The sequence below is a fragment of the Hemitrygon akajei genome, unplaced genomic scaffold (genome assembly GCF_048418815.1).
Source record: "Hemitrygon akajei unplaced genomic scaffold, sHemAka1.3 Scf000036, whole genome shotgun sequence".
Taxonomy (NCBI): Eukaryota; Metazoa; Chordata; class Chondrichthyes; order Myliobatiformes; family Dasyatidae; genus Hemitrygon; species Hemitrygon akajei.
The window spans coordinates 8128681-8200769 of NW_027331922.1; the positions used below are offsets into that span (position 1 = coordinate 8128681).

A 72089-nucleotide genomic window follows, 5' to 3' on the forward strand; every position below is an offset into this window, starting at 1 on the left:
TGTAGATATTCTGTGTGTGACTGGTCCATATTGTGGAAAATTGTCTCCGGCACCTCACTTTTTTTGCTTATTTCGGGGTACCAGGCAAGGTTGTCCTCTTAGTCCATTATTATTTGACATTGCGCTGGAACCTTTGGCAATTGCTATTAGAGAATCACCTAACATTTTTGGCATTACTCACGGGATGGATATCCGTAAGTTATCATAATATGCAGACAACTTGTTCTTATACATTTTTGATCCTGAGAAATCCATTACTGCAGTTATATCATTGTTGGCTCAGTTTAGTAATTCTTCCGGGTATAAACTGAATTTTAAGAAGAGTGAATTGTTCCCCCTAAATAGGCAGGTTCCAATTTACAGAAATTTGCATTTTAAATTAGTTACTGTTTATTTTATATGCTTAGGGATTAAAATTACAAAAAAAAGGATTTATTTAAGGTTAATTTTTTACCCTTAATTGATCACATTAAATATTTGTTTACTAAATGTTCACCATTGTCTTTATCATTGATAAGTCGGATTAATGGTATTAAGGTGATTTTTTCACCTATGTTCTTACATATATTTCAAGCGGTACCAATTTTTATTCCGAAATCTTTTTTTGACAATGTTCATTGAAAAATTTCTTCATATATATCCGGCAGAATAAAAATTCTAGGTTTGGTAAAAGACATTTACAGAAGTTAAAAAAAGGAAGGTGGATTGGCATTGCCAAATTTTAGATTTTATTGCTGGGCAATTAATATCCCATATTTGATATACTGGTCAGCGACAGTTCGCCTGTTCAAAGTCCGAGAGTCCGCACACATGCGTACCCTTCTCATCTTCTTCCGGGCCACTACTATTGGGGACGCATAGGGGCTTCGGGACTCAGTGATGATTCCAGTTTCTTTCAACTTGCACAAGTGTTGCTGCACGTCTTCCACATCTGCTGGGGCCAGTCGCCGTGACCTCTCTCTGAACGGGGTGTCCTCAGTCACTCGGATGATATGGCGAGTGCTCTTGGAGCAACCCACATCAAATTCGCCAAGAGAAAAAACATCTTCCAGCTTCAACATCTTCTCCACCAGCCTGCGTTTCTGCTCTGGTGACACAGGATAATCCCCAAAGTTAAAGGCCTCAGCGGTCAGCTTTCCTCTGTTTTCCAATCCTTCCCCCTTAGTAGCCGTCACAGGGGCGCTAGACATTACCGTCACCGGGAACAAATGCGCCAGCGGGATCCCTCTCTTAAAGGTGATTTCTCCTGCCGTAGTGTTCCTGACACTCACGGCCATCCGCCTCGCAGGTACCACCGCTGGCCTCTGCACTTCGGGCCTCACCAGCACCCCCGCCGGAAATCGTGTCTCCCCCTCGAGATCTTCTTGGGCGCCAACTAACAGGGCTTCGACCGACGGCACTCCGGGGAATCTGGGGGTCCGCATCACTAGTGCCACCTCCCCTGGTCGTATCACTTTAGACCACCCTTGCGTACACCACACCGACACTCGTTTGCACTCAGGATCCCACTTGAAACACTGGGTGTACCGAGAGGGTCTCCAGAAGCGCCTTCTCCTTACCGGCTCCCAGGAGCCGTCGCACCAGAGGGGAGTTAGTCCCCACCAGAAGGGCAGAGCGACACCTCTTTCCGCCGGGTCCGGACAAACAAACACCAGCGTCTCAATGGCTTCAGACACTCACACATCACCCTCCGAAAATTCCAATCTCACTGACAGGAATACGGATTATCACCCTCACTCACATCCCAAATCTCCAGTGCCTCAAATGGGGTTACTGACAAGTGCTTTAGATATTTGTTGTAGAACGGTCGGTGCAATAACGTAACCTGACATCCTGTGTCGAGGATGGCTTTTGCGTAAACTCCCTCTATCGGTAGGCCCACGCTGGAACGGGGCCCCACCAGCCCAGCCGGAATAAAGGCTTGGGCTTTCGGTGGTCCCCTTGCAGATTTCTGGGAACGTGTTCCTCCACAGACTCCAGTCCGTTCCCTCACAGAGTCTCTCCTAAGTTTCTGACTCCTCTCCGTTCTTATTCGCCCGGGGGCTTGCCCACCTCGGGACGTCTCGCTTCTCACAATCCCTCCGAAAGTGTGCCCCTTCCCCACAGCTGTAGCACACCCCCGACTGTTCACGTTCCCGCCGGAAATGCCCCTCTTTCCCACAGTTATAGCACACGCTACCAGTGGCCCCTCCTCTCCCGGGACGCCCGCCACTACCAGCCCACTGCGCTGGTCGTCCCCCGAAGGTTTACTCTCCCTGTCCTTCCCCTGAAACAGGGGGGTCCCGGGTTGTCGGTCCTCAACCCGGCCACCACTTCCCGTACCGTTGAGGATCGCTCCCGGTGGCCCGACCCCTTCTACGGCCCAACGCGCTCTCTTCCACCCTGTACTACAGTAAACAATGTTACAGTAACTCTGGAGTTCGCCATTTACTATCTGGACTCAGATCTTTACTGTCAATATACCACGCAGAAATCGGCCACTCAGCCCATCCAGCCTTCTGCCCCGTACAATAAAATCATGGCTTTCGCTCCGAAATACCGCCTGCCGCCTGTCTCTTTCTGTAACCTGCCCCCCCTCCCCTTTTCCCACCACCGCCTCCACCCACGCTGTTTACTGTGTTCCGTGGCCTTGAACAGAATCAAAATCTTTGCTTCTACCGGATGTCGAGCGGATCAGTTGGAAGCACCCACAATAAACACAGTCTCAAAGGAAAAGATAACATGCATTCATCTGAAATGACAAGCTTTGGAAACGGGAAACGTGTTGTCCAAACAGAGTTTTGACACGCTTGCTTTGAAATCGGAATCCTTGGTTTCAGATCAGTTTTTAATCGTGGCATAAGCTGTGAAAAATCTCAGTAATGCTGACAAGAAAGTGTAGGATCACAAATCATATCGCCGCCGGAAGGGATTAAAATGGAGCGAATGAGTTAATAATCACCGATGCAAAACACAGATCATGGATCGATTTGAAATAAAGATCGGAAACAAATATCAGAAGCTGAATTATTCTCACCTTAATTCACTAAGAATATTCAGTCTTCGTGCGGATATATTTTCATGTCGTTTTCTTCCAGCTTCATAGCAGAGAATCGGGCGAGGAGCCGGTGCTGCTGTTCTGTGAGACTCACAGCGCGACTTTCTGTGTGCAAGCTGCTGCCCGTCCGCAGGACGGATTCCGACACGCAGACATTCCTCGGATCAGGGAGCGGCATTTCTGCTGAAAACAAATCCAAACGGTTCACCATTCCTCCCCTCCCTTCAACTGTCAGCAAAGCAGGCTTAATGTTGTAGTCAAATCTTACTGTTCCAGGGGGATATCAATAAAACGCGGTGACAGAGGAGAGAAAGTTCCCCAGTGTCATCAATCTGAATGCCGACTTGTCGCAATTGCTATCAGACTTTGTGAGTTTCCAGTATTCTAATTCATCTTAACACCTAATCATCTGTGGATTTAATATCCTTTTTTAAGAAAACAAAATATATATTTGAATGAGCCGATCTGGCGCATTCTTAAATGGGACAATCCAAACAGTAAAATCTCACGCTTGCTCTGTTATCGCTGTTATTGTTTTGTGTCGTGTGCAACTATTGCATTGTGATTTCCAGCTTCGTTCCGGCTGTATTCATGAGTAATCCTGTATGATGAAATTACAATAAAGCTCAGGTGAACTGAATTGAAAAGAAATTTCACTTAAACCTGAGGGGGGGGGGGCAATATCCTGGCGCGGAGGTTTGTGGAGACTATTGGGGCAAATTTAACTTAAGATTTCAGGGGGTGGGAGCCCGAACTGAAGTGAGGGAGGAAAGGGAGATTGGCTCTCAAATACAGAAAGCTTGTTGTTATGAAGGATGAACAGCTCTGATGGGCAGAAGGGTGCAGAGTTGCCCATGTTCCCCCCTCCCTTGGGAGAATCACAAACCGTTACTGTTGCTATGCTGCTCATGAGAGAGAGAGATGAAAGGAGAACATGCTGGAACATCTGCTTCAGATAAGAGAGAGGTAAGGGAGGGGATGGAGACTTGTTGATTCACCGTATTATGGCTTCTGAGAGGGTTATTTATCTTGTACCACTCTGTTCATTAACATTCCTCAGTGGACAGCCGGAGTGGGCTGGTTTGATGGTCACAGCCATTCAAAATTGATTGACAACTGAGACCCCGTGAGTAGGGATAAAAGTGAGGTCTGGAGAGACACCCCTGAGACACACCAGGAGACACACTATTGAGCACTGATTGAGTGTTGGAACCCACTGAAGGTGTGGGGCATCGGAGACCGAACAAGGAGATCGGTCAGTGAAACTCACACTGTTATAGCAGGGCCGGTGGGGACATATGTGTGTGTGTGTCCACTCATGCCAGAGTGACGAGTCCGATACAGAAGAACGGTCTAGCTGAAGAACAGAGGGGTCATTAACTGAATGGCCACAACAACGAAACGACGGATCATGAACGTAAAGTAAGGTTTCCCTGACTGTAGCTGTCTCTCTCGCTCATCTCGCTCGCTCTCTCTCTCTCTCTTTCCAACGATTACAACACAACAACAATATCTACCTCAGCACGTATGAACTGAACTGAACTTTATACTTTTATATGACAATTCATTATCCCCTAGACATCGATAGAGCTTGTCTATTATTGCTTATTATTATTCCCACATTTTTAGGTTTATTATTGCTAACGAGTATTATCGATGTATTTGCATTATTGATATTGATTTGCCTATTTTACTAATAAACACTTTAGAATATAGTACCAACAGACTCCAACGGATTCTTCTTTCTCTGCTGGTTAGACACCCAGTTACGGGGTACGTAACATTGGAAACAGTGTGAAAGGGGGAATAAGCAGATGATAGCGAAGGGCTGCGCTCAGACCGATGATATGAGATGCGTCTATTTTAATGTGAGGAGTTTTATGAACAAAGCGGATGAGCTCCGAGCGTGTATCCGCACTTGGAGCTATGATGTTGTGGCCATTACAGAGACTTGGATGGTTCAGGGGCAGGAATAGGAATTCGAGTGCCAACCTTCAGATGTTTCAGAAAGGACAGGGAGGAAGGCAAAAGAGCTGGGGGCGTGGCACTGTTGATCAGAGATAGTGTCTCGGCTGCGGAAAAGGAGGGAGTCATGGACGGGTTGTCTACGAAGTCTCCGTGTGTGGGAGTTAGGAGCGGGGGGGGGGAATCAATATCTCTACTGAGTGTTTTAATAGACCTCCCAATTGTAACAGGGGCAACGAGGAGCAGATAGGGAGACAGATTGCGCAAAAGGGAATTATAACAGTGTTTTTGTGGTGGAAGATTTTAATTTCCCAGAGTGAGGGGTTTAGATCTTGTGGAGCTGGTTAGGTGTATTCAGGAAGGTTTCGTGACACAATATGTAGATAAGCCTACAAGAGGAGAGGCTGTACCTGTTCTGGTATTGGGAAATTAACCTGGTCAGGCGTCAAGTTTCTCCGCAGGAGAGCATTTTGGAGATAATGAAGTACAGAGAACTGTGTGAATGGGAGAACAGGGCCAGATCATGACAATTCTCGTGGCGAAAGAGATGCAGTAGTAGGGATATAAACGTGAATTCTGCAAACACCCTGTGAGCCAGAGAGTGACGACGGAGTACAACTGTGAGCGAATATTCAGAAATGTTTTTGGTAAACTATCAGACTGGAACAACGTGAAGCTTGCTGCTCCGGGCGAAAATAGAAGAGTAAATTTACCGAATGGCTAACTTACCGAGAATAAATTTTAGAATAATAATAATTAGAAATATTATCAATAAATATTGGAGTAATTTAGAGCAATTTACCGGGGCATTCGGGAGATTCCCACATCAGGAAGGTTCAGGGACCTAACATTATGGAAGTGATGGGAATGCAGCTTCGGCGTCGGCATCCTGGGAGATGGCAGTAGAAAGTGGGAGAAAATGTTTTGGTCCGCTGACTGGAGATCAGAGCCTAGTGGGGTTCCGCTGGGTTCGGTGCTGGGTCCACTGTTTTTTATCATCTCTGTTAGCAATCTGGATAATTTTATTACTGCAATGTTTGTTTTTGGTTCAGCGACAGGTACATTATCTGTGATGGTCCGTAATTTTTAAATGGTTTTCCAGTAACTCTGGAGTCAGATCCTTACTGTCAATATACCACGCAGAAATCGGCCACTCAGCCCATCCAGCCTTCTGCCCCGTACAATAAAATCATGGCTTCCGCTCCGTGATGTCGCCTGCCGCCTGTCTCTTTCTGTAACCGGTCACCCCGCCCCCACGAACCCCTTTTCCCACCACCGCCTTCCCCCCCCCCCCGTTTACTGTGTGCCGTGGCCTTGAACAGAATCAAAATCTTTCCTTCTACAGGATGTCGAGTGGATCAGTTGGAAGCACCCACAATAAACACAGTCTCAAAGGAAAAGATAACATGCATTCATCTGAAATGACAAGCTTTGGAAACGGGAAACGTGTTGTCCAAACAGATTTTTCACACGCTTGCTTTGAAATCGGAACCCTTGGTTTCAGATCAGTTTTTAATCGTGGCATAAGCTGTGGAAAATCTCAGTAATGCTGACAAGAAAGTGTAGGATCACAAATAATTTCGCCGCCGGATGGGGGTTAAAATGGAGCGAATGGCTCCAATGGCTCCCAGTGGCTGTACCCCTTGACAATAAGTACTCATGTTTGAGTACTGTTGGGGGGGACAGCCTACCTGGAGGAAGTGACAGTGGCCGGGCCTCCGGCACAGAGGACGGCCCTGTAGCTCAGAAGGGTAGGGATAGAAGAAAGAGGACCATAGTAATAGGGGACTCGATAGTCAGGGGTTCAGACAGGCGGTTCTGTGGAGGTGATCGGGAGTCCCGGATGGTAGTTTGCCTCCCTGGTGCCAGGGTCCGGGACGTTTCTGATCGCGTCCAAGATATCCTGAAGTGGGAGGGTGAGGAGCCAGAGGTCGTGGTACATGTAGGTACCAATGACATAGGTAGGAAAGGGGAAGAGGTCCTGAAACGAGAGTATAGGGAGTTAGGAAGGCAGTTAAGAAGAAGGACCGCAAAGGTAGTAATCTCGGGATTACTGCCTGTACCACGCGACAGTGAGAGTAGGAATGGAATTAGGTGGAGGATGAATGCGTGGTTGAGGGATTGGAGCAGGGGGCAGGGATTCAAGTTTCTGGATCATTGGGACCTCTTCTGGGGCAGGCGTGACCTGTTCAAGAAGGACGGGTTACACTTGAATCCTGGGGGGACCAATATCCTAGCGGGGAGGTTTGCTAGGGCTACGGGGCAGACTTTAAACTAGTAAGATGGGGGGGCGGAAATCAATTTGAGGAAACTATGGGAGAGGAGGTTAGTTCACCAGTAGAGCAAGTAAGTAGACCGTGTGTGAGGGAGGACAGGCAGGTGATGGAGGAGGGATGCGCTCAGCCCGAAGTTGTAGGGGAGAAGAAAGAAAAGGATAATAAATTTGAATGCATTGCTAGGGATGAAAAGAGAGGAGGAGGTGGAGAGTATCTTAAATGTATCTATTTTAATGCTAGGAGCATTGTAAGAAAGGTGGATGAGCTTAAAGTGTGGATTGATACATGGAATTATGATGTTGTAGCTATTAGTGAAACATGGTTGCAGGAAGGGTGTGATTGGCAACTAAATATTCCTGGATTTAGTTGCTTCAGGTGTGATAGAGTAGGAGGGGCCAGAGGAGGAGGTGTTGCATTGCTTGTCCGAGAAAATCTTATGGCGGTGCTTTGGAAGGATAGATTACAGAGCTCCTCTAGGGAGGCTATTTGGGTGGAATTGAGGAATGGGAAAGGTGTAGTAACACTGATAGGAGTGTATTATAGGCCACCTAATGGGGAGCGTGAGTTGGAAGAGCAAATGTGTAAGGAGATAGCAGATATTTGTAGTAAACACAAGGTGGTGATTGTGGGAGATTTTAATTTTCCACACATAGATTGGGAAGCTCATTCTGTAAAAGGGCTGGATGGTTTAGAGTTTGTGAAATGTGTGCAGGATAGCTTTTTGCAACAATACATAGAAGTACCGACTAGAGATGGGGCAGTGTTGGATCTCCTGTTAGGGAATGCGATAGGTCAGCTGACAGATGTATGTGTTGGGGAGCACTTCGGGTCCAGTGATCACAATAGCATTAGCTTCAATATAATTATGGAGAAGGACAGGACTGGACCTAGAGTTGAGATTTTTGATTGGAGAAAGGCTAACTTTGAGGAGATGCGCAGGGATTTAGAGAGAGTGGAATGGGTCAAGTTGTTTTATGGGAAGGATGTAATAGAGAAATGGAGGTCATTTAAGGGTGAAATTATGAGGGTACAGAATCTTTATGTTCCTGTTCGGTTGAAAGGAAAGATTAAAGGTTTGAAAGCGCCATGGTTTTCAAGGGATATTAGAAACTTGGTTCGAAAAAAGAGGGATGTCTACAATAGATATAGGCAGCATGGAGTAAAGGAATTGCTCGAGGAATATAAAGAATGTAAAAGGAAACTTAAGAAAGAGATTAGAAAAGCTAAAAGAAGTTACGAGTTTGGTTTGGCAAATAAGGTGGAAGTAAATCCGAAAGGCTTCTACAGTTATATTAAAAGCAAGAGGATAGTGAGGGATAAAATTGGTCCCTTAGAGAATCAGGGTGGTCAGCTATGTGTGGAGCCGAGGGAGATGGGAGAGATTTTGAACGATTTCTTCTCTTCGGTATTCACTAAGGAGAAGGATATCGAATGGTGTAAGGTGTGGGAAACAAGTAAGGAAGTTATGGAACCTATGACAATTAAAGAGGTGGAAGTACTGGCGCTTTTAAGAAATTTAAAAGTGGATAAATCTCCGGGTCCTGACCGGATATTCCCCAGGACCTTGAGGGAAGTTTGTGTAGAGATAGCAGGAGCTCTGACGGAGATCTTTCAGATGTCATTAGAAACAGGGATTGTGCCGGAGGATTGGCGTATTGCTCATGTGGTTCCATTGTTTAAAAAGGGTTCTAGAAGTAAGCCTGGCAATTATAGACCTGTCAGTTTGACATCAGTGGTGGGTAAATTAATGGAAAGTATTCTTAGAGATAGTATTTATAATTATCTGGATAGACAGGATCTGATTAGGAGTAGCCAGCATGGATTTGTGCGTGGAAGGTCATGTTTGACAAACCTTATTGAATTTTTTGAAGTAGTTACGAGGAATGTTGACGAGGGTAAGGCAGTGGATGTAGTCTATATGGACTTCAGCAAGGCCTTTGACAAAGTTCCACATGGAAGGTTAGTTAAGAAGGTTCAGTCGTTAGGTATTAGTGCTGGAGTAATAAAATGGATTCAACAGTGGCTAGATGGGAGATGCCAGAGAGTAGTGGTGGATAATTGTTTATCGGGATGGAGGCCGGTGACTAGCGGGGTGCCTCAGGGATCTGTTTTGGGCCCAATGTTGTTTGTAATATACATAAATGATCTGGATGATGGGGTGGTAAATTGGATTAGTAAGTATGCTGATGATACTAAGGTAGGAGGTGTTGTGGATAATGAGGTGGGTTTTCAAAGCTTGCAGGGAGATTTATGCCGGTTAGAAGAATGGGCTGAACGTTGGCAGATGGAGTTTAATGCTGAGAAGTGTGAGGTTCTACATTTTGGCAGGAATAATCCAAATAGAACATACAGGGTAAATGGTAGGGCATTGAGGAATGCAGTGGAACAGAGAGATCTAGGAATAACAGTGCATAGTTCCCTGAAGGTGGAGTCTCATGTAGATAGGGTGGTGAAGAAGGCTTTTGGAACGCTGGCCTTTATAAATCAGAGCATTGAGTACAGAAGTTGGGATGTAATGTTAAAATTGTACAAGGCATTGGTAAGGCCAAATTTGGAATATTGTGTACAGTTCTGGTCACCGAATTATAGGAAAGATATCAATAAATTAGAGAGAGTGCAGAGACGATTTACTAGGATGTTACCAGGGTTTCAGCACTTAAGTTACAGAGAAAGGTTGAACAAGTTAGGTCTCTATTCATTGGAGCGTAGAAGGTTGAGGGGGGATTTGATCGAGGTATTTAAAATGTTGAGAGGGATAGATAGAGTTGACGTGAATAGGCTGTTTCCATTGAGAGTAGGGGAGATTCAAACGAGAGGACATGATTTGAGAGTTAGGGGGCAAAAGTTTAAGGGAAACACGAGGGGGTATTTCTTTACTCAGAGAGTGATAGCTGTGTGGAATGAGCTTCCTGTAGAAGTAGTAGAGGCCAGATCAGTTGTGTCATTTAAGGTAAAATTGGATAGGTATATGGATAGGAAAGGAGTGGAGGGTTATGGGCTGAGTGCGGGTAGGTGGGACTAGGTGAGATTAAGAGTTCGGCACGGACTAGGAGGGCCGGAATGGCCTGTTTCCGTGCTGTGATTGTTATATGGTTATATATGAGTTATTGATCACCGATGCAAAACACAAATCATGCATCGATTTGAAATAAAGATCGGAAACATATATCAGAGGCTGAATGATTCTCAACTTAGTTCACTAAGAATATTCAGTCTCCGTGTGGATATATTTTCAAGTCGTTTTCTTCCAACTTCATAGCAGAGAATCGGGCGAGGAGCCGGTGCTGCTGTTCTGTGAGACTCACAGCGCGACTTTCTGTGTGCAAGCTGCTGCCCGTCCGCAGGACGGATTCCGACACGCAGACATTCCTCGGATCAGGGAGCGGCGTTTCTGCTGAAAACAAATCCAAACGGTTCAACATTCCTCCCCTCCCTTCAACTGTCAGCAAAGCAGGCTGAATATTGTAGTCAAACCTTACTGTTCCAGGGGGATATCAATAAAACGCAGTGACAGAGGAAAGAAAGTTCCCCAGTATCAGCAGTCTGAATGCCTACTTGTCACAAAGAAAGAAATATCTTTCTTTCTAAGAATATAAAAATAATGGAATTAGCCGATCTGCCACATTCTTAACTGAGACAATCCAAACAGTAAAATCTCACGGTTTCTCTGTTGTTTTGAGTAGTTAGTTTGTGTGTGTGTGTGTGTGTGTGTGTGTGTGTGTGTGTGTGTGTGACACACAGAGAGAGAGAGAGAGAGAGAGAGAGAGAGAGAGAGAGAGAGATCAGAGACGGAACCCTGCCCCGTGGGACATTTCGGATATCACTGTCGGTGTGAAACGTTCTACAGTACTGACTCAGTAGAAACCAACAGGACAATGTTTTGATTGAAGGTAATGACGTCGCTTCTCCTAATCCGTTTGGTCAGTAATTAATTCGTTAACTTGAACATTTCAGAGCTCCTTCCTCCCATTGAATTCCCTCCCGGTCCGAACCCCGCTGTGAACGCTCCCTGGTTCTGACGAATCGGAGACAACACTTACTGCGATGTTGAAACCGGACGGAGTTCAGTGCGGTCCCGGGTGAGCGCTGTGCTCACCATGTACAGAGACTTCAGTCTAAGCTGCTCCCTCCGACGCTATTCCGTATTGAGGCGTCCGTCGGGCATTACAGATACACTGGTCCGATTGAGCTGGAATAAGCCTACATGGCCGCATTTCTGGTGCGCGCACCCTCGGCGGACCGGGGTATGTCCGACAGCGGGAGGAGAGGGGACCGGGGGCAAATGGAGGAAACACAGACAGGAATATCAAAGGCTGCGTTAACCGTCTCTCGCGGACGCGGGTAGTTTCTGTCTGAACTTCCGCGTCGGTCAAACAATTTCCCTCCTTGCCGTTCCATCACAACCAAAGGGGTTCTTTGTTTAATTCAGCGAATCCCAGGCTGTGGATTTGATCCATGTCGGGTGATTCACTCAATCGTGGTGGAAAGGAGAAAGGGGTGGTGAAGTTGTGGGAAATGGCGAAATTGCCGCCCGCTGAGGATAAGATGTATCACGAATAAGGGAATGGGAGAGAGAGCTCTGAGTGACGGGATGGCGAGGTTGTGGGCGTCTCACGCCATGTTGTATGCAAACGGTTTTCATGCGCGTGGAGGAAGTTTGCTCTGAGGAGAAGCTGGCAAACTTATCCCGTCTCCAAACCCCGTCCGAGTTTTTCCGCCCTCTCAGACCGCAGGGTCGGTCAAGTTCAGGATGTCGTACGGGAACGGTGTTGTCAATGGGCCAGCAAATGCAGGAGTGGTGTCGGAATTGCTGGAGTAATGCAGACGAGGCCTACGGCTGGTCAGCATAGAGCCTCGTTATCTTTTGTAGGGGAACAAGGTGTGAAGAAAGGAGGGGGTGAGCTCAGAGATAGGGCAGCAATGTTTGATGAGTTAAGGGAGGGGAGGAGGAGAAAGGGTAACTGTAACCATCTTTACCCTTGTGCTGTCCTTCTCCCTCGCCGTACCCCTCCATGCCCCTCTAACTGTCTCTCAGCGCCTTGTTCTAAGCCTTCGAAATAATCGTTGCTCACCACTCCTCTCTCATTTGAACGACTTTTCACCCCTTCCTTTTCTCTCGCCGCTCTACTCCCTTTTCTTCCCCTTCCATGTCATTTCTCCTAAACTTCCCTCACCCCTCTCCTCCCCCACCTGCCCCCACTCCTCATGCTCCGGCCTAACGAACTAATCTCCCTCCTGTCACTCAGCTCTGTGAACGGCCAGAACTCTGAACCTACCAGTCCTTCCAAGTGAGGCAACACTTCACCTGCGAATCGGATTGTGCTAATCTCTTGTATCCTGTGGTCCAGATGTGCCCTACTCTGTATTGCCGAGATTAGTCTTAAATGTCATGCGGGAGACAATAAAAAAAAATGCATCTTTACTTATTCAGTATAATGACACAGTCTATAAAAGTGAGGCAAAGTGACATCAACTTACATAGAACATAGAACTTAGAATAGTACAGCACATTTCAGGCCGTACGGCCCACAGTGCTGTGCCGACCCTCAAACCCTGCCTCCCATATAACCCCCACATTAATTTCCTCCATATGCCTGTCTAGTAGTCTCTTAAACTTTACTAGTTTATCTGCCTCCCCCACTGACTCAGGCAGTGCATTCCACGCACCAACCACTCTCTGAGTGAAAAACCTTCCTCTAATATCCCCCTTGAACTTCCCCCCTCTTACCTTAAAGCCAGGTCCTCTTGTACTGAGCAGTTGTGCCCTGGGGAAGAGGCGCTGGCTATCCACTCTATCTTTTCCTATTAATATCTTGTATACCTCTATCATGTCTCCTCGCATCCTCCTTTTCTCCAAAGAGTAAAGCCCTATCTCCCTGAATCTCTGATCATAATCCATACTCTCTAAACCAGGCAGCATCCTGGTAAATCTCCTCTGTACCCTTTCTAATGCTTCCACGTCCTCCCTATAGCGAGGCGACCAGAACTGGATACAGTACTCCAAGTGTGGCCTAACTAGAGTTTTAAAGAGCTGCATCATTACATTTCGTCTATTGAACTCTATTCCTTGACTTATGAAAGCTAACACTCCATAAGCTTTCTTAACTACCCTATCTCCCTGTGAAGCAACTTTCAGGAATCTGTGGACATGTACCCCCAGGACTCTCTGCTCCTCCACACTACCAAGTATCCTGCCATTTACCTTGTACTCTGCCTTGGAGTTTGTCCTTCCAAAGTGTCCCACCTCACACTTCTCCGGGTTGAACTCCATCTGCCACTTCTCAGCCCACTTCTTCATCCTATCAATGTCTCGCTGTAATCTTCGACAATCCTCTACACTATCTACAACATCACCAACCTTTATGTCCTCTGCAAACTTGCCAACCCACACTTCTACCCCCACGTCCAGGTCGTTAATAAAAATCAGAAAAAGTAGAGGTCCCAGAACAGATCCTTGTGGGACACCATTAGTCACAACCCTCCAATCTGAATGTACTCCCTCCATCACAACCCTCTGCCTTCTGCAGGCAAGCCAATTCTGAATCCACCTGGCCAAACTTCACAGGGCTGTTGGGCTGGTGGATGCGTATGCGTGGCTGGGAGAGGTAAGGCTGCGGAGTTTCAGGTGGTGAGGTATGAGGTGCTATGGCGGATACGCTCGTATGGTGAAGCCAGGTTAATCTGGACCATGCCTTTCACTAACGTCGTCCGGCACGAGTTGGTTCAATTAACTGGGTGTGCAGTGGGACACATCATCAGTAATGCATCCCCCAGATCATTGACTGTTTCGTGTCTTTAGTCATTAGAGATTTTCCCAAGGTGGCCCAGACAGGGCTGAACAGACCAGGCTTGTGTTTTTCCCATGGACCAGGATAATGAGAGGCATGTAATTCTGAGGGTAATTATATTTTTAAACATCATTACCTGGCGTCCGTATGTTTGGGATTGCGTGGGTTAAATTGACAGTGTTTAGTGGGCATTCAGTATCACTGCACATGAGCTGAGTAGAGACTTGTTTTCTGTGGCTCCATCTTGGGTTTAACTTACTGCTACTCTCTCGCCTTTTGGTTATCTGGGCTTTTTTATTGCCAGTTCTAAGTTAGGGACAGACTTGTGGGCCGAAGGGCCTGTAGTGCCGAAGATTTTCTATGTTTCGATAACATTAAAATTGGAACTTTTCCAACTTAGAATCTCAACCCACGGACTACAACTGGTTTTCTCCATTAAATGCTGGCGCAGCTCAGCACTGGAAAAAATAATATGAAAAGTTTCAGCAAGACAATGAGAGAGGGCTGCAGGATGTGAAAAGCGGTGGGTGATAGGGAACACAAGGAGATGGGGATAGGTGTATTAAACAGATGGAAGATGCTAGATGTAAGTGTTGAAGTGCTGCAGAAGGGGCTACCTGATAGGAGAGCGCTGAAGAGCATGGGACATGGGGAAGTGGGTGGACCCCAAGGGCATGTGATGGGCAGGGTCACAGAATTGAGGAGAGGGGGAAATGGTAACTGTAAAGTGGAAACAATTACCGGAAGTTCGAGGGATCGCTGTTGTCATGTTTGTATTTGATCGTTGATTTCTGGAGTTGCAGTAATTGCCTCCTTTGGCCTTCTCCATGGATTTCCCTCATCGGCCGGTTTCTCATCGATCTTTTTGAAAGAGAACATTCAAAGGAATGGCACTGTGGCCAGTGGGTGCAAAGCGTTCCCCTACACAAAATTTCTGTCATTTTGCAGTTTCGTTCCCAAATAGCAGATCGGCACTCTAATCGGGACTTACAAATTGTGATGAGGTAAACCTTTTTCAACACATTTGCAAACACTTTCTCATCTAGTCCTGTTTCTTTAGGGGTTTCCGAGTGAATATATTGAAAGTTTAAAATTCTACTATAAAAACGTTATGTTTGTAAGAACTTTGAACTCTTGGCAAATTTATTCCTCTAAATCTCTTGGTCAGTAACTTGGCCCCATTAAAGCCTTTCTTATTTCACCACACTAGAAGAGCTCTTCTGTCTGTCCTGATGGAGCACTGCCATCAAAATATCACTGATTAGCAATGCCACACATCCCCCTTTCGTCCCTGAAGGTCTGTCACATCAATAAAAAACAGAACCTCCGAAACCAGACCTATCTGTTGAGTAAATACAGAAGAAGAAAATATTTAGGGTCTTCCACCATTTATTTTGACTCTCCAAATGCATTAGCGTTCTTGTCATCCAGAGGACCAAATTTGTCACTAACAAAGTTAATCCGGGATCTCAGCTTGCCGACGACCATTCTCAAGGTCACGACACTATTTACACCATGCTTAACCGTTTGATTCCTAACTTTGCTTGAGGTCATCAGCATCTGATTCACGACTTCTCCACTATCGGCTCCGGCACTCTGGTTCCCATCAAACTGCAACACTCGTTTAAACCTCACTATGCAGCAATAACAAACTATCCCTCCAGGATATTAGTCCACTTCCAGAGAAGGTTCAGACTGTCCCTTCCGTAAAGATTCCACCTAGCCATTTATCCAAAGAGCCTTATTCCCTCATCCCACACTAACTGCTCAGCCACGTTGAAACTGAATACTCTTCCAAATTCTGCACTCATTACTTCGGGGCACAGCGATCATTCCCGAGATCGCAACCCTGGAGGTCCTGCTCTTCAGCATCTGACTCACTGAATTCCGTTTACAGAGCCTCATCCCTCATCTGAATCACATCATTAGAGTCATAATGAACCGAATGAGGCTTTTCAGCCCACCTAATTACTGTTGAGAACGATTGCTGTTGATGAACCCCCAAGCCAGAATCTGGACGAAGAGAGAAACGAAGACTTGAAGGGCACGGTTTTATGGTGCTGGGGAGTAGGTATTGAGGAGAGGTCAGGAGTAAGTCTTTCTTTTACTCAGAGAGAGTGTGTGTGCATGGAATAGGTTGTCTGCAGTGGTGCTGGAGGCAGATATGATAGGGCTTTTTCAAGCGACTCCTAGGTATGAGCATGGAGCTTAGAAAAATAGAGGTTTAAGGGTATCCCTTAGTAATTTTTAAAGGAAGTACATGTTCGGCAGAGGCTTGTGGTCCGAAGGCCTGTATTTTTCTTTAGGTTTTCTATGTTTTTCTGACAGATATACATCCCCTATTTCGGTGTTGCAAATTGGACAATTTGTCTCACAGAGTATTGGTACGTGGGAATAGTAGTATCCAAGTTCTAAGCTGTTGGCCCGGTTTCAACAGCCTTACGTTGTTGTTTTTGCAGAGGCTGTATACGAGCTTCGGTTAATTACAAGGTGTGTAGTGAATTTCTTAAGCGAGTTCCGTTGATAAATGGTCAATAGACTCAGTACATATTCCTGTGGTACTCCAGTAGGCACGGGCTTCCAGTCCAAGGGCAATCTTCTACAAACGCACTCTGGATTCTCTCAGAGATAGGTGTCTAATCTAACTAACTACCTCATCCTGAATATTTTGAGACTGAATCTTCCTGAGCAGCCTCCCAGGGGACTTTGCGAAATGCCTTACTGAGGTCCATGTAGGCAACATCCACAACTTCGCCTTCATTCACTTTCCTGGTAATTTCAGTGAAAAGCTCCATCCATAATCAGTGACCAGACCTTAATCATTACATGTCTATGCAAGTACGTAATGTCCGGTCACTTAGAATTTATTCCAATAACTTTCCCACAACAATTGTCATTCTGACTGCTGTCCAAATCTCCAATTTATGTTTAGCGGCAATTTTAAACAGTGGGGCAACATTAGGTAATCTCCGAATCTCTGGTAGCTTTACTGTCCCTAAGTATGATTTAATTATCTCTGTAAGGGCCCTGGCAATTTCTGAACTTGCATCTTGCAGGCTCCGGGAAAACACCTTGTTAGGTTGTGGGGAATTATCGCCTAAACTTTGCTTATGAAATTATAATCTAATTAGAATTAATTCTAATCTAATCAGCTATCTCAGCCTGAATACTGAGTGACTGAATCTTCTGGACCAGCCTGCCAGGGGACTTTGTGAAAGAAATTGCTGACGTCCATGTACAGAACGAGCAAATACTCGCCTTCATTCACTTTCCTGGTAGGTTTATTACCAAATTCCTTACATTTGACCATCCATAATCATTACATGACTATGCAAATGCTTTATGTCCTGTCACTTAGAATATCTTACAATAACTTTCCCACAACTGATGTCAGATTCACCAGTGTAAATTTTTCTGATGTTCCCTTATTCAAGAAAGGTAGTAGGGAGAGTCAGGATGTTATAGGCCTATGTGTCTCACCTCAGTGGTTGGTAAGTTGATGGAGAAGATGTTGAGATGCAGGATTTATGAACATTAGGGGAGGCACAGAATGATTAGGAATAGTCTGGATGGCTTTGTCAAAGGCAGGATGTGCCTTTCGAGCCTGATTGCAAATTTGAGGGTGTGACTGAACATATTAATGTAGGTCCAGCAGTAGATGTAGTTCATATGGTTTTTAGCAAGGCGTTTGGTTTGTCCATGCAAGGCTTACTGAGAAAGTAAGGAGGTATCGGAACAAGGGGATAGTGCTTTGTGCATCCAGAACTGGCTTGATCGGAGAAGGCAGAGACTGGCTCTAGAAGGGTCATATTCTGAAAGGATGAGGCCTGTGCCGTGTGGTGCACCTCTGGGATCTCTTCAGCGACCGCTGTTTTTTTAATGTATTCTGTTAATGGCGTGGATGAGGAAGTGGTGCGATGGGTTAGGAAATTTGCTGATGACACAAACGTGGGGTGTGTTGTGGAGAGTGCGGAGGACTGACAGGGGTTACAACGGGCCGTTGATAGTATGCAGAACTGGGCTGAGCAATGGCAGATTGAGTTCCAGCCAGATAAGTCTGAGGAGGTTCATTTTGGTAGGACAAATATGATCGCAGCATTAGCCTAAACCGAGGAAATGTCAGTTGAAAGTATTTTAATCGGATTCTGTTGTTTCTGTGGAATGACCTGCAGGTGACAGTGTTGGAGCCGGAAAAGATAGTTGATTTTAAGGAACTACCGGATGGCGACATGGATCAAAGACATTTAGAGGGCTATGGGAAAAGCTTATGTAGTTCTAAGGTAGGTACATGCCTGGCACAGCTTTGTGGGCCGAAGGGCCTGTATTGTGCTGAATGTTTTCTATGTTTCGATAACATTACAATTGGAACTTTTCCAACTTAGAATCTCAACCCACGGACTAGAACTGTTTTTTTTTTGCATGAAATGCTGGCGCAGCTCAGCATGCCCAGGCAGGATCTTTGCCAAGTACCAGCACCACGTTTCGGGCCAAGATCCGTCATCATGACTGGAACAAATAATATGAAAATTTGGAGCAAGACAATGAGAGATGGTTGCAAGATGTGCAAAGCTGTGGGTGATAGGGAACAGAAGGAGATGAGGATAGGTGTATTAAAAAGATGGAAGATGCTAGATGTAAGTGTTGAAGTGCTGTAGAAAGGGGCTACCTGATAGGAGAGCGCTGAATAGCATGGAACATGGGGAAGTGGGTAGGCCCCAAGGGTATGTGATGGGCTGGGTCACAGAATTGAGGAGAGGGGGAAATGGTAACTGTAAAGTGGGAACAATTACCGGATGTTCGAGGGATCGCTGTTGACATGTTTGTATTTGATCGTTGATTTCTGGAGTTGGAGTAATTGCCTCCTTTGGCCTTCACCATGGATTTCCCTCATCGGCCGGTTCCTCATCGATCTTTTTGAAAGAGAACATTCAAATGAATGGCACTGTGGCCAGTGAGTGCAAAGCGTTCCCCTACACAAAATTTCTGTCATTTTGCAGTTTCGTTCCCAAATAGCAGATCGGCACTCTAATCGGGACTTACAAATTGTGATGAGGTAAACCTTTTTCAACAGATTTGCAAACACTTTCTCATCTAGTCCTGTTTCTTTAGGGGTCTCCGAGTGAATATATTGAAAGTTTAAAATCCTACTATAAAAACGTTATATTTGGAAGAACTTTGACCTCTTGGCAAATTTATTCCTCTAAATCTCTTGGAATATAGTGTGGTCAGTAACTTGGCCCCATTAAAACCTTTCTTATTTCACCACACTAGAAGAGCTCTTCAGTCTGTCCTGATGGAGCACTGCCATCACAATATCCCTGATTAGCCATGCCACACATCCCCCTTTCGTCTCTGAAGGTCTGTCACATCAATAAAAAACAGAACCTCCGAAACCAGACCTATCTGTTGAGTAAATACAGAAGAAGAAAATATTTAGGGTCTTCCACCATTTATTTTGACTCTCTAAATGCATTAGCATTCTTGTCATCCAAAGGACCAAATTTGTCACTAACAAAGTTCATCCGGGATCTCAGCTTGCCGACGACCATTCTGAAGGTCACGACACTATTTACACCATGCTTAACCGTTTGATTCCTAACGTTGCTTGAGGTCATCAGCATCCGATTCACGACTTCTCCACTATCGGCTCCGGCACTCTGGTTCCCATCAAACTGCAACACTAGTTTAAACCTCACTATGCAGCAATAACAAACTATCCCTCCAGGATATTAGTCCACTTCCAGAGAAGGTTCAGACTGTCCCTTCCGTAAAGATTCCACCTAGCCATTTATCCAAAGAGCCTTATTCCCTCATCCCACACTAACTGCTCAGCCACGTTGAAACTGAATACTCTTCCAAATTCTGCACTCATTACTTCGGGGCACAGCGATCATTCCCGAGATCGCAACCCTGGAGGTCCTGCTCTTCAGCATCTGACTCACTGAAGCCCGTTTACGGAGCCTCATCCCTCATCTGATCCACATCATTAGAGTCATAATGAACCGAATGAGGCTTTTCAGCCCACCTAATTGCGGTTGAGAACGATTGCTGTTGATGAACCTCCAAGCCAGAATCTGGACGAAGAAAGAAACGAAGACTTGAAGGGCACGGTTTTATGGTGCTGGGGAATAGTTTTTGAGGAGAGGTCAGGGGTGTTTTTTTTTTACTCAGAGAGAGTGTGTGCACATGGAATAGGTTGTTTGCAGTGGTGCTGGAGGCAGATATGGTAGGGCTTTTTCAAGCGACTCCTAGGTATGTGCATGGAGCTTAGAAAAATAGAGGTTTAAGGGTATCCCTTAGTAATTTTTAAAGGAAGTACATGTTCGGCAGAAGCTTCTGGCCCGAAGGCCTGTATTTTTCTTTAGGTTTTCTATGTTTTTCTGACAGATATACATCCCCTATTTCGGTGTTGCAAATTGGACAATTTGTCTCACAGAGTATTGGTACGTGGGAATAGTAGTATTCAAGTTCGAAGCTTTTGGCCGGGTTTCAACAGCCTTACGTTGTTGTTTTTGCAGAGGCTGTATACGAGCTTCAGTTAATTACAAGGTGTGTAGTGAATTTCTTAAGCGAGTTCCTTTGATAAATGGTCAATAGACTCAGTACATATTCCTGTGGTACTCCAGCAGGCACGGGCTTCCAGTCCAAGGGCAATCTTCTACAAACGCACTCTGGATTCTCTCAGAGATAGGTGTCTAATCTAACTAACTACCTCATCCTGAATATTTTGAGACTGAATCTTCCTGAGCAGCCTCCCAGGGGACTTTGCGAAATGCCTTACTGAGGTCCATGTAGGCAACATCCACAACTTCGCCTTCATTCACTTTCCTGGTAATTTCAGTGAAAAGCTCCATCCATAATCAGTGACCAGACCTTAATCATTACATGTCTATGCAAGTACGTAATGTCCGGTCACTTAGAATTTATTCCAATAACTTTCCCACAACAGTTGTCATTCTGACTGCTGTGCAAATCTCCAATTTATGTTTAGCGGCAATTTTAAACAGTGGGGCAACATTAGGTACTCTCCGAAACTCTGGTAGCTTTACTGTCCCTAAGTATGATTTAATTATCTCTGCAAGGGCCCTGGCAATTTCTGAACTTGCATCTTGCAGGCTCCGGGAAAACACCTTGTTAAGCTGTGGGGAATTATCGCCTAAACTTTTGCTTCTGAAATTATAATCTAATTAGAATTAATTCTCATCTAATCAGCTATCTCAGCCTGAATACTGAGTGACTGAATCTTCTGGACCAGCCTGCCAGGGGACTTTGTGAATGATATTGCTGACGTCCATGTACAGAACGAGCAAATACTCGCCTTCATTCACTTTCCTGGTAAGTTTATTATCAAATTCCTTACATTTGACCATCCATAATCATTACATGACTATGCAAATGCTTTATGTCCTGTCACTTAGACTATCTTACAATAACTTTCCCACAACTGATGTCAGATTCACCAGTGTAAATTTTTCTGATGTTCCCTTATTCAAGAAAGGTAGTAGGGAGAGTCCAGGATGTTATAGGCCTATGTGTCGCACCTCAGTGGTTGGTAAGTTGATGGAGAAGATGCTGAGATGCAGGATTTATGAACAGTAGGGGAGGCATAGAATGATTAGGAATAGTCCGGATGGCTTTGTCAAAGGCAGGATGTGCCTTTCGAGCCTGATTGAAAATTTGAGGGTATGACTGAACATATTGATGTAGGTCCAGCAGTAGATGTAGTGCATATGGTTTTCAGCAGGGCATTTGGTTTGTCCATGCAAGGCTTATTGAGAAAGTAAGGAGGTATCGGAACAAGGGGATAGTACTTTGTGCATCCAGTAGTGGCTTGATCAGAGAAGGCAGAGAGTGGCTCTAGAAGGGCCATATTCTGAAAGGATGAGGCCTGTGCCGTGTGGTGCGCCTCAGGGATCTGTTCAGGGACCGCTGTTTTTTTTTTAATGGATTTTGTAAATGGCGGGGATATGGAAGTGGGGCGATGGGTTAGGAAGTTTGCTGTTGACACAAAGGTGGTGTGTGTTGTGGAGAGTGCGGAGGACTGTCAGGTGTTACAACGGGCCGTTGATAGTATGCAGAACTGGGCTGAGAAATGGCAGATTGAGTTCAAGCCAGATAAGTCTGAGGTGGTTCATTTTGGTAGGACAAATATGATCGCAGCATTAGCCTAAACAGAGGAAATGTCAGTTGAAAGTATTTTAATCGGATTCTATTGTTTCTGTGGAATGACCTGCAGGTGACAGTGTTGGAGCCGGAAAAGATAGGTGATTTTAAGGAACTACCGGATGGCGACATGGATCTATGAAATTTAGAGGGCTATGGGAAAAGCTTATGTAGTTCTAAGATAGGTACATGCCTGACACAGCTTTGTGGGCCGAAGGGCCTTTATTGTGCTGAATGTTTTCTATGTTTCGATAACATTACAATTGGAACTTTTCCTACATAGAATCTCAACCCACGGACTAGAACTGTTTTTTTTGCATGAAATGCTGACGCAGCTCAACATGCCCGGGCAGGATCTTTGCCAAGTAGCCAGCAGCGGAGGTTTCGGGCCAAGATCCGTCATCATGACTGGAACAGATAATATGAAAATTTGGAGCAGGACAATGAGAGATGGTTGCAAGATGTGCAAAGCGGCGGGTGATAGGGAACACAAGAAGATGGGGATAGGTGTATTAAAAAGATGGAAATGCTAGATGTAAGTGTGGAAGTGCTGCAGAAGGGGCTATCTGATAGACAGGGCTGAAGAGCATGGAGCATGGGGAAGTGGGTGGACCCCAGCTGTATGTGTTGGGCAGGGTCACAGAATTGATGAGAGAGGGAAATAGTAATTTTAAAGTGGGAACTATTAGCGAAAGTTCGGGGTATCGCTGTTGTCATGTTTGTATTTGATCTTAGATTTCTGGAGTTGCAGTAATTGCCTCCTTTAACCTTAAGCGTAGATTCCCGCATCGGCAGGTTTCCCATCGATTTTTTTGCATGAGAACAATCAAAGGGTTGGCACGGTGACCAGTAGGTGCAAAGTATTCCCCTACACAAAATTCTGTAATTTTGCAGTCACATTCCCTAATAGCAGATCGTCACTCTAATCGGGATTTACAAATTGTGATGCGGAAAACCTTTTTCAACACATTTGCAAACACAATCTCATCTAGTCCTGTTTCGGAAGGGGACTCCGTGTGAATATATGGAAAGATTAAAATCCTACTATAAAAACGTTATGTTTGTAAAAACTTTGACCTCTTGGCAAATTTATTCCTCTAAATCTCTTGGAATATTGTGTGGTCAGTAACTTGGCCCCATTAAAACCTTTTTTATTTCTCATTTGCACCCATTTCACCACAATAGAAGAACTCTTCAGTCTGTCCTGATGGAGCACTGCCAACAGAATATCCCGAATTAGCAATGCCACACATCCCCCTTTAGTCCCTCACGATCTGTCACATCAAAAACAACAGAACCTCCTAAAACTGACCTATCTGTTGAATAAATACAGAAGAAAAAAATATTTAGTGTCTTCCAGCATTTATTTTGTCTCTCTAAATGCAATAGCTTTCTTATCTTCCAGAGGACAAAATTTGTCACTAACAAAGTTGATCCGGGATCTCAGCTTGCCGACGAGCATTCGGAAGGTCAGGACACTATTTACACCATGCTTAACCGTTTGATTCCTGACGTTGCTTGAGGTCACCAGCATCTGTTTTACAACTGCTCCACTAACTGCTCCGGTACTCTGGTACCTATCAAACTGCAACACTCGTTGAAACCTCACCATGCAGCATTAGCAAAGTATCCCTCATGATATTAGCCCACTTCCAGAGAAGTTTCAAAGTGTCCCTTCCGTAAAGATTCCACCTACCCATTGATCCAAAGAGCCTTATTCACTCATCCCACACTAACTGCTCTGACACGTTGAAACTGAATAAACTTCCAAATTCTGCACTCATTACTTCGGGGCACAACGATCATTCCCGCGATCACAAGCCTGGACGTCCTGTTCTTCAGTATCTGACTCACTGAAGTCCGTTTACAGAGCCTCATCCCTCATCTGATCCACATCATTAGAGTCATAATGAACCGAATGAGGCTTTTCAGCCCAACTAATTGCTGTTGAGAACGATTGCTGTTGATGAACCTCCAAGCCAGAATCTGGACGAAGAAAGAAACGAAGACTTGAAGGGCACGGTTTTATGGTGCTGGGGAATAGTTTTTGAGGAGAGGTCAGGGGTGTGTTTTTTTTTTACTCAGAGAAAGTGTGTGCACATGGAATAGGTTGTCTGCAGTGGTGCTGGAGGCAGATATGGTAGGGCTTTTTCAAGCGACTCCTAGGTATGTGCATGGAGCTTAGAAAAATAGAGGTTTAAGGGTATCCCTTAGTAATTTTTAAAGGAAGTACATGTTCGGCAGAGGCTTGTGGTCCGAAGGCCTGTATTTTTCTTTAGGTTTTCTATGTTTTTCTGACAGATATACATCCCCTATTTCGGTGTTGCAAATTGGACAATTTGTCTCACAGAGTATTGGTACGTGGGAATAGTAGTATTCAAGTTCTAAGCTTTTGGCCGGGTTTCAACAGCCTTACGTTGTTGTTTTTGCAGAGGCTGTATACGAGCTTCAGTTAATTACAAGGTGTGTAGTGAATTTCTTAAGCGAGTTCCTTTGATAAATTGTCAATAGACTCAGTACATATTCCTGTGGTACTCCAGCAGGCACGGGCTTCCAGTCCAAGGGCAATCTTCTACAAACGCACTCTGGATTCTCTCAGAGATAGGTGTCTAATCTAACTAACTACCTCATCCTGAATATTTTGAGACTGAATCTTCCTGAGCAGCCTCCCAGGGGACTTTGCGAAATGCCTTACTGAGGTCCATGTAGGCAACATCCACAACTTCGCCTTCATTCACTTTCCTGGTAATTTCAGTGAAAAGCTCCATCCATAATCAGTGACCAGACCTTAATCATTACATGTCTATGCAAGTACGTAATGTCCGGTCACTTAGAATTTATTCCAATAACTTTCCCACAACAGTTGTCATTCTGACTGCTGTCCAAATCTCCAATTTATGTTTAGCGGCAATTTTAAACAGTGGGGCAACATTAGGTACTCTCCGAAACTCTGGTAGCTTTACTGTCCCTAAGTATGATTTAATTATCTCTGCAAGGGCCCTGGCAATTTCTGAACTTGCATCTTGCAGGCTCCGGGAAAACACCTTGTTAAGCTGTGGGGAATTATCGCCTAAACTTTTGCTTCTGAAATTATAATCTAATTAGAATTAATTCTCATCTAATCAGCTATCTCAGCCTGAATACTGAGTGACTGAATCTTCTGGACCAGCCTGCCAGGGGACTTTGTGAATGATATTGCTGACGTCCATGTACAGAACGAGCAAATACTCGCCTTCATTCACTTTCCTGGTAAGTTTATTACCAAATTCCTTACATTTGACCATCCATAATCATTACATGACTATGCAAATGCTTTATGTCCTGTCACTTAGACTATCTTACAATAACTTTCCCACAACTGATGTCAGATTCACCAGTGTAAATTTTTCTGATGTTCCCTTATTCAAGAAAGGTAGTAGGGAGAGTCCAGGATGTTATAGGCCTATGTGTCGCACCTCAGTGGTTGGTAAGTTGATGGAAAAGATGCTGAGATGCAGGATTTATGAACAGTAGGGGAGGCATAGAATGATTAGGAATAGTCCGGATGGCTTTGTCAAAGGCAGGATGTGCCTTTCGAGCCTGATTGAAAATTTGAGGGTATGACTGAACATATTGATGTAGGTCCAGCAGTAGATGTAGTGCATATGGTTTTCAGCAGGGCATTTGGTTTGTCCATGCAAGGCTTATTGAGAAAGTAAGGAGGTATCGGAACAAGGGGATAGTACTTTGTGCATCCAGTAGTGGCTTGATCAGAGAAGGCAGAGAGTGGCTCTAGAAGGGCCATATTCTGAAAGGATGAGGCCTGTGCCGTGTGGTGCGCCTCAGGGATCTGTTCAGGGACCGCTGTTTTTTTTTTTAATGGATTTTGTAAATGGCGGGGATATGGAAGTGGGGCGATGGGTTAGGAAGTTTGCTGTTGACACAAAGGTGGTGTGTGTTGTGGAGAGTGCGGAGGACTGTCAGGTGTTACAACGGGCCGTTGATAGTATGCAGAACTGGGCTGAGAAATGGCAGATTGAGTTCAAGCCAGATAAGTCTGAGGTGGTTCATTTTGGTAGGACAAATATGATCGCAGCATTAGCCTAAACAGAGGAAATGTCAGTTGAAAGTATTTTAATCGGATTCTATTGTTTCTGTGGAATGACCTGCAGGTGACAGTGTTGGAGCCGGAAAAGATAGGTGATTTTAAGGAACTACCGGATGGCGACATGGATCTATGAAATTTAGAGGGCTATGGGAAAAGCTTATGTAGTTCTAAGATAGGTACATGCCTGACACAGCTTTGTGGGCCGAAGGGCCTTTATTGTGCTGAATGTTTTCTATGTTTCGATAACATTACAATTGGAACTTTTCCTACATAGAATCTCAACCCACGGACTAGAACTGTTTTTTTTGCATGAAATGCTGACGCAGCTCAACATGCCCGGGCAGGATCTTTGCCAAGTAGCCAGCAGCGGAGGTTTCGGGCCAAGATCCGTCATCATGACTGGAACAGATAATATGAAAATTTGGAGCAGGACAATGAGAGATGGTTGCAAGATGTGCAAAGCGGCGGGTGATAGGGAACACAAGAAGATGGGGATAGGTGTATTAAAAAGATGGAAATGCTAGATGTAAGTGTGGAAGTGCTGCAGAAGGGGCTATCTGATAGACAGGGCTGAAGAGCATGGAGCATGGGGAAGTGGGTGGACCCCAGCTGTATGTGTTGGGCAGGGTCACAGAATTGATGAGAGAGGGAAATAGTAATTTTAAAGTGGGAACTATTAGCGAAAGTTCGGGGTATCGCTGTTGTCATGTTTGTATTTGATCTTAGATTTCTGGAGTTGCAGTAATTGCCTCCTTTAACCTTAAGCGTAGATTCCCGCATCGGCAGGTTTCCCATCGATTTTTTTGCATGAGAACAATCAAAGGGTTGGCACGGTGACCAGTAGGTGCAAAGTATTCCCCTACACAAAATTCTGTAATTTTGCAGTCACATTCCCTAATAGCAGATCGTCACTCTAATCGGGATTTACAAATTGTGATGCGGAAAACCTTTTTCAACACATTTGCAAACACAATCTCATCTAGTCCTGTTTCGGAAGGGGACTCCGTGTGAATATATGGAAAGATTAAAATCCTACTATAAAAACGTTATGTTTGTAAAAACTTTGACCTCTTGGCAAATTTATTCCTCTAAATCTCTTGGAATATTGTGTGGTCAGTAACTTGGCCCCATTAAAACCTTTTTTATTTCTCATTTGCACCCATTTCACCACAATAGAAGAACTCTTCAGTCTGTCCTGATGGAGCACTGCCAACAGAATATCCCGAATTAGCAATGCCACACATCCCCCTTTAGTCCCTCACGATCTGTCACATCAAAAACAACAGAACCTCCTAAAACTGACCTATCTGTTGAATAAATACAGAAGAAAAAAATATTTAGTGTCTTCCAGCATTTATTTTGTCTCTCTAAATGCAATAGCTTTCTTATCTTCCAGAGGACAAAATTTGTCACTAACAAAGTTGATCCGGGATCTCAGCTTGCCGACGAGCATTCGGAAGGTCAGGACACTATTTACACCATGCTTAACCGTTTGATTCCTGACGTTGCTTGAGGTCACCAGCATCTGTTTTACAACTGCTCCACTAACTGCTCCGGTACTCTGGTACCTATCAAACTGCAACACTCGTTGAAACCTCACCATGCAGCATTAACAAAGTATCCCTCAGGATATTAGCCCACTTCCAGAGAAGTTTCAAAGTGTCCCTTCCGTAAAGATTCCACCTACCCATTGATCCAAAGAGCCTTATTCACTCATCCCACACTAACTGCTCTGACACGTTGAAACTGAATAAACTTCCAAATTCTGCACTCATTACTTCGGGGCACAACGATCATTCCCGCGATCACAAGCCTGGACGTCCTGTTCTTCAGCATCTGACTCACTGAAGTCCGTTTACAGAGCCTCATCCCTCATCTGATCCACATCATTAGAGTCATAATGAACCGAATGAGGCTTTTCAGCCCAACTAATTGCTGTTGAGAACGATTGCTGTTGATGAACCTCCAAGCCAGAATCTGGACGAAGAAAGAAACGAAGACTTGAAGGGCACGGTTTTATGGTGCTGGGGAATAGTTTTTGAGGAGAGGTCAGGGGTGTGTTTTTTTTTACTCAGAGAAAGTGTGTGCACATGGAATAGGTTGTCTGCAGTGGTGCTGGAGGCAGATATGGTAGGGCTTTTTCAAGCGACTCCTAGGTATGTGCATGGAGCTTAGAAAAATAGAGGTTTAAGGGTATCCCTTAGTAATTTTTAAAGGAAGTACATGTTCGGCAGAAGCTTCTGGCCCGAAGGCCTGTATTTTTCTTTAGGTTTTCTATGTTTTTCTGACAGATATACATCCCCTATTTCGGTGTTGCAAATTGGACAATTTGTCTCACAGAGTATTGGGACGTGGGGATAGTAGTATTCAAGTTCTAAGCTTTTGGCCGGGTTTCAACAGCCTTACGTTGTTGTTTTTGCAGAGGCTGTATACGAGCTTCAGTTAATTACAAGGTGTGTAGTGAATTTCTTAAGCGAGTTCCTTTGATAAATTGTCAATAGACTCAGTACATATTCCTGTGGTACTCCAGCAGGCACGGGCTTCCAGTCCAAGGGCAATCTTCTACAAACGCACTCTGGATTCTCTCAGAGATAGGTGTCTAATCTAACTAACTACCTCATCCTGAATATTTTGAGACTGAATCTTCCTGAGCAGCCTCCCAGGGGACTTTGCGAAATGCCTTACTGAGGTCCATGTAGGCAACATCCACAACTTCGCCTTCATTCACTTTCCTGGTAATTTCAGTGAAAAGCTCCATCCATAATCAGTGACCAGACCTTAATCATTACATGTCTATGCAAGTACGTAATGTCCGGTCACTTAGAATTTATTCCAATAACTTTCCCACAACAGTTGTCATTCTGACTGCTGTCCAAATCTCCAATTTATGTTTAGCGGCAATTTTAAACAGTGGGGCAACATTAGGTACTCTCCGAAACTCTGGTAGCTTTACTGTCCCTAAGTATGATTTAATTATCTCTGCAAGGGCCCTGGCAATTTCTGAACTTGCATCTTGCAGGCTCCGGGAAAACACCTTGTTAAGCTGTGGGGAATTATCGCCTAAACTTTTGCTTCTGAAATTATAATCTAATTAGAATTAATTCTCATCTAATCAGCTATCTCAGCCTGAATACTGAGTGACTGAATCTTCTGGACCAGCCTGCCAGGGGACTTTGTGAATGATATTGCTGACGTCCATGTACAGAACGAGCAAATACTCGCCTTCATTCACTTTCCTGGTAAGTTTATTACCAAATTCCTTACATTTGACCATCCATAATCATTACATGACTATGCAAATGCTTTATGTCCTGTCACTTAGACTATCTTACAATAACTTTCCCACAACTGATGTCAGATTCACCAGTGTAAATTTTTCTGATGTTCCCTTATTCAAGAAAGGTAGTAGGGAGAGTCCAGGATGTTATAGGCCTATGTGTCGCACCTCAGTGGTTGGTAAGTTGATGGAGAAGATGCTGAGATGCAGGATTTATGAACAGTAGGGGAGGCATAGAATGATTAGGAATAGTCCGGATGGCTTTGTCAAAGGCAGGATGTGCCTTTCGAGCCTGATTGAAAATTTGAGGGTATGACTGAACATATTGATGTAGGTCCAGCAGTAGATGTAGTGCATATGGTTTTCAGCAGGGCATTTGGTTTGTCCATGCAAGGCTTATTGAGAAAGTAAGGAGGTATCGGAACAAGGGGATAGTACTTTGTGCATCCAGTAGTGGCTTGATCAGAGAAGGCAGAGAGTGGCTCTAGAAGGGCCATATTCTGAAAGGATGAGGCCTGTGCCGTGTGGTGCGCCTCAGGGATCTGTTCAGGGACCGCTGTTTTTTTTTTAATGGATTTTGTAAATGGCGGGGATATGGAAGTGGGGCGATGGGTTAGGAAGTTTGCTGTTGACACAAAGGTGGTGTGTGTTGTGGAGAGTGCGGAGGACTGTCAGGTGTTACAACGGGCCGTTGATAGTATGCAGAACTGGGCTGAGAAATGGCAGATTGAGTTCAAGCCAGATAAGTCTGAGGTGGTTCATTTTGGTAGGACAAATATGATCGCAGCATTAGCCTAAACAGAGGAAATGTCAGTTGAAAGTATTTTAATCGGATTCTATTGTTTCTGTGGAATGACCTGCAGGTGACAGTGTTGGAGCCGGAAAAGATAGGTGATTTTAAGGAACTACCGGATGGCGACATGGATCTATGAAATTTAGAGGGCTATGGGAAAAGCTTATGTAGTTCTAAGATAGGTACATGCCTGACACAGCTTTGTGGGCCGAAGGGCCTTTATTGTGCTGAATGTTTTCTATGTTTCGATAACATTACAATTGGAACTTTTCCTACATAGAATCTCAACCCACGGACTAGAACTGTTTTTTTTGCATGAAATGCTGACGCAGCTCAACATGCCCGGGCAGGATCTTTGCCAAGTAGCCAGCAGCGGAGGTTTCGGGCCAAGATCCGTCATCATGACTGGAACAAATAATATGAAAATTTGGAGCAGGACAATGAGAGATGGTTGCAAGATGTGCAAAGCGGCGGGTGATAGGGAACACAAGAAGATGGGGATAGGTGTATTAAAAAGATGGAAATGCTAGATGTAAGTGTGGAAGTGCTGCAGAAGGGGCTATCTGATAGGAGAGACTGAAGAGCATGGAACATGGGGAAGTGGGTGGGCCCCAGCTGTATGTGTTGGGCAGGGTCACAGAATTGATGAGAGGGGGAAATAGTAATTTTAAAGTGGGAACTATTAGCGAAAGTTCGGGGTATCGCTGTTGTCATGTTTGTATTTGATCTTAGATTTCTGGAGTTGCAGTAATTGCCTCCTTTAACCTTAAGCGTAGATTCCCGCATCGGCAGGTTTCCCATCGATTTTTTTGCATGAGAACAATCAAAGGGTTGGCACGGTGACCAGTAGGTGCAAAGTATTCCCCTACACAAAATTCTGTAATTTTGCAGTCACATTCCCTAATAGCAGATCGTCACTCTAATCGGGATTTACAAATTGTGATGCGGAAAACCTTTTTCAACACATTTGCAAACACAATCTCATCTAGTCCTGTTTCGGAAGGGGACTCCGTGTGAATATATGGAAAGATTAAAATCCTACTATAAAAACGTTATGTTTGTAAAAACTTTGACCTCTTGGCAAATTTATTCCTCTAAATCTCTTGGAATATTGTGTGGTCAGTAACTTGGCCCCATTAAAACCTTTTTTATTTCTCATTTGCACCCATTTCACCACAATAGAAGAACTCTTCAGTCTGTCCTGATGGAGCACTGCCAACAGAATATCCCGAATTAGCAATGCCACACATCCCCCTTTAGTCCCTCACGATCTGTCACATCAAAAACAACAGAACCTCCTAAAACTGACCTATCTGTTGAATAAATACAGAAGAAAAAAATATTTAGTGTCTTCCAGCATTTATTTTGTCTCTCTAAATGCAATAGCTTTCTTATCTTCCAGAGGACAAAATTTGTCACTAACAAAGTTGATCCGGGATCTCAGCTTGCCGACGAGCATTCGGAAGGTCAGGACACTATTTACACCATGCTTAACCGTTTGATTCCTGACGTTGCTTGAGGTCACCAGCATCTGTTTTACAACTGCTCCACTAACTGCTCCGGTACTCTGGTACCTATCAAACTGCAACACTCGTTGAAACCTCACCATGCAGCATTAACAAAGTATCCCTCAGGATATTAGCCCACTTCCAGAGAAGTTTCAAAGTGTCCCTTCCGTAAAGATTCCACCTACCCATTGATCCAAAGAGCCTTATTCACTCATCCCACACTAACTGCTCTGACACGTTGAAACTGAATAAACTTCCAAATTCTGCACTCATTACTTCGGGGCACAGCGATCATTCCCGCGATCACAAGCCTGGACGTCCTGTTCTTCAGCATCTGACTCACTGAAGTCCGTTTACAGAGCCTCATCCCTCATCTGATCCACATCATTAGAGTCATAATGAACCGAATGAGGCTTTTCAGCCCAACTAATTGCTGTTGAGAACGATTGCTGTTGATGAACCTCCAAGCCAGAATCTGGACGAAGAAAGAAACGAAGACTTGAAGGGCACGGTTTTATGGTGCTGGGGAATAGTTTTTGAGGAGAGGTCAGGGGTGTGTTTTTTTTTACTCAGAGAGAGTGTGTGCACATGGAATAGGTTGTCTGCAGTGGTGCTGGAGGCAGATATGGTAGGGCTTTTTCAAGCGACTCCTAGGTATGTGCATGGAGCTTAGAAAAATAGAGGTTTAAGGGTATCCCTTAGTAATTTTTAAAGGAAGTACATGTTCGGCAGAGGCTTCTGGCCCGAAGGCCTGTATTTTTCTTTAGGTTTTCTATGTTTTTCTGACAGATATACATCCCCTATTTCGGTGTTGCAAATTGGACAATTTGTCTCACAGAGTATTGGTACGTGGGAATAGTAGTATTCAAGTTCTAAGCTTTTGGCCGGGTTTCAACAGCCTTACGTTGTTGTTTTTGCAGAGGCTGTATACGAGCTTCAGTTAATTACAAGGTGTGTAGTGAATTTCTTAAGCGAGTTCCTTTGATAAATGGTCAATAGACTCAGTACATATTCCTGTGGTACTCCAGCAGGCACGGGCTTCCAGTCCAAGGGCAATCTTCTACAAACGCACTCTGGATTCTCTCAGAGATAGGTGTCTAATCTAACTAACTACCTCATCCTGAATATTTTGAGACTGAATCTTCCTGAGCAGCCTCCCAGGGGACTTTGCGAAATGCCTTACTGAGGTCCATGTAGGCAACATCCACAACTTCGCCTTCATTCACTTTCCTGGTAATTTCAGTGAAAAGCTCCATCCATAATCAGTGACCAGACCTTAATCATTACATGTCTATGCAAGTACGTAATGTCCGGTCACTTAGAATTTATTCCAATAACTTTCCCACAACAGTTGTCATTCTGACTGCTGTCCAAATCTCCAATTTATGTTTAGCGGCAATTTTAAACAGTGGGGCAACATTAGGTACTCTCCGAAACTCTGGTAGCTTTACTGTCCCTAAGTATGATTTAATTATCTCTGCAAGGGCCCTGGCAATTTCTGAACTTGCATCTTGCAGGCTCCGGGAAAACACCTTGTTAAGCTGTGGGGAATTATCGCCTAAACTTTTGCTTATGAAATTATAATCTAATTAGAATTAATTCTCATCTAATCAGCTATCTCAGCCTGAAAACTGAGTGACTGAATCTTCTGGACCAGCCTGCCAGGGGACTTTGTGAATGATATTGCTGACGTCCATGTACAGAACGAGCAAATACTCGCCTTCATTCACTTTCCTGGTAAGTTTATTACCAAATTCCTTACATTTGACCATCCATAATCATTACATGACTATGCAAATGCTTTATGTCCTGTCACTTAGACTATCTTACAATAACTTTCCCACAACTGATGTCAGATTCACCAGTGTAAATTTTTCTGATGTTCCCTTATTCAAGAAAGGTAGTAGGGAGAGTCCAGGATGTTATAGGCCTATGTGTCTCACCTCAGTGGTTGGTAAGTTGATGGAGAAGATGCTGAGATGCAGGATTTATGAACAGTAGGGGAGGCATAGAATGATTAGGAATAGTCCGGATGGCTTTGTCAAAGGCAGGATGTGCCTTTCGAGCCTGATTGAAAATTTGAGGGTATGACTGAACATATTGATGTAGGTCCAGCAGTAGATGTAGTGCATATGGTATTCAGCAGGGCATTTGGTTTGTCCATGCAAGGCTTATTGAGAAAGTAAGGAGGTATCGGAACAAGGGGATAGTACTTTGTGCATCCAGTAGTGGCTTGATCAGAGAAGGCAAAGAGTGGCTCTAGAAGGGCCATATTCTGAAAGGATGAGGCCTGTGCCGTGTGGTGCGCCTCAGGGATCTGTTCAGGGACCGCTGTTTTTTTTTTAATGGATTTTGTAAATGGCGGGGATATGGAAGTGGGGCGATGGGTTAGGAAGTTTGCTGTTGACACTAAGGTGGGGTGTGTTGTGGAGAGTGCGGAGGACTGTCAGGTGTTACAACGGGCCGTTGATAGTATGTAGAACTGGGCCGAGAAATGGCAGATTGAGTTCAAGCCAGATAAGTCTGAGGTGGTTCATTCTGGTAGGTCAAATATGATCGCAGCATTAGCGTATAGAGAGGACATCTCAGTAGAAAGTATTTTAATCAGATACTGTTGAGTGTGTGGAATGACCTGCAGGTGACAGTGTTGGAGCCGGAAAAGATAGTTGATTTTAAGGAACTACCGGATGTTGACATGGATCAAAGAAATTTAGAGGGCTATGGGAAAAGCGTATGTAGTTCTAAGGTAGGTACATGCCTGGCACAGTTTTGTGGGCCGAAGGGCCTGTATTGCGCTGAATGTTTTCTATGTTTCGATGACATTACAATTGGAACTTTTCCAACATAGAATCTCAACCCACGGACTCGAACTGGTTTATTTGCATGAAATGCTGACGCAGCTCAGCATGCCCGGGCAGGATCTTTGCCAAGTAGCCAGCAGCGGAGGTTTCGGGCCAAGTTCCGTCATCATGACTGGAACAAATAATATGAAAATTTGTAGCAAAACAATGAGAGAGGGTTGCAAGATGTGCAAAGTGGTGGGTGATAGGGAACACAAGGAGATGGGGATAGGTGTATTAAAAAGATGGAAGATGCTAGATGTAAGTGTTGAAGTGCTGCAGAAGGGGCTATCTGATAGGAGAGGCTGAAGAGCATGGAACATGGGGAAAAGGGTGGACCCCAGGGGTATGTGATGGGCAGGGTCACAGAATTTATGAGAGGGGGAAATGGTAACTGTAAAGTGGGAACTATTACCGGAAGTTGGACGTATCGCTGTTGTCATGTTTGTATTTGATCTTTGATTTCTGGAGTTGCAGTAATTGCCTCCTTTGGCCTTAAGCGTGGATTTCCCGCAGGTTTCTCATCGATCTTTCTGCATGAGAACAATCAAAGGATAGGCACCTTGGCCAGTGAGTGCAAAGTGTTCCCCTACACAAAATTCTGTCATTTTGCAGTCCCATTCCCTAATAGCAGATCGGCACTCTAATCAAGATTTCAAAATTGTGATGAGGAAAACCTTTTTCAAAACATTTGCAAACACTCTCTCATCTAGTCCTGTTTCGGTAGGGGCCTCCGAGTGAATATATGGGAAGTTAAATCCCAACTATAAAAACGTTATGTTTGTAAAAACTTGGATCTCTTTCAAATTTATTCCTCTAAATCTCCTGGAGTATTGTGTGGTGAGTAACTTGGCCCCATTAAAACCTTTCTTATTTCTCACTTGCACCCAACTGCCATCACAATATCCCTGATTAGCAATGCCACACATCCCACTTTAGACCCTCACGGTCTGTCACATCAAAAACAACAGAAACTCCGAAAACTGATCTATCTGTTGAGTAAATACAGAAGAAGAAAATATTTAGTGTCTTCCACCATTTAAGTTGACTCTCCAAACGCATTAGCATTCTTGTCATCCAGAGGAACAAATTTGTCACTAACAAAGTTGATCAGGTATCTCAGCTTACCGACGACAATTCTGAAGGTCAGGACACTATTTACACCATGCTTAACCGTTCGATTCCTGACGTTGCTTGAGGACATCAGCATCTGTTTTACAACTTCTCCACTAACTGTTCCGGCACTCTGGTTCCTATCAAACTGCAACACTCGTTTAAACCTCACTATGCAGCATTAACCAACTATCCCTCCAGGATATTAGTCCACTTCCAGAGAAGGTTCAAACTGTGCGTTCCGTAAAGATTCCACCTACCCATTGATCCAAAGAGCCTTATTCCCTCATCCCACACGAACTGCTCAGCCTCGTAGAAACTGAATAATCTTCCAAATTCTGCACTCATTACTTCGGGGCACAGCGATCATTCCCGAGATCGCAACCCTGGAGGTCCTGCTCTTCAGCATCTGACTCACTGATGTCCATTTACAGAGCCTCATCGCTCATCTGATCCACATCATTAGAGTCATAATGAACAGAATGAGGCTTTTCAGCCCACCTAATTGCGGTTGAGAACAATTGCTGTTGATGAACCTCCAAGCCATAATCTGGACGAAAAAAAAAATCGAAGACTTGAAGGGCACGGTTTTATGGTGCCGGGGAGTAGGTATTGAGGAGAGGTCAGGGGTGTGTTTTTTTTTTACTCAGAGAGAGTGTGTGTGCATGGAATAGGTCGTCTGCAGTGGTGCTGGAGGCAGATATGATAGGGTTTTTTCAAGCTACTCCTAGATAGGTACATGGAGCTCAGAAAAATAGAGGGTTTATGGTATCACTTGGTAATTTTTAAAGGAAGTACATGTTCGGCAGAGCGTTGTGGTCCGAAGGCCTGTATTGTTCTGTAGGTTTTCTATGTTTTTCTGACAGATGTACATCCCCTATTTCGGTGTTGTAAACTAGACAAGTTGTCTCACAGAGTATTGGTACGTGGGGATAACAGTATTCAAGTTCTAAGCTGTTGGCCCGGTTTCAACAGAGTTTCGTTGTTGTTTCTGCAGAGGCAATATGCGAGCTTCGATTAATTACAAGTTGTGTAGTGAATTTCATAACCTAGTTCCGTTGATAAATGGTCAATAGACCCAGCACTTATACCTGCGGCACTCCAGTAGACACGGGCTTCCAGTCCGTGGGCAATCAGCTACTAATGCACTCTGGATTCTCTCAGAAACCGATGTCTAATCTAGTTAACTACCTCATCCTGAATACTGAGTGACTGAATCTTCCTGAGCAGCCTCCCAGGGCACTTTGTGAAAAGCCTTGCTGAGGTCCATGTAGGCAAACATCCACACAACTTCGCCTTCTTTCACTTTCCTGGTAATTTCAGTGAAAAACTCCATCCGTAATCAGTGAGCAGCCCTTAATCATTACCTGTCTATGCAAGTTCGTTACGTCCGGTCACTTAGAATTTCTTCAAATAACTTTCCCACAACTGTTGTCAGTCTGACTACTGTACAATTCCCTGGTTTATGTTTAGAGGCATTTTCAAAGAGTGGGGCAACATTAGGATCTCTCCGAAACTCTGGTACTTTTACTGTCCCTAAGTATGAACTCATTATCTCTGCTAGGGCCCTGGTAATTTCTGAACTTGCATCGTGCAGGCTCCGAGAAAACACCTTGTTAGGCTGTGGGGAAATATCGCCTAAACCTTTGCTTATGAAATTATAATCTAATTAAAATTAGTTCCAATCTAATTAGCTATCTCAGCCTGAATACTGAGTGACTGAATATTCTGGACCAGCCTCCCAGGGGAATTTGTGAAAGAAATTGCTGAGGTCCATGTACAGAACGAGCAGAACCTCGCCTTCATTCACTTTCCTGGTAAATTCAGTGAAAAACTCCATCCATAATCAGTGAGCAGCCATTCATCATTACATGACTATGCAAATACGTTACGTCCGGTAGCTTAGAATTTATTCAAATAACTTTCCCACAACTGTTGTCAGTCTGACTGCTGTACAATTCCCTGGTTTATGTTTAGAGGCATTTTCAAAGAGTGGGGCAACATTAGGAACTCTCCGAAACTCTGGTAGCTTTACTGTCCCTAAGGATGATCTCATTATCTCTGCTAGGGCCCTGGCAATTTGTGAACTTGCATCTTGAAGGCTCCGAGAAAACACCTTGTTAGGCTGTGGGGAATTATCGCCTACACCTTTGCTTATGAAATTATAATCTAATTAAAATTAGTTCCAATCTAATTAGCTATCTCAGCCTGAATACTGAGTGACTGAATCTTCTGGACCAGTCTCCCAAGGGACTTTGTGAAAGATATTGCTGAGGTCCATGTACATAACGAGCACAACCTCGCCTTCATTCACTTTCCTGGTTAGTTCATTGCTAAATTCCTTACATTTGACCATCCATAATTATTACATGACCATGCAAATGCTTTATGACCTGTCACATAGAATATCTTACAATAACGTTCCCACAACTGATGTGAGATTCACCAGTGTAAATTTTTCTGATGTTCCCTTATTCACGAAAGGTGGTAGGGAGAGTCGAAGATGTTATAGGCCAATGTGTCTCACCTCAGTGGTTGGTAAGCTGATGGAGAAGATGCTGAGATGCAGGATTTATGAACAGTAGGGGAGGCATAGAATGATTAGGAATAGTCTGGATGGCTTTGTCAAAGGCTGGTTGTCCCTTTCGAGCCTGATTGAAAATTTGAGAGTGTGACTAAACATACTGATGTAGGTCCAGGGGTAGATGTAACGCATATGGTTTTCAGCAAGGCATTAGGTATGTCAATGCAAGGCTTATTGAGAAAGTAAGGAGGTATCGGAACAAGGGGATAGTGCTTAGTGCATCCAGTAGTGGCCTAATCAGAGAAGGCAAAGAGTTGCTCTAGAAGAGTCATATTCTGAATGGAGGAGGCCTGTGCCGTGTGGTGCGACTCAGGGTTCTGTTCTGGGACCGCTGTTTTTTTAATGGATTTTGTTCACGGCTTGGATTAGGAAGTAGAGCGAAGCGTTAGGGAATTTGCTGATGACACAAAGGTGGGGTGTGTTCTGGACAGTGTGGAGGACTGTCAGGTGTTACAACGGGCCGTTGATAGTATGCAGAACTGGGCCGAGAAATGGCAGATTGAGTTCAAGCCAGATAAGTCTGAGGTGGTTCATTTTGGTAGGTCAAATATGATCGCAGCATTAGCGTATACAGAGGACATGTCAGTAGAAAGTATTTTAATCAGATACTGTTGAGTGTGTGGAATGACCTGCAGGTGACAGTGTTGGAGCCGGAAAAGATAGTTGATTTTACGGAACTACCGGATGTTGACATGGATCAAAGAAATTTAGAGTGCTATGGGAAAAGCTTATGTAGTTCTAAGGTAGGTACATGCCTGGCACAGTTTTGTGGGCCGAAGGGCCTGTATTGCGCTGAATGTTTTCTATGTTTCGATGACATTACAATTGGAACTTTTCCAAAATAGAATCTCCACCCACGGACTCGAACGGGTTTATTTGCATGAAATGCTGACGCAGCTCAGCATGCCCAGGCAGGATCTTTGCCAAGTAGCCAGCAGCGGAGGTTTCGGGCCAAGATCCGTCATCATGACTGGAACAGATAATATGAAAATTTGTAGCAAAACAATGAGAGAGGGTTGCAAGATGTGCAAAGCGGTGGGTGATAGGGAACACAAGGAGATGGGGATAGGTGTATTAAAAAGATGGAAGATGCTAGATGTAAGTGTTGAAGTGCTGCAGAAGGGGCTATCTGATAGGAGAGGCTGAAGAGCATGGAACATGGGGAAAAGGGTGGACCCCAGGGGTATGTGATGGGCAGGGTCACAGAATTTATGAGAGGGGGAAATGGTAACTGTAAAGTGGGAACTATTACCGGAAGTTGGACGTATCGCTGTTGTCATGTTTGTATTTGATCTTTGATTTCTGGAGTTGCAGTAATTGCCTCCTTTGGCCTTAAGCGTGGATTTCCCGCAGGTTTCTCATCGATCTTTCTGCATGAGAACAATCAAAGGATAGGCACCTTGGCCAGTGAGTGCAAAGTGTTCCCCTACACAAAATTCTGTCATTTTGCAGTCCCATTCCCTAATAGCAGATCGGCACTCTAATCAGGATTTCAAAATTGTGATGAGGAAAACCTTTTTCAAAACATTTGCAAACACTCTCTCATCTAGTCCTGTTTCGGTAGGGGCCTCCGAGTGAATATATGGGAAGTTAAATCCCAACTATAAAAACGTTATGTTTGTAAAAACTTGGATCTCTTTCAAATTTATTCCTCTAAATCTCCTGGAGTATTGTGTGGTGAGTAACTTGGCCCCATTAAAACCTTTCTTATTTCTCACTTGCACCCATATCAACACACTAGAAGAGCTCTTCAGTCTGTCCTGATGGAGCACTGCCATCACAATATCCCTGATTAGCAATGCCACACATCCCACTTTAGACCCTCACGGTCTGTCACATCAAAAACAACAGAAACTCCGAAAACTGATCTATCTGTTGAGTAAATACAGAAGAAGAAAATATTTAGTGTCTTCCACCATTTAAGTTGACTCTCCAAACGCATTAGCATTCTTGTCATCCAGAGGAACAAATTTGTCACTAACAAAGTTGATCAGGTATCTCAGCTTACCGACGACAATTCTGAAGGTCAGGACACTATTTACACCATGCTTAACCGTTCGATTCCTGACGTTGCTTGAGGACATCAGCATCTGTTTTACAACTTCTCCACTAACTGTTCCGGCACTCTGGTTCCTATCAAACTGCAACACTCGTTTAAACCTCACTATGCAGCATTAACCAACTATCCCTCCAGGATATTAGTCCACTTCCAGAGAAGGTTCAAACTGTGCGTTCCGTAAAGATTCCACCTACCCATTGATCCAAAGAGCCTTATTCCCTCATCCCACACGAACTGCTCAGCCTCGTAGAAACTGAATAATCTTCCAAATTCTGCACTCATTACTTCGGGGCACAGCGATCATTCCCGAGATCGCAACCCTGGAGGTCCTGCTCTTCAGCATCTGACTCACTGATGTCCATTTACAGAGCCTCATCGCTCATCTGATCCACATCATTAGAGTCATAATGAACAGAATGAGGCTTTTCAGCCCACCTAATTGCGGTTGAGAACAATTGCTGTTGATGAACCTCCAAGCCATAATCTGGACGAAAAAAAAAATCGAAGACTTGAAGGGCACGGTTTTATGGTGCCGGGGAGTAGGTATTGAGGAGAGGTCAGGGGTGTGTTTTTTTTTTTACTCAGAGAGAGTGTGTGTGCATGGAATAGGTCGTCTGCAGTGGTGCTGGAGGCAGATATGATAGGGTTTTTTCAAGCTACTCCTAGATAGGTACATGGAGCTCAGAAAAATAGAGGGTTTATGGTATCACTTGGTAATTTTTAAAGGAAGTACATGTTCGGCAGAGCGTTGTGGTCCGAAGGCCTGTATTGTTCTGTAGGTTTTCTATGTTTTTCTGACAGATGTACATCCCCTATTTCGGTGTTGTAAACTAGACAAGTTGTCTCACAGAGTATTGGTACGTGGGGATAACAGTATTCAAGTTCTAAGCTGTTGGCCCGGTTTCAACAGAGTTTCGTTGTTGTTTCTGCAGAGGCAATATGCGAGCTTCGATTAATTACAAGTTGTGTAGTGAATTTCATAACCTAGTTCCGTTGATAAATGGTCAATAGACCCAGCACTTATACCTGCGGCACTCCAGTAGACACGGGCTTCCAGTCCGTGGGCAATCAGCTACTAATGCACTCTGGATTCTCTCAGAAACCGATGTCTAATCTAGTTAACTACCTCATCCTGAATACTGAGTGACTGAATCTTCCTGAGCAGCCTCCCAGGGCACTTTGTGAAAAGCCTTGCTGAGGTCCATGTAGGCAAACATCCACAACTTCGCCTTCTTTCACTTTCCTGGTAATTTCAGTGAAAAACTCCATCCGTAATCAGTGAGCAGCCCTTAATCATTACCTGTCTATGCAAGTTCGTTACGTCCGGTCACTTAGAATTTCTTCAAATAACTTTCCCACAACTGTTGTCAGTCTGACTACTGTACAATTCCCTGGTTTATGTTTAGAGGCATTTTCAAAGAGTGGGGCAACATTAGGATCTCTCCGAAACTCTGGTACTTTTACTGTCCCTAAGTATGAACTCATTATCTCTGCTAGGGCCCTGGTAATTTCTGAACTTGCATCGTGCAGGCTCCGAGAAAACACCTTGTTAGGCTGTGGGGAAATATCGCCTAAACCTTTGCTTATGAAATTATAATCTAATTAAAATTAGTTCCAATCTAATTAGCTATCTCAGCCTGAATACTGAGTGACTGAATATTCTGGACCAGCCTCCCAGGGGAATTTGTGAAAGAAATTGCTGAGGTCCATGTACAGAACGAGCAGAACCTCGCCTTCATTCACTTTCCTGGTAAATTCAGTGAAAAACTCCATCCATAATCAGTGAGCAGCCATTCATCATTACATGACTATGCAAATACGTTACGTCCGGTAGCTTAGAATTTATTCAAATAACTTTCCCACAACTGTTGTCAGTCTGACTGCTGTACAATTCCCTGGTTTATGTTTAGAGGCATTTTCAAAGAGTGGGGCAACATTAGGAACTCTCCGAAACTCTGGTAGCTTTACTGTCCCTAAGGATGATCTCATTATCTCTGCTAGGGCCCTGGCAATTTGTGAACTTGCATCTTGAAGGCTCCGAGAAAACACCTTGTTAGGCTGTGGGGAATTATCGCCTACACCTTTGCTTATGAAATTATAATCTAATTAAAATTAGTTCCAATCTAATTAGCTATCTCAGCCTGAATACTGAGTGACTGAATCTTCTGGACCAGCCTCCCAAGGGACTTTGTGAAAGATATTGCTGAGGTCCATGTACATAACGAGCACAACCTCGCCTTCATTCACTTTCCTGGTTAGTTCATTGCTAAATTCCTTACATTTGACCATCCATAATTATTACATGACCATGCAAATGCTTTATGACCTGTCACATAGAATATCTTACAATAACGTTCCCACAACTGATGTGAGATTCACCAGTGTAAATTTTTCTGATGTTCCCTTATTCACGAAAGGTGGTAGGGAGAGTCGAAGATGTTATAGGCCAATGTGTCTCACCTCAGTGGTTGGTAAGCTGATGGAGAAGATGCTGAGATGCAGGATTTATGAACAGTAGGGGAGGCATAGAATGATTAGGAATAGTCTGGATGGCTTTGTCAAAGGCTGGTTGTCCCTTTCGAGCCTGATTGAAAATTTGAGAGTGTGACTAAACATACTGATGTAGGTCCAGGGGTAGATGTAACGCATATGGTTTTCAGCAAGGCATTAGGTATGTCAATGCAAGGCTTATTGAGAAAGTAAGGAGGTATCGGAACAAGGGGATAGTGCTTAGTGCATCCAGTAGTGGCCTAATCAGAGAAGGCAAAGAGTTGCTCTAGAAGAGTCATATTCTGAATGGAGGAGGCCTGTGCCGTGTGGTGCGACTCAGGGTTCTGTTCTGGGACCGCTGTTTTTTTAATGGATTTTGTTCACGGCTTGGATTAGGAAGTGGAGCGAAGCGTTAGGGAATTTGCTGATGACACAAAGGTGGGGTGTGTTCTGGACAGTGTGGAGGACTGTCAGGTGTTACAACGGGCCGTTGATAGTATGTAGAACTGGGCCGAGAAATGGCAGATTGAGTTCAAGCCAGATAAGTCTGAGGTGGTTCATTTTGGTAGGTCAAATATGATCGCAGCATTAGCGTATACAGAGGACATGTCAGTAGAAAGTATTTTAATCAGATACTGTTGAGTGTGTGGAATGACCTGCAGGTGACAGTGTTGGAGCCGGAAAAGATAGTTGATTTTACGGAACTACCGGATGTTGACATGGATCAAAGAAATTTAGAGTGCTATGGGAAAAGCTTATGTAGTTCTAAGGTAGGTACATGCCTGGCACAGTTTTGTGGGCCGAAGGGCCTGTATTGCGCTGAATGTTTTCTATGTTTCGATGACATTACAATTGGAACTTTTCCAAAATAGAATCTCCACCCACGGACTCGAACGGGTTTATTTGCATGAAATGCTGACGCAGCTCAGCATGCCCAGGCAGGATCTTTGCCAAGTAGCCAGCAGCGGAGGTTTCGGGCCAAGATCCGTCATCATGACTGGAACAGATAATATGAAAATTTGTAGCAAAACAATGAGAGAGGGTTGCAAGATGTGCAAAGCGGTGGGTGATAGGGAACACAAGGAGATGGGGATAGGTGTATTAAAAAGATGGAAGATGCTAGATGTAAGTGTTGAAGTGCTGCAGAAGGGGCTATCTGATAGGAGAGGCTGAAGAGCATGGAACATGGGGAAAAGGGTGGACCCCAGGGGTATGTGATGGGCAGGGTCACAGAATTTATGAGAGGGGGAAATGGTAACTGTAAAGTGGGAACTATTACCGGAAGTTGGACGTATCGCTGTTGTCATGTTTGTATTTGATCTTTGATTTCTGGAGTTGCAGTAATTGCCTCCTTTGGCCTTAAGCGTGGATTTCCCGCAGGTTTCTCATCGATCTTTCTGCATGAGAACAATCAAAGGATAGGCACCTTGGCCAGTGAGTGCAAAGTGTTCCCCTACACAAAATTCTGTCATTTTGCAGTCCCATTCCCTAATAGCAGATCGGCACTCTAATCAGGATTTCAAAATTGTGATGAGGAAAACCTTTTTCAAAACATTTGCAAACACTCTCTCATCTAGTCCTGTTTCGGTAGGGGCCTCCGAGTGAATATATGGGAAGTTAAATCCCAACTATAAAAACGTTATGTTTGTAAAAACTTGGATCTCTTTCAAATTTATTCCTCTAAATCTCCTGGAGTATTGTGTGGTGAGTAACTTGGCCCCATTAAAACCTTTCTTATTTCTCACTTGCACCCATATCAACACACTAGAAGAGCTCTTCAGTCTGTCCTGATGGAGCACTGCCATCACAATATCCCTGATTAGCAATGCCACACATCCCACTTTAGACCCTCACGGTCTGTCACATCAAAAACAACAGAAACTCCGAAAACTGATCTATCTGTTGAGTAAATACAGAAGAAGAAAATATTTAGTGTCTTCCACCATTTAAGTTGACTCTCCAAACGCATTAGCATTCTTGTCATCCAGAGGAACAAATTTGTCACTAACAAAGTTGATCAGGTATCTCAGCTTACCGACGACAATTCTGAAGGTCAGGACACTATTTACACCATGCTTAACCGTTCGATTCCTGACGTTGCTTGAGGACATCAGCATCTGTTTTACAACTTCTCCACTAACTGTTCCGGCACTCTGGTTCCTATCAAACTGCAACACTCGTTTAAACCTCACTATGCAGCATTAACCAACTATCCCTCCAGGATATTAGTCCACTTCCAGAGAAGGTTCAAACTGTGCGTTCCGTAAAGATTCCACCTACCCATTGATCCAAAGAGCCTTATTCCCTCATCCCACACGAACTGCTCAGCCTCGTAGAAACTGAATAATCTTCCAAATTCTGCACTCATTACTTCGGGGCACAGCGATCATTCCCGAGATCGCAACCCTGGAGGTCCTGCTCTTCAGCATCTGACTCACTGATGTCCATTTACAGAGCCTCATCGCTCATCTGATCCACATCATTAGAGTCATAATGAACAGAATGAGGCTTTTCAGCCCACCTAATTGCGGTTGAGAACAATTGCTGTTGATGAACCTCCAAGCCATAATCTGGACGAAAAAAAAAATCGAAGACTTGAAGGGCACGGTTTTATGGTGCCGGGGAGTAGGTATTGAGGAGAGGTCAGGGGTGTGTTTTTTTTTTTACTCAGAGAGAGTGTGTGTGCATGGAATAGGTCGTCTGCAGTGGTGCTGGAGGCAGATATGATAGGGTTTTTTCAAGCTACTCCTAGATAGGTACATGGAGCTCAGAAAAATAGAGGGTTTATGGTATCACTTGGTAATTTTTAAAGGAAGTACATGTTCGGCAGAGCGTTGTGGTCCGAAGGCCTGTATTGTTCTGTAGGTTTTCTATGTTTTTCTGACAGATGTACATCCCCTATTTCGGTGTTGTAAACTAGACAAGTTGGCTCACAGAGTATTGGTACGTGGGGATAACAGTATTCAAGTTCTAAGCTGTTGGCCCGGTTTCAACAGAGTTTCGTTGTTGTTTCTGCAGAGGCAATATGCGAGCTTCGATTAATTACAAGTTGTGTAGTGAATTTCATAACCTAGTTCCGTTGATAAATGGTCAATAGACCCAGCACTTTTTCCTGCGGCACTCCAGTAGACACGGGCTTCCAGTCCGTGGGCAATCAGCTACTAATGCACTCTGGATTCTCTCAGAAACCGATGTCTAATCTAGTTAACTACCTCATCCTGAATACTGAGTGACTGAATCTTCCTGAGCAGCCTCCCAGGGCACTTTGTGAAAAGCCTTGCTGAGGTCCATGTAGGCAAACATCCACAACTTCGCCTTCTTTCACTTTCCTGGTAATTTCAGTGAAAAACTCCATCCGTAATCAGTGAGCAGCCCTTAATCATTACCTGTCTATGCAAGTTCGTTACGTCCGGTCACTTAGAATTTCTTCAAATAACTTTCCCACAACTGTTGTCAGTCTGACTACTGTACAATTCCCTGGTTTATGTTTAGAGGCATTTTCAAAGAGTGGGGCAACATTAGGATCTCTCCGAAACTCTGGTACTTTTACTGTCCCTAAGTATGAACTCATTATCTCTGCTAGGGCCCTGGTAATTTCTGAACTTGCATCGTGCAGGCTCCGAGAAAACACCTTGTTAGGCTGTGGGGAAATATCGCCTAAACCTTTGCTTATGAAATTATAATCTAATTAAAATTAGTTCCAATCTAATTAGCTATCTCAGCCTGAATACTGAGTGACTGAATATTCTGGACCAGCCTCCCAGGGGACTTTGTGAAAGAAATTGCTGAGGTCCATGTACAGAACGAGCACAACCTCGCCTTCATTCACTTTCCTGGTAAGTTCATTGCCAAATTCCTTACATTTGACCATCCATAATTATTACATGACCATGCAAATGCTTCATGTCCTGTCACATAGATTATCTTACAATAACGTTCCCACAACTGATGTCAGATTCAGCAGTGTAAATTGTTCTGATGTTCCCTTATTCAAGAAAGGTGGTAGGGAGAGTCGAGGATGTTATAGGCCAATGTGTCTCACCTCAGTGGTTGGTAAGTTGATGGAGAAAATGCTGAGATGCAGGATTTATGAACAGTAGGGGAGGCATAGAATGATTAGGAATAGTCTGGATGGCTTTGTCAAAGGCTGGTTGTCCCTTTCGAGCCTGATTGAAAATTTGAGAGAGTGACTAAACATACTGATGTAGGTCCAGGGGTAGATGTAACGCATATGGTTTTCAGCAATGCATTTGGTATGTCCATGCAAGGCTTATTGAGAAAGTAAGGAGGTATCGGAACAGGGGGATAGTGCTGAGTGCATCCAGTAGTGGCCTGATCAGAGAAGGCAAAGAGTGGCTCTAGAAGGGTCATATTCTGAATGGAGGAGACCTGTGCCGTGTGGTGAGCCTCAGGGATCTGTTCAGGGACCGCTGTTTTTTTTTAATGGATTTTGTTAATGGCGTGGATGAGGAAGTGGAGCGATGGGTTAGGGAATTTGCTGATGACACAAACGTGGGGTGTGTTGTCGACAGTGCGGAGGACTGTCAGGGGTTACAACGGGCCGTTGATAGTATGCAGAACTGGGCCGAGAAATGGCAGATTGAGTTCAAGCCAGATAAGTCTGAGGTGGTTCATTTTGGTAGGACAAATATGATCGCAGCATTAGCGTATACAGAGGACATGTCAGTAGAAAGTATTTTAATCAGATACTGTTTAGTGTGTGGTATGACCTGCAGGTGACAGTGTTGGAGCCGGAAAAGATAGGTGATTTTAAGGAACTACCGGATGGCGACATGGATCAAAGAAATTTAGAGGGCTATGGGAAAAGATTATTTAGTTCTAAGGTAGGTACATGCCTGGCACAGCTTTGTGGGCCGAAGGGCCTGTATTGCGCTGAATCTTTTTTATGTTTCGATGACATTACAATTGGAACCTTTCCAACATAGAATCTCCACCCACGGACTCGAACTGGTTTATTTGCATGAAATGCTGGCGCAGCTCAGCATGCCCAGGCAGGATCTTTGCCAAGTAGCCAGCAGCGGAGGTTTCGGGCCAAGATCCGTCATCATGATTGGAACAAATAATATGAAAATTTAGAGCAAAACAATGAGAGAGGGTTGCAAGATGTGCAAAGCGGTGGGTGATAGGGAACACAAGGAGATGGGGATAGGTGTATTAAAAAGATGGAAGATGCTAGATGTAAGTGTTGAAGTGCTGCAGAAGGGGCTATCTGATAGGAGAGGCTGAAGAGCATGGAACATGGGGAAAAGGGTGGACCCCAGGGGTATGTGATGGGCAGGGTCACAGAATTTATGAGAGGGGGAAATGGTAACTGTAAAGTGGGAACTATTACCGGAAGTTGGACGTATCGCTGTTGTCATGTTTGTATTTGATCTTTGATTTCTGGAGTTGCAGTAATTGCCTCCTTTGGCCTTAAGCGTGGATTTCCCGCAGGTTTCTCATCGATCTTTCTGCATGAGAACAATCAAAGGATAGGCACCTTGGCCAGTGAGTGCAAAGTGTTCCCCTACACACAATTCTGTCATTTTGCAGTCACATTCCCTAATAGCAGATCGGCACTCTAATCGGGTTTTCAAAATTGTGATGAGGAAAACCTTTTTCAAAACATTTGCAAACACTCTCTCATCTAGTCCTGTTTCGGTAGGGGCCTCCGAGTGAATATATGGGAAGTTAAATCCCAACTATAAAAACGTTATGTTTGTAAAAACTTGGATCTCTTTCAAATTTATTCCTCTAAATCTCCTGGAGTATTGTGTGGTGAGTAACTTGGCCCCATTAAAACCTTTCTTATTTCTCACTTGCACCCATATCAACACACTAGAAGAGCTCTTCAGTCTGTCCTGATGGAGCACTGCCATCACAATATCCCTGATTAGCAATGCCACACATCCCACTTTAGACCCTCACGGTCTGTCACATCAAAAACAACAGAAACTCCGAAAACTGATCTATCTGTTGAGTAAATACAGAAGAAGAAAATATTTAGTGTCTTCCACCATTTAAGTTGACTCTCCAAACGCATTAGCATTCTTGTCATCCAGAGGAACAAATTTGTCACTAACAAAGTTGATCAGGTATCTCAGCTTACCGACGACAATTCTGAAGGTCAGGACACTATTTACAAAATGCTTAACCGTTTGATTCCTAACGTTGCTTGAGGACATCAGCATCTGTTTTACAACTTCTCCACTAACTGTTCCGGCACTCTGGTTCCTATCAAACTGCAACACTCGTTTAAACCTCACTATGCAGCATTAACCAACTATCCCTCCAGGATATTAGTCCACTTCCAGAGAAGGTTCAAACTGTGCGTTCCGTAAAGATTCCACCTACCCATTGATCCAAAGAGCCTTATTCCCTCATCCCACACGAACTGCTCAGCCTCGTAGAAACTGAATAATCTTCCAAATTCTGCACTCATTACTTCGGGGCACAGCGATCATTCCCGAGATCGCAACCCTGGAGGTCCTGCTCTTCAGCATCTGACTCACTGATGTCCATTTACAGAGCCTCATCGCTCATCTGATCCACATCATTAGAGTCATAATGAACAGAATGAGGCTTTTCAGCCCACCTAATTGCGGTTGAGAACAATTGCTGTTGATGAACCTCCAAGCCATAATCTGGACGAAAAAAAAAATCGAAGACTTGAAGGGCACGGTTTTATGGTGCCGGGGAGTAGGTATTGAGGAGAGGTCAGGGGTGTGTTTTTTTTTTTACTCAGAGAGAGTGTGTGTGCATGGAATAGGTCGTCTGCAGTGGTGCTGGAGGCAGATATGATAGGGTTTTTTCAAGCTACTCCTAGATAGGTACATGGAGCTCAGAAAAATAGAGGGTTTATGGTATCACTTGGTAATTTTTAAAGGAAGTACATGTTCGGCAGAGCGTTGTGGTCCGAAGGCCTGTATTGTTCTGTAGGTTTTCTATGTTTTTCTGACAGATGTACATCCCCTATTTCGGTGTTGTAAACTAGACAAGTTGTCTCACAGAGTATTGGTACGTGGGGATAACAGTATTCAAGTTCTAAGCTGTTGGCCCGGTTTCAACAGAGTTTCGTTGTTGTTTCTGCAGAGGCAATATGCGAGCTTCGATTAATTACAAGTTGTGTAGTGAATTTCATAACCTAGTTCCGTTGATAAATGGTCAATAGACCCAGCACTTATTCCTGCGGCACTCCAGTAGACACGGGCTTCCAGTCCGTGGGCAATCAACTACTAATGCACTCTGGATTCTCTCAGAAACCGATGTCTAATCTAGTTAACTACCTCATCCTGAATACTGAGTGACTGAATCTTCCTGAGCAGCCTCCCAGGGCACTTTGTGAAAAGCCTTGCTGAGGTCCATGTAGGCAAACATCCACAACTTCGCCTTCTTTCACTTTCCTGGTAATTTCAGTGAAAAACTCCATCCGTAATCAGTGAGCAGCCCTTAATCATTACCTGTCTATGCAAGTTCGTTACGTCCGGTCACTTAGAATTTCTTCAAATAACTTTCCCACAACTGTTGTCAGTCTGACTACTGTACAATTCCCTGGTTTATGTTTAGAGGCATTTTCAAAGAGTGGGGCAACATTAGGATCTCTCCGAAACTCTGGTACTTTTACTGTCCCTAAGTATGAACTCATTATCTCTGCTAGGGCCCTGGTAATTTCTGAACTTGCATCGTGCAGGCTCCGAGAAAACACCTTGTTAGGCTGTGGGGAAATATCGCCTAAACCTTTGCTTATGAAATTATAATCTAATTAAAATTAGTTCCAATCTAATTAGCTATCTCAGCCTGAATACTGAGTGACTGAATATTCTGGACCAGACTCCCAGGGGACTTTGTGAAAGAAATTGCTGAGGTCCATGTACAGAACGAGCAGAACCTCGCCTTCATTCACTTTCCTGGTTAGTTCATTGCCAAATTCCTTACATTTGACCATCCATAATTATTACATGACCATGCAAATGCTTTATGTCCTGTCACATAGAATATCTTACAATAACGTTCCCACAACTGATGTCAGATTCACCAGTGTAAATTTTTCTGATGTTCCCTTATTCACGAAAGGTGGTAGGGAGAGTCGAAGATGTTATAGGCCAATGTGTCTCACCTCAGTGGTTGGTAAGTTGATGGAGAAGATGCTGAGATGCAGGATTTATGAACAGTAGGGGAGGCATAGAATGATTAGGAATAGTCCGGATGGCTTTGTCAAAGGCTGGTTGTCCCTTTCGAGCCTGATTGAAAATTTGAGAGTGTGACTAAACATACTGATGTAGGTCCAGGGGTAGATGTAACGCATATGGTTTTCAGCAAGGCATTAGGTATGTCAATGCAAGGCTTATTGAGAAAGTAAGGAGGTATCGGAACAAGGGGATAGTGCTTAGTGCATCCAGTAGTGGCCTGATCAGAGAAGGCAAAGAGTTGCTCTAGAAGAGTCATATTCTGAATGGAGGAGGCCTGTGCCGTGTGGTGCGACTCAGGGATCTGTTCTGGGACCGCTGTTTTTTTAATGGATTTTGTTCACGGCTTGGATTAGGAAGTGGAGCGAAGCGTTAGGGAATTTGCTGATGACACAAAGGTGGGGTGTGTTCTGGACAGTGTGGAGGACTGTCAGGTGTTACAACGGGCCGTTGATAGTATGTAGAACTGGGCCGAGAAATGGCAGATTGAGTTCAAGCCAGATAAGTCTGAGGTGGTTCATTTTGGTAGGTCAAATATGATCGCAGCATTAGCGTATACAGAGGACATGTCAGTAGAAAGTATTTTAATCAGATACTGTTGAGTGTGTGGAATGACCTGCAGGTGACAGTGTTGGAGCCGGAAAAGATAGTTGATTTTAAGGAACTACCGGATGGCGACATGGATCAAAGAAATTTAGAGGGCTATGGGAAAAGCTTATGTAGTTCTAAGGTAGGTACATGCCTGGCACAGTTTTGTGGGCCGAAGGGCCTGTATTGCGCTGAATGTTTTCTATGTTTCGATGACATTACAATTGGAACTTTTCCAACTTAGAATCTCCACCCACGGACTCGAACGGGTTTATTTGCATGAAATGCTGACGCAGCTCAGCATGCCCAGGCAGGATCTTTGCCAAGTAGCCAGCAGCGGAGGTTTCGGGCCAAGATCCGTCATCATGACTGGAACAGATAATATGAAAATTTGTAGCAAAACAATGAGAGAGGGTTGCAAGATGTGCAAAGCGGTGGGTGATAGGGAACACAAGGAGATGGGGATAGGTGTATTAAAAAGATGGAAGATGCTAGATGTAAGTGTTGAAGTGCTGCAGAAGGGGCTATCTGATAGGAGAGGCTGAAGAGCATGGAACATGGGGAAAAGGGTGGACCCCAGGGGTATGTGATGGGCAGGGTCACAGAATTTATGAGAGGGGGAAATGGTAACTGTAAAGTGGGAACTATTACCGGAAGTTGGACGTATCGCTGTTGTCATGTTTGTATTTGATCTTTGATTTCTGGAGTTGCAGTAATTGCCTCCTTTGGCCTTAAGCGTGGATTTCCCGCAGGTTTCTCATCGATCTTTCTGCATGAGAACGATCAAAGGAATGGCACTGGGGTCAGTGAGTGCGAAATGCTTCCCTACACAAAATTCTGTCATTTTGCCGTCTCATTCCCTAATAGCAGATCGGCACTCTATTAGGGATTTACAAATTGTGATGAGGCAAACCTTTTACAACACATTTGCAAACACAATATCATCTAGTCCTTTTTCTGTAGGGGACACCGAGAGAATATATTGAAAGTTTAAAATCCTTCTATAGAAACGTTATGTTTGTAAAAACTTGGTCCTCTTGGCAAATTTATTCCTCTAAATCTCTTGGAATATTGTGTTGTCAGTAACTTGGCCCCATTAAAACCTTTCTTATTTCTCACTTGCACCCATATCAACACACTAGAAGAGCTCTTCAGTCTGTCCTGATGGAGCACTGCCATCACAATATCCTTGATTAGCAATGCCACACATCCCCCTTTAGTCCCTCACGGTCTTTCACATCAAAAACAACAGAACCTCCGAAAAATGACCTATCTGCTGAGTAAATACAGAAGAAGAAATTATTTAGGGTCTTCCACCATTTATGTTGACTCTCCAAATGCCTTAGCATTCTTGTCATCCAGAGGACCAAATTTGTCACTAACAGAGTTGATCAGGTATCTCAACGTTGTTGTTTCTGCAGAGGCAATATGCGAGCTTCGATTAATTACAAGTTGAGTTGTGAATTTCTAAAGCTAGCTCGGTTGATAACTGGTCAATAGAATCAGTACTTATTCCTGTGGCACTCCAGTAGACACGGGCTTCCAGTCCGAGGGCAATCTTCTACAAACGCACTCTGGATTCTCTCAGAGACTGGGGTCAAATCTAACTAACTACCTCATCCTGAATATTTTGTGATTGAATCTTCCTGAGCAGCCGCCCCGGGGACTTTGTGAAAAACGTTACTGAGATCCATGTAGGCAACATCCACAACTTCGACTTCATTCACTTTCCTGGTAAGTTCAGTGAAAAACTCCATCCATAATCAGAGACCAGCCCTTAATCACTACATGTCTATGCAAGTACGTAATGTCCGGTCACTTACAATTTATTCCAATAACTTTCCCACAACAATTGTCATTCTGAATGCTGTCCAAATCCCTGGTTTATGTTTCGAGGCTATTTTAAACAGTGGGGCAACATCAGGTACTCTGCGAAACTCTGGTAGCTTTACTGTCCCTAAGTATGATTTAATATCTCTGCAAGGGCCCTGGCAATTTCTGAACTGGCATCTTGCAGGCTCCGAGAAAACACCTTGTTAAGCTGTGGGAAAATATCGCCTAAACTTTTGCTTATTAAATTATAATCTAATTAGAATTAGTTCTAATCTAATCAGCTATCTCAGCCTGAATACTAAGTGACTGAATCTTCTGGACCAGCCTCTCAGGGGACTTTGTGAAAGAAATTGCTGACGTCCATGTACAGATCGAGCACAACATCGCCTTCATTCACTTTCCTGGTAAGTTCATTGCCAAATTCCTCACATTTGACCATCCATAATCATTACATGAATATGCAAATGCTTTATGTCCTGTCACTTAGAATATCTTACAATAACTTTCCCACAACTGATGTCAGATTCACCAGTGTAAATTTTTCTGATGTACCCTTATTCAAGAAAGGTAGTAAGGAGAGTCCAGGATGTTATAGGCCAATGTGTCTCACCTCAGTGGTTGGGAAGTTGATGGAGAAGGTGCTAAGATGCAGGATTTCTGAACATTTGCAGAGGCATAAAATGATTTGGAATAGTCAGGATGGCTTTGTCAAAGGCAGGTTGTCCCTTTCGAGCCTGATTGAAAATTTGAGAGTAATGACTAAACATACTGATGTAGGTCCACTGGTAGATGTAGTGCATATGGTTTTCAGCAAGGCATTTGGTATGTGAATGCAAAGCTTATTGAGAAAGTAAGGAGGTATCGGAACAAGGGGATAGTGCTTTGTGCATCCAGTAGTGGCCTGATCAGAGAAGGCAAAGAGTGGCTCTAGAAGGGTCATATTCTGAATGGAGAAGGTCTGTGCCTCTGGGATCTGTTCTGGGACTGCTGTTTTTTTAATGGATTTTGTTAATGGAGTGGATAAGGACGTGGTGCGATGTGTTAGGAAATTTGCTGATGACACAAAGGTGGGGTGTGTTGTGGAGAGTGCGGAGGACTGTCAGGGGTTACAACGGGCCTTTGATAGTATGCAGAACTGCGTTGAGAAATGGCAGATTGAGTTCAAGCCAGATAAGTCTGAGGTGGTTCATTTTGGTAGGACAAATATGATCGCAGCATTAGCGTATACAGTGGACATGTCAGTAGAAAGTATTTTAATCAGATACTGGTGAGTGTGTGGAATGACTGCAGGTGACAGTGTGGGATCCGGAAAAGATAGTTGATTTTAAGGAACTACCGGATGGCGACTTGGATAAAAGAAATTTAGAGGGCTATGGGAAAGGCTTATGTAGTTCTAAGGTAGGTACATGCCTGGCACAGCTTTGTGGGCCGAAGGGCCTGTATTGTGCTGAATGTTTTCTATGTTTCGATAACATTACAATTGGAACTTTTCCAACATAGAATCTCAATTCACTGAATAGAACTGGTTTATTTGCATGAAATGCTGACGCAGCTCAGCATGCCCAGGCAGGATCTTTGCCAAGTAGCCAGCAGCGGAGGTTTCGGGCCAAGATCCGTCATCATGACTGGAACAAATAATATGAAAATTTGTAGCAAAACAATGAGAGAGGGTTGCAAGATGTGCAAAGCGGTGGGTGATAGGGAACACAAGGAGATGGGGATAGGTGTATTAAAAAGATGGAAGAAGGTAGATGTAAGTGTTGAAGTGCTACTGAACGGGCTATCTGATAGGAGAGGGCTGAAGAGCATGGAACATGGGGAAGTGGGTGGACCCCAGGGATTTGTGATGGGCAGTGTCACAGAATTGATGAGAGGGGGAAATGGTAATTTTAAAGTGGGAACTATTACCGGAATTTCGAGGTATCGTTGTTGTCATATTTGTATTTGATTTTTCTTTTCTGGATTTGCAGTAATTGTCCACCTTGGCCTTCACCGTGGATTTCCCGCATCGTCAGGTTTCTCATCGATCTTTCTGCATGAGAACAATCAAAGGATTGGCACTGTGGCCAGTGAGTGCAATGTGTTCTCCTACACAAATTTCTGTCATTTTGCAGTCCCATTCCCTAATAGCAGATCGGCACTCTAATCGGGATTTACAAATTGTGATGAGGTAAACCTTTTTCAACACATTTCCAAACATAATCTCATCTAGTCCTGTTTCGGTAGGGGACTCCGAGTGAATATATTGAAAGTTTAAAATCCTACTATAAAAACGTTATGTTTGTAAAAACTTTGACCTCTTGGCAAATTTAAATCTCTTGGAGTATTGTGTGGTCAGTAACTTGGCCCCATTAAAACCTTTCTTATTTCTCACTTGCACCCATTTCACCACACTAGAAGGGCTCTTCAGTCTGTCCTGATGGAGCACTGCCATCAAAATGTCCCTGATTAGCAATGCCACAAATCCCCCGTTAGTCCCTAAAAGTCTGTCACATCAAAAACAACAGAACCTCCGAAGACTGGTCAACACAGATGCCTTGTGCAGGAAGGCACAGAGTCGACTGTACTTCCTTAGAAGGTTGGCGTCATTCAATGTCTGCAGTGATATGCTGAAGATGTTCTATAGGTCAGTTGTGGAGAGCGCCCTCTTCTTTGTGGTGGCGTGCTGGGGAGGAAGCATTAAGAAGAGGGACGCCTCACGTCTTAATAAGCTGGTAAGGAAGGCGGGCTCTGTCGTGGGCAAAGTACTGGAGAGTTTAACATCGGTGGCTGAGCGAAGGGCGCTGAGTAGGCTACGGTCAATTATGGAAAACCCTGAACATCCTCTACATAGCACCATCCAGAGACAGAGAAGCAGTTTCAGCGACAGGTTACTATCGATGCAATGCTCCTCAGACAGGATGAAGAGGTCAATACTCCCCAATGCCATTAGGCTTTACAATTCAACTGCCAGGACTTAAGAACATTTTTAAGCTATTATTAATGCTTTATGAGTTAGTTCTTACTGAGTTTAGTATTGTATGTAATTAGTTTTTGCTACAGCAAGTGTATGGGACATTGGAAAAAAGGTTGAATTTCCCCATGGGGATGAATAAAGTATCTATCTATCTATCTATCTAAGACTGACCGACCAGTTGAGTAAATACAGAAGAGGAAAATATTTAGGATCTTCCACCATTTATTTTGACACTCCACATGCATTAGCATTCTTGTCATCCAGAGGACCAAATTTGTCACTAACAAAGTTGATCAGGTATCTCAGCTGGCCGACGACCATTTTGAAGGTCAGGACACTATATACACCATGCTTAACCGTTTGATTCCTAACGTTGCTTGAGGTCATTAGCATCTGTTTCACAACTTCCCCAATAACTGCTCCGGCACTCTGGTTCCTATCAAACTACAACACTCGTTTAAACCTCACTATGCTGCATTAACAAACTATTCCTCCAGGATATTAGTCCACTTTCAGAGAAGGTTCAAACTGTCCCTTCCGTAAAGATTCCACCTACCTATTGATCCAAAGAGCCAGATTCCCTCAGCCCACACTAACTGCTCAGCCACATTGAAAACTGAATAATCTTCGAAATTCTGCACTTATTACGTCGGGGCACAACGATCATTCCCGAGATCGCCACACTTTAGGTCCTGCTCTTCAGCATCTGACTCACTGAAGTCCGTTTACAGATCTTCATCCCTCATCTGATCAACATCATTAGAGTCATAATGAAGCGAATGAGGCTTTTCAGCCCACCTAATTGCGGTTGAGAACGATTGATGTTGATGAACCTCCAAGCCAGAATCTGGACGAAGAAAGAAACGAAGACTTGAAGGGCACGGTTTTATGGTGCCGGGGAGTAGGTATTGAGGAGAGGTCAGGGGTGTGTTTTTTTTTTAATCAGAGAGAGTGTGTGTGCATGGAATAGGTTGTCTGCAGTGGTGCTGGAGGCAGATATGATAGGGTTTTTTCAAGCTACTCCTAGATAGGTAGATAGAGCTCAGAGAAATAGAGGGCTAAGTGTATCACTTGGTAATTTTTAAATTAAGTACATGTTCGGCAGAGCGTTGTGGTCCGAAGGCCTGTATTGTTCTGTAGGTTTTCCATGTTTTTCTGACAGAAAACATCCCCTATTTCGGTGTTCCAAATTGGACAATTTGTCTCATAGAGTATTGGTCCGTGGGAATAGAAGTATTCAAGTTCTAAGCTGTTGGCCCGGTTTCAACAGCCTTACGTTGTTGTTTCTGCAGAGGCAATATGCGAGCCGCGATTAATTACAAGTTGAGTTGTGAATTTCTAAAGCTAGTTCGGTTGGTAAATGGTGAATAGAATCAGTACTTATTCCTGTGGCACTCCAGCAGACACGGGCTTCCAGTCCGAGGGCAATCTTCGACAAACGCACTCTGGATTCTCTCAGAGACAGGTGTCTAATCTAACTAACTACCTCATCCTGAATATTTTGTGATTGAATCTTCCTGAGCAGCCTCCCAGGGGACTTTGTGAAAAGCCTTACTGAGGTCCATGTAGGCAACATCCACAACTTCGCCTTCATTCATTTTACTGGGAAGTTCAGTTAAAAACTCCATCCATAATCGGTGACCAGCCCTTCATCATTACATGTCTATGCAAGTACGTTATGTCCGGTCACTTACAATTTATTCCAATAACTTTCCCACAACAATTGTCATTCTGACTGCCGTCCAAATCCCTGGTTTATATTTAGAGACAATTTTAAACAGTGGGGCAACATTAGGTACTCTCCGAAACTCTGGTAGCTTTACTGTCCCTAAAAATGATCTCATTTTCTCTGGTAGGACCCTGGTAATTTCTGAACCTGCATCGTGCAGGCTCCGAGAAAACACCTTGTTAGGCTGTGGGGAATTATCGCCTATACTTTTGCTTATGAAATTTTAATCTAATTAGAATTAGTTGAAATCTAATCAGCTCTCTCAGCCTGAATACTGTGTGACTGAATCTTCTGGAGCAGCCTCCCAGGGGACTTTGTGAAAGAAATAGCTGACGTCCATGTACAGAACGAGCAGATCCTCGCCTTCACTCACTTTCCTGGTAAGTTCATTGCCAAATTCCTTACAGTTGACCATCCATAATCATTACATGACTATGCAAATACTTTATGTCCTCTCACTTAGAAAATCTTACAATACCTTTCCCACAACTGATGTCAGATTTTCGAGTGTAAATTTTTCTGATGTTCCCTTATTCAAATAAAAGGTGGTAGGGAGGGTCCAGGATGTTACAGGCCAATGTGTCTCACCTCAGCGGTTGGTAATTTGATGGAGAAGATGCTGAGATGCAGGATTTATGAACATTAGGGGAGGCATAGAATGATTAGGAATAGTCTGGATGGCTTTGTCAAAGGCACGATGTGCCTTTCTAGCCTGATTCAAAATTTGAGAGTGTGACTAAACATACTGATGTAGGTACAGCTGTAGGTGTACTGCATATGGTTTTCAGCAAGGCATTTGGTATGCCAATGGAAGGCTTATTGAGAAAGTAAGGAGGTATCGGACCAAGGGGATAGTGTTTAGTGCATCCAGAGCTGGCTTGATCAGAGGTGGCAAAGAGTTGCTCTAGAAGGGTCATATTCTGAAAGGAGGAGGCCTGTGCCGTGTGGTGCGACTAAGGGATCTGTTCAGGGACCGCTGTTTTTTTTTAATGGATTTTGTTAATGGCGTGCATGAGGAAGTGGTGCGATGGGTTAGGAAATTTGCTGTTGACACTAAGGTGGGGTGTGTTGTGGAGAGTGCGGAGGACTGTCAGGGGTTACAACGGGCCGTTGATAGTACGCAGAACTGGGCTGAGAAAAGGCAGATTGATTTCAAGCCAGATAAATCTGAGGTGGTTCATTTTTGTAGGACAAATATGATCGCAGCATTACCGTATAGAGAGGACATGTCAGCAAAAAGTATTTTAATCAGATACTGTTGAGTGTGTGGAATGACCTGCAGGTGACAGTGTTGGAGCCGTTGAAGATAGGTGATTTTATGGAACTATCGGATGGCTACATGGATCTAAGAAATTTAGAGGGCTGTGGGAAAAGCTGATGTAGTTCTAAGGTAGGTACATGCTTGGCACATCTTTGTGGGCCGAAGGGCCTGTATTGTGCTGAAGGTTTTCTATGTTTCGATAACATTAAAATTGGAACTTCTCCAACTTAGAATCTCCACCCACGGACTCGAACGGGTTTATTCGCATGAAATGCTGGCGCAGCTCAGCATGCCCAGGCAGGATCTTTGCCAAGTAGCCAGCAGCGGAGGTTTCGGGCCAAGATCCGTCATCATGACTGGAACAGATAATATGAAAATTTAGAGCAAGACAATGAGAGAGGGGTGCAAGATGAGCAAAGCGATGGGTGATAGGGAACACAAGGAGATGGTAATAGGTGTATTAAAAAGATGGAAGATGCTAGATGTAAGTGTTGAAGTGCTGCAGAAGGGGCTATCTGATAGGAGAGGCTGAAGAGCATGGAGCATGGGGAAGTGGGTGGACCCCTGGGGTATGTGATGGACAGCGTCACATAATTGATGAGAGGGGGAAATGGTAATTTTAAAGTGGGAACTATTACCGGAATTTCGAGGTATCGTTGTTGTCATATTTGTATTTGATTTTTGTTTTCTGGATTTGCAGTAATTGTCCACCTTGGCCTTCACCGTGGATTTCCCGCATCGACAGGTTTCTCATCGATCTTTTTGCAAGAGAACAATCAAAGAATTGGCACTGTGGCCAGTGAGTGCAAAGTGTTCCCCTACACAAAATTCTGTCATTTTGCAGTCACATTCCCCAATAGCAGAGCGGCACTCTAATCGGGATTTACAAATTGTGATGAGGTAAACCTTTTCCAACACATTTGCAAACACTATCTCATCTAGTCCAGTTTCTGTAGGGGACTCCGAGTGAAAATATGGAAAGTTTAATACCCTACTATAAAAACGTATGTTTGAAAAACATTGACCTCTTGGCAAATTTATTCCTCTAAATCTCTTGGAATATTGTGTGGTCAGTAACTTGGCCCCATTAAAACCTTTCTTCTTTCTCACTTGCACGCATATCAACACACTAGAAGATCTCTTTAGTCTGTCCTGATGGAGCACTGCCATCACAATATCCCTGATTAGCAATGCCACACATCCCCCTTTAGTCCCTCACGGTCTGACACATCAAAAACAACAAAACCTCCGGAAACTGACCTACCTGTTGATTAAGTACAGAAGAAGAAATTATTTAGGGTCTTCCACTATTTATTTTGTCTCTCTAAATGCAATAGCTTTCTTATCTTCCAGAGGACAAAATTTGCCACTAACAACTTTGATCCGGAATCTCAGCTTGCCGACGACAATTCTGAAGGTCAGGACACTGTTTACACCATGCTTAACCGTTTGATTCCTGACGTTGCTTGAGGTCATCAGCATCTGTTTCACAACATCTCCACTAACTGCTCCGGCACTCTGGTTCCTATCAAACTGCAACACTCGGTTAACCGTCAGTATGCGGCATTAACAAACTGTCCCTCCAGGATATTAGTCCACTTCCAGAGAAGGTTCAAACTGTCCCTTCCGTAAAGATTCCACCTACCTATTGATCCAAAGAGCCTGATTCCCTCATCCCACACTAACTGCTCAGCCACGTTAAAACTGAATAATCTTCCAAATTCTGCACTCTTTACTTCGGGGCACAACGATCATTCCCGAAATCGCCACCCTTTAGGTACTGCTCTTCAGCATCTGACTCACTGAAGTCCGTTTACAGAGCCTCATTCCTCATCTGATCCACATCATTAGAGTTATAATGAACCGAATGAGGCTTTTCAGCCCACCTAATTGCAGTTGAGAACGATTGCTGTTGATGAACCCCCAAGCCGGAATCTGGACGAAGAAAGAAACGAAGACTTGAAGGGCACGATTTTATGGTGCCGGGGAGTAGGTATTGAGGAGAGGTCAGGGGTGTGTTTTTTTTTTTACTCAGAGAGAGTGTGTGCATGGAATAGGTTGTCTGCTGTGGTGTTGGTGGCAGATATGATAGGGTTTTTTCAAGCTACTCCTAGACAGGTACATGGAGCTCAGAAAAATAGAAGGCTAAGTGTATCACTTGCTAATTTTTAAAGGAAGTACATGTTCGGCAGAGCGTTGTGGTCCGAAGGCCTGAATTGTTCTGTAGGTTTTCCATGTTTTTCTGACAGATATACATCCCCTATTTCAGTGTTGCAAATTGGACAATTTGTCTCACAGAGTATTGGGACGTGGGAATAGTAGTATTCAAGTTCTAAGCTTTTGGCCGGGTTTCAACAGCCTTACGTTGTTGTTTTTGCAGAGGCTGTATACGAGCTTCAGTTAATTACAAGTTGTGTAGTGAATTTCTTAAGTTAGTTCGGTTGATAAATGGTCAATAGAATCAGTACATATTCCTGTGGCACTCCAGTAGACACGGGCATCCAATCCGAGGGCAATCATCTAACAACGCTCTCTGGATTCTCAGAGACAGATGTTTAATCTAATTAACTATCTCATCCTGAATACTGAGTGACTGAATCTTCTGGGATCGCTACTCTTTGTGAATTTTGTTAATGACATGGAACATGAAGTGGAGGGATCGGTTAGTAAACTTTTTGATGACGCAAAGGAGAGGGCACAGTTTTTAACGTGCTTGAAAATAGGCACAGAGGAGATGTCTGGGGTAAGTCTTTATTTTAATCATAGAGTGGTGCGTGCCCGGTATGTGCTGCCGGACAAATTGGTGGAGGCTGAAACGATCGGGTCTTTCATGAGACTCCAGGATGGCTACATGGAGCTATGATAATCATAGGGCAATGGGAGAAGCCCAGGTAGTTCTATGTTAGGGACAAGTTTGCCACAGCTTTGTGGGCCGAACTGCCTGTATTGTGCTGTAGGTTTTCTATGTTTCTGTAACTTTGAAAATGTCCTTTCTCCAAATTAGAATCTCAACCCAGGGAGCTGACCTGCTGTTTATTTGCATAAAGTGGTGGAGCGGCGCAGCAGGCCCGGACAGGACCTATGCAAAGTAGTAAGCAGCTGAAGTTTCGTGCCAAGAACAGTCATCATGACTGGAAAAAACAGGTCGAAAGTTAGAGCAAGACAATCAGAGAGGGGAGGAAGAACTGCAAAGCGGTGGGTGATAGGTAAAACCAGGAGATGGGGTACGGAGTATTAAAGAGATTGAAGATGATAGATATGTAATAAAGTGCTGCAGAAGAGAGTATCTGAAAGGAGGGTTTGAAGATCATGGAACGGGGGCAGTTCGTAGATGTCAAGGGGTATCTAATGGCTGGGACACTGATGGGATGAGAGGGGCGAATTATAATTGTAAAGTGGGAACAATTATCGGGAGTTCCAGGGATCGTTGTTCTCAAGTTCCCATTTGATCTTTGGTTTCTGGAGATTCAGTAATTGCCCCCTTTCGCCTTCACCATGGATTTCCCGCATCGGCAGGTTTCGCATCGATCTTTTTGCATGAGTGCTTTCAAATGAATGACAATGTGGGCGCTGGATGAAAAGTGTTCCCCTGCACCAACTTCAGTCACTTTTCTTGTCTCATTCCCTAATGGCGGATCTGCATCTTCATCGGGACTTCTACATTGCGAGGAAGTACCAGTGACGATATAGAAAGATGAATTCCCCTTTTATAACATCCTTATGCTTGTAAACCCTGACTTCTTGAAAAATTTGCCCCTCTAAATCTAAATCTCTTGGACATCTGGGTCGTCGGCAGCTTGGCCACAGTAATATTGTGACACCTTTCTTTTTACTTATTTGCTCCTATTTCACCACACCAGAAGAACTCTTTAGTCTGTCCTGATGTTTGTACGGCCCTCACAATATCCCTGATTAGCAATGCTACTCTTCCTCCTTTAATCCCTCACGCTCTGCACATCAAATACAACTGAACCTCAGAAAACTGACCCACCTCACCTGCCCCTCCTGCTACCAATTCTCGATCATAGCCACAACGTCATCATTCCAGCTGTTGATCCGGGATCTGAGCTCATTCACCTTCCCTACGATCATTCTGAGGACAGGACACTAGTTACACCATGTTTAAACATTCGATTCCTGACTTTGCTTGAGGTCATCAAGGTCTGTTTCCGAACCTCTCCACTAACTGTTCCGGCACTCTGATTCCTATCACCCTGCAACTCTCTTTTAATCTCCACTATGCAGCCTTAATAAACCATCCCTGCAGAATATTAGTCCCCTTCCAGATAAGGTGCAAACTGACTCTCTGTAAAATTTACACCCCCCCCCCCAGTGATCCAAAACGTCTTGTTCACTCATCCCACACTAACTGCTCAACTACATCGATTATTCAACTGAATATTCTTCCTAATTCTGCACTCATTACTTCGGGGCACAACTACCACTCCCGAGGTCACAACCCTGGAGGTCCTGCCCTTAGAATCTGACACACTGAGGTCCGTTTGCAGAGCATCATCTCTCATCGGATACACATCATTAGAGTCATAAAGAACAGAATAAGGCTTTTCAGCTCACCTAATTATTGTTGAGAAAGATTGCTGTTGATTAACCGCCAAGCCAGAAGCTGGACGAAGAAAGGATCGATTACTTGAAGGGGCACGGTGTTTATGGTGCTGGGGAAAAGGTACAGAGAAGAGGTCAGGGGGTAAGTTATTTTACTCAGAAAGAGGTGAGTGCATGGACTAGGTTGGCCTGCAAGAGTGCTGTAGGCAGAGGTGATAGGGTTTTTAAGGGACTCCTGGATAGGTACATGGAGCTTAGAAAAATAGAAGGCTATGGTTAGCCACTGGTAATATCTAAATGAAGTACATGTTCTGCAGAGCTATGTGGTCCGAAGGGCCTGTATCGTTCTGTAGGTTTCTATGTTTTATTCTGACCAATGGACATCCCCTATATCAGTGTTGTAAACTGGACGTGCAAGTCTCTTGAAAAAGATGGGTACATGCAAGTTGTGATCTTTGATTCTGTCAGGCAGGACAAGTTTTGTCCTCTGAAAAGAATCTCACTCCTGAAGGCCTAATTGCTACCAAGTACACCTTTGCCAACTAGATAGCCGGTCCTCATCCACACTTGCAAGATCATTTCTGATAATCATCATCAATGAGGACGAGAGAGGTTCTGGAGGTTTGGAGGTTTGCCGGTGTTGTTCCGTTATTCAAGAAAGGTAGTATGGAGAGCCGAGGAAATTATTGGCCAGTGGTGTCTTGCTTCAATGTTTGCTGAAGTTGATGGAGAAGATACTGAGAGGCTGAATTTATGAACATTTGGACATGTATAATATGATTACGAATAGTCAGCATGGCTTTGTCAAATTCAGTTTGTGCCTTATGAGCCATATTGAATTTTTTGAGGATGTGACGAAGCATATTGATGAAGGTAGAACCGTAGATGAGTGCATATGGATTTCAGCAAGGAATTTGATAAGGTAACACCATGCAAGGTTTATTGAGAAAGAAAGGGGCAGGTGAACCAAGAGGACATTGACTTGTGCAGTCAAAACAGGCTTGTCCCCAGAGAGCAAAGTCTGCTTGCAGCCGGGTCATATTCTGCATGGAGGCCTGGGACGAGTTCTGTGCCTCAGGGATCTGTTCTGGACCCCTACCCTTTGTGAGTTTTTGTTTACGACGTGGATGACGAAGTGGAGAGATGGGTGAGTAAACATGCTGATGACACCAAGTTGGGGTGTGTTGTGGACAGTGTCAGAGTTGTCAGAGTTTACACGGGCTTTGATAGTATGCAAACCTGTGCTGAGAAATGGCAGATGGAGTTCAACCCAGATGTTTTGAAGTGGTTCATTTTGGTAGGGGCAAGCAAGATGGCAGAACATAGCGTTAATGGCAAGACTATTGGCAGTGTGGGGGATCAGAGGGATCGTGGGGTCCAAGTCCTTAGTCCATTCACAGCTGCTAAGCAGGTTGACTCTATGGTTAAGAAGGCATGCGGTGCATTGGGCTTCATCAGTGGTGGGATTAATTTTAAAAGCCGAGAGGTAGTGTTGCAGCTCCTTAGACCATGGTCAGATCCCACTTGGAGTACTGTGCTCAATGCTGGACGCCTCACTACAGGAAGGACGTGGTGAACCAATGAAAAGGTGCAGAGCAGATGATCAAGAATGTTGCCTCGATTGAGGAGCATGTCCAAGGGGATTAGGTCGCGTGAGCTCCACCTATTCTCCTTTGAGCGACTGAGGATGAGAGGTGACCTGACAGAGGTGTACAAGATAATAAGAGGCATTCATGGTGTGGATAGTGAGAGGTCTTTGCCCAGGAGACTGAAATGTCTAGCACGAGAGGGCACAGTTTTAATGTGCTTGGAAATAGGCACAGAGGAGAATTCCGGGATATGTTTTTTTTTAATCAGAGAGTGGTGAGTGCGTGGAATGCGCTGCCTAAGAAATTGAAGGAGGCTGGAAACGATAGGGGCTTTTTTAGGAGAATCCTGGATGGCTACCTGGAGCTTAGAAAATCATTGGGCAATTGGACAATCTTAGGTAGTTCTAAATTTGGGGAGATGTTTAGCACTGCTTTTGGGCCGAAGGGCGTGTATTGTGCTGTAGGCTTTCTATGTTTCTGTAACATTAAAACTGGGCTCTTTCTACAAATTAGAATCTCAACCCACGGAGCAGACCTGTTACTTTTTTGCATTTGTTACGTACCCCGTAACTGGGTGTCTTACCAGCAAAAATAGAAGTATCCTTTGGAGTCTGGTACTATTTTCAAAACAGTGTTTATTAGTAAAATATACAAATCAATATCAACAATGCAAATATACAAATGATACACGTTAGCAATACTAACCTAAAAGTGTGGGTATAATAATAATCAATAATAAACAAGCTCTATCGATGTCTAGGGGATAATGAATTGTCATATGTGAGTATAAATTTCAGTTCAGTTCATACAGGCTGAGGTAGTTGTTGGTCGATGTGTTGTAATTGTTGGAGAGAGAGAGAGAGAGAGAGAGAGAGAGAGGAGAGAGGAGAGAGAGAGAGAGAGAGAGAGAGAGAGAGAGAGAGAGAGAGAGAGAGAGAGGGGTGGGGGGATGAGAGGAGAGAGAGAGAGTGAGAGAGAGAGAGAGAGGGGGGGGAGAGAGAGATGAGAGAGAGAGAGAGAGAGAGAGAGAGAGAGAGAGAGAGAGAGAGAGAGAGAGAGAGAGAGAGAGAGAGAGAGAGAGAGAGAGAGAGAGAGAGAGCAAACAGTGACAGCTATTGCCTTGCAAACCCTTCCTTACGATCCTGATCCGTCGATGTGTTGTTGTGGCCATTCAGGTATGACCCCTCTGTCCTTTAGCTAGACCGTTCTTCTATTGTGGACTCGTCACCCCAGGCAAGAGTGGACACACACACAAGCCCCCACCGGCCTCGCTATAAACACTGTGAGTTAAAATTGACCGATCCTTCGTTCGTTCACCGATGCCCCACAGTTTTCTCGTGGGTTCCAACACTTAAAACAGTGCTCACTAGTGTGTCTCTTGGTGCGTCTGAGGGGTGTCTCCCCACACCTCACTTTTATCCCTGCTCACGGGGGTCTCAGGTGACATTCAATTTTGAATGGCTTAGCCCATCAATCCAGCCCACTCCGGCTGTCCACTGAGGAATTTTAATGAACAGAATAGTACCAAGTAAACAGCCCTGTCCGGAGCCGTGAGTCTTACAGGAATCATAATATGGTCTCTCTCCCCTGGTGTTATCTCGCCCTTGTCTGAAGCAAATGTTCCAGTCCCAGTATGTTTTGTTCCATCTCTTTCTCTCTCATTAACAGCCTGGCAACAGTAACGGTTTGTAATTCTCCCAGGGGAGGGGGACATGGGTAACCTTGCACCCTTCTGCCCATCAGAGCTTGTTCATCCTTCGTAACAGCATAAAATGGTGGAAGCCGCGCAGCAGGCCCGGACAGGATCTATGCAAAGTAGTAAGCAGCTGAAGTTTCGTATCCAAGAACAGTCATCGTGACTGGATAAAAAAAATCAGAAGTTAGAGCAAGACAATCAGAGAGAGGAGGAAGAAGCTCAAAGCTGTGGGTGATAGGTAAAACCAGGAGATGGGGTAAGCTGAATTAAAGAGATGGAAGATGACAAATTTTAGTGATAAAGTGCTGCAGAAAAGGGTATCTGACAGGAGGGGGTTGAAGAGTATGGAACATCGGGGAGTGGGTGGAAGTCCGGGGTATCTGATGGGCAGGGACACAGACGGGATGAGAGGGGGGAAATGGTAATTGTAAAGTGGGAACAATTTCCGGAAGTTCTCATGAGACCGCTGACCTCTTGCCTAATTTGTTCTTCTAAATCTCTTGCACTTTTGGGTGTTCAGTAAGTTAGCCACATTAGTATGGTTAAACCTTACATCTTTCTCAGTTACACCCATTTCCCCACACTGGATGAGCTCCTCATCAGCAATGAGACCCTGATCAGCAATACCACGCTTCCTCCTTTAATCCGGCAAGCTCTGTCACATCAAAAACAAAGGGACCTCAGAAAACTGACCTATCTCTTCAGTAAATACAGAAGAAAACAAATATTTAGTGTCTTCCACCATTTATTTTGATTCCCCAAATACATTAGCATTCTGATATTCAGAGGACCAACTTTGTCACTCACGATCTTTTTGCTCTTACCATATCCGTAGAATATTTAAGGAGACTACTTTACCTTGTCTGATCGAGCAACCTTATGCTTTCTTTTAGCCGTCATGATTCCTTTCTTAAGTGTTATCTTGCATTCTTTATACTCCATAAGTACCTCATTTGCTCCTCCCTGACTGGTCCTGTTAATCATCTCCTTATGTTTCTAAACCAGAGCATGAATGTTTCTTGAAAACAAACGGTAAATGCAGCTTGATATCTTAGCTTCCGTCAGGCAAGAAAAGTTTTTTCCTATGTAAAGAATCTCACAGCTGAAAGCCTCATTGCTACCAAGAACAGCTTTGCCACGTAAATAACCGGTCCTCGTCCACACATGCCAGATCATTTCTTATAATCATCATCAATGAGGAGGGGAGAGGTTCTGTAGAATTGGAGTGTTGCCGATGTTGTTCACTTCTTCAAGAAAGCGAGTAGCGAGAGCCCAGGAAATTATACCGCAGTGTGTCTTACTTCAGTGGATGGTAAGTTGATGGAGAAAATCCTGAGAGGCAGGATTTATGAGCACTGGGAGAGGCATCATATGATTAGGAATAGTCAACATGGTTTTGTCAAAGGCAGGTTGTGCCTTACGAGCCTGATTCAATTTTCTGAGGGTGGGACAACATATTGATGAAGGTATAGCCGTAGATGTTGTGCAAATGCATTTCAGCAAGGCCTTTGATAAGGTAACCCCATGCAAGGCTTATTGAGAAAGGAAGGAGGCATGAGAATCAAGGAAACATTTCTTTGTGGATCCAGAACTGGCTTGCCCACAGAAGGCAAAGAGTGGTTGTAGAAGGGTGATAATCCGAATGGAGGCCTAAGTGATCTGTTCTGGGACCGCTCCGCTCTGTGATGGTAGGGCACTGAGGAGTGTTGTAGAACAGAGGGATCTGCAAATGCAGATACATAATTCCCTAAAGGTGGCGTCACAGGTAGATAGGGTAGTAAAGAGAGCCTTTGGTACTTTGGCTTTTATAAATCAAAGTATTGATTACAAGAGTTGGAATGTTATGGTGAGGTTGTTTAAGGCACTGGTGAGGCCGCATTTGGAATGTTATGTGCAGTTTTGGCACAGAATTACAGGAAGGATATTAGGTGAAAGAGTGCAGAGAACGTTTACAATGATGTTGCTGGGACTTGAGAAACTGAGTTACACAGAAAGATTGAATAGGTTAGGACTTTCTTCCCTGGAGCGTAGGAGAATGAGGGGTGATTTGATAGAAGTGTATAAATTTATGATGGGATGGATAGAGTGACTGCAAGCAGGCTTTTTAAATTGAGGCTCGGGGAGAAAAGGAAACAGAGGACGTGGTTTAATGATGAAAGGGAAAAAAATTAAGGGAACATTCGGGGGACGGGGCTTCTTCACACAGAGCGTGGTGGGAGTGTGGAATGAGCTGCCAGATGAAACGGCAAATGTGGACTAACTTTTAACATTTAAGAAAAACTTGGGCAGGTGCCCGTATGAGATAGATAGATAGATAGATACTTTATTCATCCCCATGGGGAAATTCAACATTTTTTCCAATGTCCCATACACTTGTTGTAGCAAAAGCTAATTACATACAATACTTAACTCAGTAATAATATGAAATGCATCTAAATCACTAACTCAAAAAGCATTAATAATAGCTTTAAAAAAAGTTCTTAAGTCCTGGCAGTTGAATTGTAAAGCCTAATGGCATTTGGGAGTATTGACCTCTTCATCCTGTCTGAGGAGCATTGCATCGATAGTAACCTGTCGCTGAAACTGCTTCTCTGTCTCTGGATGGTGCTATGTAGAGGATGTTCAGGGTTTTCCATAATTGACCGTAGCCTACTCAGCGCCCTTCGCTCAGCTACCGATGTTAAACTCTCCAGTACTTTGCCCACGACAGAGCCCGCCTTCCTTACCAGCTTATTAAGACGTGAGGCGTCCCTCTTCTTAATGCTTCCTCCCCAACACGCCACCACAAAGAAGAGGGCGCTCTCAACAACTGACCTATAGAACATCTTCAGCATCTCACTGCAGACATTGAATGACGCCAACCTTCTAAGGAAGTACAGTCGACTCTGTGCCTTCCTGCACAAGGCATCTGTGTTGGCAGTCCAGTCTAGCTTCTCGTCTAACTGTACTCCCAGATACTTGTAGGTCTTAACCTGCTCCACACATTCTCCATTAATGATCACTGGCTCCATATGAGGCCTAGATCTCCTAAAGTCCACCACCATCTCCTTGGTCTTGGTGATATTGAGACGCAGGTAGTTTGAGTTGCACCATATCACAAAGTCCTGTATCAGTTTCCTATACTCCTCCTCCTGTCCATTCCTGACACACCCCACTATGGCCGTGTCATCAGCGAACTTCTGCACATGGCAGGACTCCGAGTTATATTGGAAGTCTGATGTGTACAGGGTGGACAGTACCGGAGAGAGTACGGTTCCCTGCGGCGCTCCTGTGCTGCTGACCACCGTGTCAGACCTACAGTCTCCCAACCGCACATACTGTATGTGAGATATGGGCCAGGTGCAGGTCAGTGGGACCAGGCAGAAAAATGGTTCGGCACAGCCAAGAAGGGCCAAACGGCCTGTTTCTGTGCTGCAATGTCCTGTGGTTCTATAGTTGGAAGAAAGCATCCACCTTGGCTTAGTGCGGGAAGCCAGAGAGTGGTAGCAGACGGCTGTCGCTCTAACCGGTGGTGAACTGCAGCGATCAGTGCCAGGTCTGCTGATGTTTTTCATGTATAGTCAAGTCACGGCACCTCAAGTCAAGTCACTTTTATTGTCATTTCGACCATAACTGCTGCTACAGTACATAGTAAACAAATCTGCCTGCCTGCATCTTCGGTGGGACCCCAGCACCTCGTTAAAACTCTGGTGGCTGATGCTCTGAGCTGTCCGCATCATCGTCAGGATCAGTCCCACCTCCAGCTGTCTGCCCATATTCCTTCATCTTGCACCGCCCTGACATCCCAGCTACTCGAATCGGACACCGCCCACGCTTCACCAACCCTTCGAAACAACAACCTTGATTCTCAGGTATGGCCCCTCCCAAAGAGGGCCGCTCCTCCAAAGCGTGATTGGCTGATGGCTGCCATTGGTTATTTGACCGAACACTGGGGTGATTTAAACCCGAGAATCAGCTCTCGCTGCAGCTGTTCCTCTGTAAGCTCGTGGACGGAACTCGGCGCTCTAAGAAGATGAGTAAAATCATCCTGTACGAGGAGCCCGACTTTAAAGGGCAGGACAAGCAATTTCTGGACGATGTGAAAGATCTTGCTGTTGAGAACTTCACTAATACTGCCCGCTCGGTCAGAGTGATTGGCCGGCACTGGGTGGTGTACGCCGAAAGCAATCACAAGGGACATTTCAAGGTGTTTGGTCAAGGAGACCACGGAAACCTGGGCGATCTGGATCAGAAGATTACATCTTTGCGCCTGATGAAGGACGATTTGATCAACCCGGAGATCGTTCTGTACCGAGACGTCAACTACAAGGGCCCGAGCCGCAATATTCTGGAAACGACGGATGATCTGTCGAGATCCGGCTTCAACGACTTCGTCTCTTCCCATAAGGTGAAGCAAGGCGTGTGGATTCTGTACATGCACACCAACCAGAGCGGGCCGCGACTCATCACCTTCCAGGGTGACGAATGGCAAAACTATTTTGATTTCGGCTGGAATGACAAGCTGTCTTCAGTCAGGGCCTTGCAGAACAGCGACTTCGAGGTTTGAGGAGTCCCGTACTGGTGTCCCGCTTTTAGCCGGAGCTCCAAACCCCAGAGTCTGTTTGGATGGATCTGGGCCATCGCTTTGCTTTTACTGAAGTAATGAAATAAAATCTTCTCTAAATGTTAATAACCTTCTGTGAGTCTCATTGTCCAGTTCTTTCTTCAT

General features: G+C 44.2%; 2 long non-coding RNA genes across 2 annotated transcripts; both read left to right on the top strand.

Annotated features, from left to right (window-relative positions):
• The first annotated feature begins 11061 nt into the window (after window positions 1-11061).
• On the top strand, window positions 11062-21393 carry LOC140720109 (uncharacterized). Its single transcript, XR_012097104.1, has 3 exons — window positions 11062-11168; window positions 17219-17341; window positions 21279-21393. It is a non-coding gene; the product is annotated as an uncharacterized lncRNA (long non-coding RNA).
• A 12120-nt stretch (window positions 21394-33513) lies between these two features.
• On the top strand, window positions 33514-56637 carry LOC140720076 (uncharacterized). The gene is made up of 3 exons (XR_012097093.1): window positions 33514-33631; window positions 53912-53991; window positions 55558-56637. It is a non-coding gene; the product is annotated as an uncharacterized lncRNA (long non-coding RNA).
• The last annotated feature ends 15452 nt before the right edge of the window (window positions 56638-72089 follow it).